The sequence below is a fragment of the Anomaloglossus baeobatrachus genome, chromosome 5 (genome assembly GCF_048569485.1).
Source record: "Anomaloglossus baeobatrachus isolate aAnoBae1 chromosome 5, aAnoBae1.hap1, whole genome shotgun sequence".
In the NCBI taxonomy this organism is placed as follows: Eukaryota; Metazoa; Chordata; class Amphibia; order Anura; family Aromobatidae; genus Anomaloglossus; species Anomaloglossus baeobatrachus.
In genome coordinates, this window is record NC_134357.1 from 318,338,933 (window position 1) to 318,411,021 (window position 72,089).

The window sequence follows — 72,089 nt, forward strand, 5'->3', positions numbered from 1 at the left end:
TAGAAATGCCTGGCTCACTAAACAAGAGAGGCTTTAGGTGCTCGGAAAAAATATTAAGTCCAGAAAATGCAAAGAATCCGGCACACTCAATAAAGTGATTTCCAAAGATAATATATGGTTTTATTGTTCTTGTGAGGATATCAGAAAATGGTATATGTACAAGTCCAACGTTTCGACCAAAACATATGGTCTGTTTCAAGGACTCAAAAAGTTATGGTATGATGTGTATCACATGAGATATTCACTCGCATGTATTTTATATGTTACTCTTATAGCCTTAATACCCTCACATAGGTGGATAGGATGACTAGGATAGGTGGGTAGGTATGATTGACCTGTGGATCTAATCCAATTAAGTTGCTGCTTTTCTCATGATTGCATTTTTGGCATATGCTGTAAAGCCGTGAGGAATATTACTTTCTCCCGTCTTAGATGGTTAGACGATCATCTTCTTGCTAAAATCTAATCCAATAAGAGGACGTTAGTCATCCTATCCACCTATGTGAGGGTATTACGGCTATAAGAGTAACATATAAAATACATGCGAGTGAATATCTCATGTGATACACATCATACCATAACTTTTTGAGTCCTTGAAACAGACCATATGTTTTGGTCGAAACGTTGGACTTGTACATATAGCATTTTCTGATATCCTCACAAGAACAATAAAACCATATATTATCTTTGGAAATCACTTTATTGAGTGTGCCGGATTCTTTGCATTTTCTGTCCATGGGTTCCAAACTTAAGGCAGTGATTGCCTCCAATGGATTTGCAACAAAATATTGAAAATAAAAATATTTTGTTTGGGTTTGGTTTATTTGTCCAATTACTTTTGACCTCCTAAAATGTGGAGTGTTTCTAAAGAAATGTGTACAATTCCTACAATTTCTATCAGATATCTTTGTTCAAACCTTCAAATTAAACGTTACAATCTGCACTTGAATTCTGTTGTAGAGGTTTCATTTCAAATCCAATGTGGTGGCATGCAGAGCCCAACTCGCGAAATTTGTGTCACTGTCCAAAAATTTCTGGACCTAACTGTATATGTATAATGTGTTTGTATGTGTTTGTGTTTGCCTGCCATTGTTTTCAATGGGGTTCGAAGGTGTTCGTCGTTCGACGAACACACCCGCCATTCGACGAACTGAACTGAACTCGAACACTAGGGGGTGGCTCATCTCTACTGAAGAATGAATTGAATGATTGAATGCCTATGAGCTTTCCTGGCTTAAATTTTCCCGCTGATTCATTATCTTCAATGTCTACGAGTTTTCCTGGACAAATTTTACCTGCTGATTCATCTACCTAATGATACTAATGATTCTGTTTAAATGCATATGAACTTTCCTGGCTTAAATTTGCTGCTGATTCATTATCTTGAATGTTTATGAGTTTTGCTGGACAAATTCCCCCTGCTGATTTATCTACCTGATTCTACTGAAGACACTTTGTTTAAATGCCTATGAGTAGAGATGAGCGAATATGGTAATATTCGTATTCGCTATATTCGTAATGAATACTTTGTAATATTTGTGTATTCATTATGAATAGCGAGTACAATACAAGTCAATGGGAAATGCAAGTAATTGTCTGTTGGACCCAACAAAGAGGTCTGCGGGCCTGTGGCAAAGGCTGAAATGGATAGGAAAGTGATGAAACTGAATTGGGAGAGCCTGGAGAATATGCTTGCATGAATTTATGACTCATATATGGTTTCCGTGATCCCCTGAAGCCATATGGAAGAACTTCCTCGTGGCTTCAGTCTATCGGTGCCCCTGAAGTCTTTGTCACACTGCTCTGAGCAGCCCCGCAGTGACACACAGCAGCGTGCGAGCAGCTGTGGAATGATGAGCACCGATATCAGGAGGTTAGCTCACCAGCTGTGAAGATCTTCACTGAACTCGTGATGTCAGCTGACTTCCATGATGCCGCGTTCTCACATCAAGTTTCGCGGGCAGCCCAAGACTGTGACTAGCAGTGATATCACAGGCTCATGGGACAGTTTGCGTGACATCACTGCAGCCATGGAACTCAATGATGAGCGCTGATGTCTCGAGTTCAGCGGAGTTCATCACTGCGGGTAATGAACTCAGCTAACCTCATGACGTCAGCGCTCGTTATGCCCTGCAGTTACCTGGCCTGACCTAATGATGTTAGCTCAGGTCACTGCATTGCTCTCCCAGCCAATGGAGAACATTCTGTTATACATTGACTGGGACAGTGAGTATGGTATAAATCATCGTGGGACACCCTTATTAGATTACGCCAGACCAGGGAATGTTTTGTTTTAGGGAGTGCTTTCTCAAATAAAATTTTTTTGTTGTCTATTTTTTTTAGTACTGACTGAGTTAGTGATGTCAGGTATCTGATAGGTGACATGACATCAGTAATGCCAGGGCTTGATGCCAGGTAACATTACACAGTTGGTATGAACCCCATATATTACCCCGTTTGCCACCGCACCAGGGCAATGGGATGAACTGGGGCGAAGTGCCAGGATTGGCGCATCTAATGGATGCACCACTTCTGGGGTGGCTGCGGCCGGCTATTTTTAGGCTCAGGAGTTTTAAATACAATGGACTTCGCTAGTCTTAGAATACCAGACTACAGATGTCTGCTGTACCTTGGCTCTTGATCCAATTTAGGGGGAGCCCACTTTTTTGCTTTAAATTATTTATTTAATTTAATTTAAAATAACAGCGTGGGGTGCCCTCTGTCTTGGATTACCAGCCAAGGTAGAGCTGCCAGCCACTGTCTGCAGGCTGCCACTGCCTGATTCACCTCAGTTGTGTACAAAATATAAGGGAACTGTCGCGGGCGGGGAGGAGGGTGTCAGCACACTACGCTCACCCCCTTCTGCTCGGGTCCGGCGGCTGCTGCTCAGTGGTGGCTCGAGCGGTGGGCCGGATCCCGGGGGTTTCTCGAGCGGCACTCCTCGCCCGTGAGTGAAAGGGGATTGTTGGGTGTGGGGATGATTATTGTCCGTGACGCCACCCACGGTTGTGGTGATTTCACCACCGCTGCTCTATACGGGGCTCCCGGGGATGGTGATGCGGAGCAGCCAGGTGTTGTGTTGCCCCTCCGTGGGTAGGGGTTGGTGATCCCGGGGCCCGGTGATGGTGATGGGGGTGCAGGGCCTGGTGGGCGCAGGGACACGGGGGCAGCGCTGTGCCTTGCGGCACTATGGTACTCACTCAGCCTGAGACGTGACACAGTTTTTACGGTAACCAAACGGCTGGACAGACGGTCCCATGGACGGCTGCACTTGCTCTCCCAGTAGGTGACGGTGATGTCCCTTTTCCTTGCACCTTGCTGTACTTGTTGGTTGCGATGGGTCCCCACCGGTAACCCGCTCCCCGGCTTCAAGCTGGACCGGGGGAGCTCTACTCTTTGCCCGCAGGCGCTGGCCCTGGGGAAACTGGTGCCCTGGCGGTGGCGTTGTCTCCCCTGTAATCGTTAAGCTGTTGCCTTCAATCGGGACTTGGTTGTTGGGGGATTTGCGTCCCCGTCACTGACGGATTCGGCAAATTTGGCGACTCCTAGCCTTGCCGGGGTCCGAGAGGCCCCTGCCCTGGTGCTGACTGTCCTTCGGAACACTGCTCCAGACCGCCGGGCACACAGCCAACGGGGTCCTTCCAGGAACTTCCAAACGGTCCCCCTCCAGACAGTCACCGCCGTTGCTGACCTTGCTGATCTGGCCCTACACAAAGCTGGACCCTTCAGGCTTTCCTTCCTTCTTGTCACCTCACTTGCTTTCCTCCTTTTCTACTTTTCTTCCTTCACTTTCACTTAGCTGTTTACTTTAGCCCTGTCTGGGCTACTCCTCCACTCCTTCCACTTCCTCCTCCCTGACTAGACTGCCTGGTTTCTCCCGCCTCCAGAGCTGTGTCCTCCTTGGTGGGCAGAGCCAACCGCCTGGCCCACCCCCTGGTGTGAACCATCAGCCTCTGGAGGAAGGCAACAAGGGTTTGTGGTTAGCTGTGGTGTTCCTAACTGGGATGTAGGGTGTGGTGGTGTGTGACCTGTGTCCCCTGGCTTGCCCAGGGCGACACAGAACCCCATGTCATTTTTTTGGGGAAAATAATTAATTTGTGGCTAAAAACAAAACTAAACACCTTTTAGTGCCACATGAAAGACATAAAGGGTGCAAGATTACAAAATACAGGGGAGTGGGACATTATATATGTCTTTCTATCTAACTATCTAACTCGCCAGCTATCTATTTTTCTAGCTTTTGAATATAACCCTACTTCCGTTTTTTTTACAGTCTACTAAAAACCCAGAGGGCACACGAATGTAAAACGGACTGTATGCAGAACAGAACAGATGCGGTTGTCACACGGATGTGTATTGTTTAAAAAATTAGCCCTATGACCTGAGTCATAGTTGATGCACGAAGTCCCACCATATATTATTATCTCTAAAAGTTACTTTATTAATAATCTAGTTAAAATAGACACATAGAGCGTCCTTTCAAACAACACACAAAACACAAATTGTGCCGGTGAGTGCTAGACAGGTATAGGGTCAACATAGTAAGGAGTTAGATATCAATAGTTCCGAAGTAGGCTTAAAGATACTAAGATACTCCCTACATTACCCTTCCTACAGATGGAGGATGTCATAATTTTTTGGGCATTCCCCGTTCCGGGTGGCTGACCCTTACTCTCCCTATAACTACCTAGCACAATGACCACCACCAAAACAGGTGTAAAGAAAGGTGAAAGACAAATCACATACACACAATACAATTGTGTTAAATATAATATGGTCTTCTAACTATTGCAAAAATCCTAGTTACAGTAATTAATTTTAAGGAATGCAGTCAATGGGCCCACTTAGCCAAATGGGTACCCCTGAGGGTGGTGGTCATTGTGCTAGGTAGTTTTAGGGAGAGTAAGTGTCAGCCACCCGGAACGGGGGATGCCCAAAAAATTATGACATCCTCCATCAGTAGGAAGGGTATTGTAGGGAGTATCTTAGTATCTTTAAGCCAACTTCGGAACTATTGATATCTAACTCCTTACTACGTTGACCCTATACCTGTCTAGCACTCACCGGCACAATTCGTGTTTTGTGTGTTGTTTGAAAGGACGCTCTATGTGTCTATTTTAACTAGATTATTAATAAAGTAACTTTTAGAGGTAATTATATATGGTGGTTCTTCTAGTGATATACCTCTGGTAATGTCAACTGTGGTTGAATTGATGCAGGAAGTCCCCATGACAAGGGCCTCCAATGACAAATAGTAGTTAGGCTGGAATAGGAGTTCAAAATGAATATTTTGGGGGCATTTTGTTTGGCTTGCTCTCATCTGAAGGGATTGCAAACTGTGGAGAAATCCAGTCCTTGTTGAATTTAATCAGAGTAAGTCTGTCTGCATTTTCTGTGGAGAGGCGTGAGCACCTATCAGTAATGATTGCCCCAGCAGAACTGAAAACACGCTCTGACATTACACTAGCAGCCGGGCAGGCCAGCACATCCAAGGCATATAAGGAGAGATTGGGCAAAGTGTTCAGTTTGAATACCCAATAATTAAAGGGAACTGAAGCGTCAGAAAGGATGCAGGTATGGTCACTTAAGTACCCCTTGACCATGTTGTGCAACTTCTCCCTCCTTGGCACTGTTACAGGCACAGATAGCCCTTGCTTATGTCCTAGTTTATTGAAAATGGCCCAGTTTGCGCACATTTCCCCCCATCTCTGTTGGACCTGGTGTTGGTGTCTCTCCCCATTAATCCTTGGTGTTGAAAAGAGCCAGTAACTTTGCCGCCAGCGTTGTCTGAGGGTGATGTTTTCATCAACTGATCTACAATGACCCTCTTGAAGGATTCCATTGTGCAACCCTTTGGTGGCTCCAAAAGAAGAGAAGGAAATTTCTCCTTGTACCGTGGGTCCAGAAAGGTAGCCAACCAGTATAGGTTGTTGGATAAAATGCGTATCATGTGAGGGTCTTGCATTAGACACTTACACATGAACTGTGCCATGTGGGCCAAGCTGCAAACAGGCAAAGGTTCTGTGTCCCCACCAGAAGGAACAATACCCATCCTCTCCACACGCTGACTCACCTCCTCCTCCTCCACCTCCTTCTCTCCAGCCCATCCATGCTGGACAGATATGAAGCTGGGGTTTAGAGTCCCCTGTGTAGCATTGGGAGTCCCCTGGGAAGCACAGAAAAACAAGTCTTCTTCCTCCTCATCCTCCTCTTGATCATCCAATGTTGCCTCAGAATATTGGCTGTGCTGGGTAGTAAGTAATATCCATTGGGAAATCTGGCTCCATAGCCACATGCTGGGCACTCAAAGCTTCCCCTTTGAGATTATGCAGTGATTGTTTCAACAGACAAAGCAGCGGGATGATTAAGCTGATAATAGCCTGATCACCGCTCACAAACTTGGTGCACTACTCAAAGTTCTCAAGAACCTCACAAATGTCAGTAATCCACACCCACTCAACAGTTGTTATGTGTGGTGGCTGACTCTCAGTTTTACCAGCATGTTGAAGCTGGTATTCAGCTACTGCTGTCTGCTGATCAGTACTCCTTGCCAACATATAGAATGTAGAGTTCCACTGCATGGGCAGGTCGCACATGAGTCGGTGACTTGGCAAATTAAAACGCTTTTGAAGCACTGTAAGACCAGCAACAGTGGTAGAAGAATCATGGAAATCAGCACTAATACAGAGCACGTTCTCAAGTAGGTACGGCAAGTCACTGTATGTTTTCATAAATTTCTGAACAACTAGAGCATTGCATGGAATGTGTATCAGCTTGCCGATCTTTAGAGCCGTCACCAGGATATGCCCATTGTTGCAACTGACCAGGCCAGGTTGGAAGTTCAGCGGGGAGTGCCACTGATTGGTCTGCTCTTTTATACCTTGCCACAGCTCTACTGCAGTGTGTAGTTTGTGACCTAAACAGATCAGTGTCAGCAGAGTGTGTTGCCACTTTGCCGATGCGCTGCACAGTTCCCAGCTTGGCAGTGATGGAGAGGGTAATTCAGCAGAGGATGAGGAGCAGGAGGAAGAGGAAGGGAGACAGGAAGTGGCATATGATGAGGCGGAAACAATGGTAGAATTTAGGCCTGCTATTCTTGGCATGTGTAGGATGTGTGATGTTACAGTTTGCGACTTTGTCCCAGCCTCCATCAGGTTCACCCAGTGTGCCATGACAGATATGAATCATCCCTGTCCACAATAACTTGTCCATGTGTCTGCTATTAGGTGGAGCTTTTTTGTTAGAGCGTTGGTTAGAGCATGGTTGAGATTATTTAACACGTGCTTGTGTAATGCGGGAACGGCACAACTGGCAAAATAATGGCGGCTGGGAACACTGTATCATGGGGCAGCCACAGCCAAGAGATCACGGAAACACTGTCTTCCCACAAGCCTAAACGGCAACATCTCCATGGTTAGCAATTTGGCAGTGTGCAAGTTTATGTTTTGTGCCTGTGGGTGTGTGGCTTGGTATTTACTCTTCCGTTCCAAGATCTCAGGCACGGACAACTGGATGCTTTGCTGGGACAAGGAATTGGATGTGGTTGATGTTTGCTGTGTCTGTGAAATTGCACCTTGTGGGCAGGATGTATGAACACCTGCTTCCTGGACAGCAAATTGTGAATGACATAGTGCAAGTGACATGGCAGTGATTTGACTCACAGACACAAATTTGGTACCCTGGTGTTCTGCCCACTTACTGGGGTGATTGGCTGCCATGTGGTTCTGCATACTGGGGGTGCTCAGGTTGCCTTTGCCCTGGCCTCTGCTCAACTTGGTATGGCAGATCCTACAGATTACAATGTTTTCCTCTGAAGGACTTTCAGAAACAAAATCCAGACAGTGGCTAAACGCCCCCTTGCCCTTACTTGGGCCACAGTGGGGGTGCTCTTGGGAACAGTTGACCCGGTTCTCACTCTGGGCAAACCACTAACCCTTGGTGGCTGTGTTGGTGCTACATATCCATCTTCCTCTGTCTTGCTGTGCTGGCTATGCATGTCAATGGTCCGGGTCGGATCAGTGGACTCATCATCCACCACCTCGTCTTCCTTCTCATCCTCCTTCCTACTTAAGATTGTAGGCTGACCTGATGGCAACTGTCTCATGGGTGGAGGAGGGGACGCTGCGCTCTCCCACTGCTCGGGTCCGGCCACTGCTGCTGCGGCTGCTGCTGGTGGTGGCTCGAGCGGTGGGCTGGATCCCGGGGACTCGAGCGGCGTTCCTCGCCCGTGAGTGAAAAGGGTGGGGATTGATTGTGGGGATTTGAGATTGTCCGTGGTGAGGTTGTGACACCATCGCTGCTCTGGACGGGGATCCTGGGAGCGATGACAGGGAGCATCCTGGGTGTTAGTTTTCCCCTCCGTGGGTAGGGGGTTGGTTGTCCCGGGACCGGTGATGGGGTAGGGATGGATTGTAGGCGGGTTACGGGGCCTGGTGAGGTGCAGGGTCGCGGGGGCAGCGCTGTGCCGCACGGCATGGTGGTACTCACTCAGCCAGTGATGTACACTGAGTCTCCGGTAAAACAAATGGCTGGATGGACGGGTCCTACAGATGGCTGCGGTGTTTCTCCTCCCAGCAGGTTGATGGTGACTGCCTTTCCCTGCACCTGTGTAATGTGATGGTTCCAATGGGTTCCCATCGGTAATCCGCTCCCCAGCTTGAAGGTTGCTGAAGGAGCCCTTTTTGCCTGCAGGCTCTGGCCCTGGGAACTTTAGCCTTGGCGGTGACTGTGTTTCCCTCTCTCGGTTGGACTGTTGCCTTCTGTTGGGACTTGGCTGCTGGGAAACCCAGGAGGTTCCCTTCGCTAACGGATTTGGCAAATTCACGGCGACTTCTAGCCTTGCCAGGGTCCGTAAGCCCCTGCCAGATGGTGCTGGCTTCTCTTTGCATACCGGTCCGGTACCGCCGAGCCACCGCCCGTCCACGGTCCTTACGGCTAGCTCCAATAGGCCTCTCCTGTAGACGGTCACGACCGTCTGCCAACCTTGCTGATCCGTCCGGGCCACACACCCGGACCACTTTCTGTCCGCTCCTTTACCACTTTCCTCTCAACTGAAACTGACTCTTTTTCCCGCCTCCAGGACTGTGAACTCCCCGGTGGGCGGGACCAACCGCCTGGCCCACCCCACTGGTGTGGACATCAGCCCCTGGAGGAAGGCAACAAGGGTTTTTGTCTGACCTCGGTGTGCCTGACCGGGAGTGTGGGGTGTGTTGGTGTTGTGCTTGTGACGTCCTGGCTTGTCCAGGGCGCCACATTCCCCCTTAGTAAAATGCAGACCGTCCGTGGGCTGCCCGTCCATCACCGGTTTTATTTTCACAACTGAAAAGATAAACGGTAAAACAGGTTACAATTATATTAACCTCTTCCCACATCGGGAGGTATATTTACTTAAACGTTACTAAACGGTTTCGGCTTCCGCTCTCTCCCACCCAAGCAACCTGGCCCTGATGCTGCCCCTAAGCAAATGGGCAGGACCCCTTGACCCCAGTCCAGCACAAGTTACTCGAGCGGGTTCTGTCCTTTTCAGGGGACCCACGTCCATGGGGAGCCCCTGAAACCCCCGGAGGATCGGCACCGGTTGCGGTAGTGGCGGGCCTGGGCCATCACTTCCCTCCAGGCCCATCCTCCAAATCAGCCTCTCCGGAGGCGGTAACGGTTAAGCCATAAAACAACATTTTTATTTACAGACCACAAGTTCGTGGTTGCCCTGCCAGTTCTCGGGCTTGTCCGTAGCAGTTTCTACGCATTGTTTGCAAACAGTCCCCACGGGGACAACAGCTGCCGGCAACGATCGGTTCAATCAGGTTGTGTCAATCAGGTGAACTTCTCGGTAATTATTTACTTATCATTTTCTTAAAACTTGTAAACGGTACTTTGGTGGTCCCAACGGGGACAACTTGCAACGGGACTCCGCTGCCCTCACTCAGACTCCTCCGCGTCGGTTGGGGGAGGGGGCGCGGTGAACACTCGGGCCTCTTGGCTGCCCCTCAGCTTTGCATCCAACGCAAACCACCCCTTCTCCCCGCAGTGCTGGGTGTACTGCACCAGGTCTCCCGGCATCAGGTTACGGCCGGGGTGCTCCTCCGGCAGGTGGGCGTTGACATCCCGCCAGGCTACAAAGACTTTGGCCTCCAGGTCCGGCTCGTAAATAAAGCCATAGCCCCGGCGGACATCAAACCGCCTCACCTGCCCTTCATACAGGGGGCCCCGGATACGGAAGGTCGCTTGCCGGAGGCTCTCTTTCTCCCGGATCGTACGGGCCACCAATTCTGCCTTCTTCCTCTCCCTTTCCGCGATCTCCGGGCCCAGCGGTGTCGGCTCCCTGTCCCAATACGGGACTGCTGCGAGCTCCGGCGCATGGGTCAGGCCCCGCGAGACCTTCTGGACACTGCCCACCACTGGCGATCTGGGTGGAAGGTCCCGCGGTGACTTGGCCTGGGGTGCTGCCTTGCAGCGGCAACCCGGCGCAACCTCAGCCGAGGTGTGGGGGATGGACACAGGGGTCCTCTTCCGCCGGGCTTTCTGCACGGAGCGGCTTGTCGGCTCCGGTTCGGGGGAAGTCTCCGCAGGTGCCTCCGGTTCAGGTTTTGACACCTTCCATGGAAGCAGTTCCGATCGGTCGCGGGCTCCAGCTGCAGGCCGGTCCGCCTGGGCAGACTTGCATGGTACCGCTACCGGTTGTGGTGGTAGCGGGCCTAGTGTCGGGGGCGCGGCGGCCAATACGGGTAGCGGGGGAGGTAGCTGGGCGAGCGGGTGTGGACCGGGTCCCTCGGCCGTGATGACCGATCCACTAGGGGCACAAGGGCATGGGTCACTCACCCTCCCTTCCGAAGCTCCCTCTTCCTCGCGTCCCCGCACGGTCGCCACAACCTCCACCATGTCGGCCTCCCACTCCTCCAGGAGGAGCTGCATCTTGACCTGCAGCCGTTGTTGGAGCTGTGCGGTCCGGATCTCCACCCATGCCGCGGTTCCAGGCGCGGGGGGCTATGGTGCTGCGGGACGGCATGAACATGGCTCTGGCGGCCTCTTCCAGGAACCAGCCACCAGATGGCTGCAGGGTCCTGGCGTCCCTGCTTTTATAGCCGCAGGCTACATGCGGCCAGACGCCATCAGTCCCCCTTAGTCTCTTTCCGGCTCCTCCTCTACAGGGACGGGGTTTTGGCCTTCGCGCCTCCTCTGCTCGAGGAGACGCTCGAGCGGGAATTTTTCGCGCCCAAGATGGCGGCTTCTCAAATTTTTCGGCCGGACACCTCCGGCGGTCACAAGGCGCACCTCTACCAAATGGCAGAGCGGTAAGATCCTGTTCATGACGCCAAGTTGTCGCGGGCGGAGGAGGGGACGATGCGCTCTCCCACTGCTCAGGTCCGGCTGCTGCGGCTGCTGCTCGGTGGTGGCTCGAGCGGTGGGCCGGATCCCGGAGACTCGAGCGGCGTTCCTCGCCCGTGAGTGAAAAGGGTGGGGATTGATTGTGGGGATTTGAGATGACGCCACCCACGGTTGTGGTGAGGTTGTGACACCACCGCTGCTCTGGACGGGGATCCCGGGAGCGATGACAGGGAGCAGCCTGGGTGTTAGTTTTCCCCTCCGTGGGTAGGGGGTTGGTTGTCCCGGGGCCCGGTGATGGTGAGGTGCAGGGTCGCGGGGGCAGCGCTGTGCCGCACGGCACGGTGGTACTCACTCAGCCAATGATGTACACAGAGTCTCTGGTAAAACAAACGGCTGGGTGGACGGGTCCCACAGACGGCTGCGGTGTTTCTCCTCCCGGCAGGTTGATGGTGACTGCCTTTCCCTGCACCTGTGTAATGTGACGGTTCCAATGGTTCCCACCGGTAATCCGCTCCCCAGCTTGAAGGTTGCTGAAGGAGCCCTTTTTGCCCGCAGGCTCTGGCCCTGGGAACTTTAGCCATGGCGGTGACTGTGTTTCCCTCTCTTGGTTGGACTGTTGCCTTCTGTCGGGACTTGGCTGCTGGGAAACCCAGGAGGTTCCCTTCGCTAACGGATTTGGCAAATTCATGGCAACTCCTAGCCTTGCCAGGGTCCGTAAGCCCCTGCCGGATGGTGCTGGCTTCTCTTTGCGTACCGGTCCGGTACCGCCGGGCCACCGCCCGTCCACGGTCCTTACGGCTAGCTCCAATAGGCCTCTCCTGCAGACAGTCACCACCGTCTGCCAACCTTGCTGATCCGTCCGGGCCACACACCCGGACCACTTTCTGTCCGCTCCTTTACCACTTTCCTCTCAACTGAAACTGACTCTTTTTCCTACCTCCAGGACTGTGAACTCCCCGGTGGGCGGGACCAACCGCCTGGCCCACCCCTCTGGTGTGGACATCAGCCCCTGGAGGAAGGCAACAAGGGTTTTTGTCTGACCTCGGTGTGCCTGACCGGGAGTGTGGGGTGTGTTGGTGTTGTGCTTGTGACATCCTGGCTTGTCCAGGGCGCCACAACTGTGTCTCTTCATCATCAGTCTCCGCCTGTTATGGTTGCTTCGAACACTGGAGACTATGTCCAGATTTCTTGCTACTGCACATGTGCGAGCGCTGGAGACTAAGTCCAGATTTCTTGCTACTGCACATGTGCGAGCGCTGGAGACTAAGTCCAGATTTCTTGCTACTGCACATGTGCGAGCGCCGGAGACTAAGTCCTATCTTGGAGCCATTGCACATGTGCGGGTGACATCATCGCTGACACGAGGTTACATGTCTCTGACACCTTCTATGCCGATTGGTCGCTGGTCATGTGCTTGTGACGCCTTGCTCAGTGATAGGCCAGCATGACGCCACTCCTGTCGTTCTGACAGAGGATTGGCTCTGGTGTCCTCCATCTTGGATGAGGCACAGAGTCTATATAAGACCCTGACACACGCCGCATGGCGCTCAGTCCTCTTGGTTCATGCATAAGAGTAGACGCTCTGTGCGTGTTCCTCTAGGCATTCCTCTGTCTATGCTAGGTGAGCGCTACCGGCAGGGTAGCGTTCTTATACCTTACAGCTTCGGCTGCTGTCCGTATCCTTACCTCTTAGGGGAGCGGACCTAGGCAGGTGCCATATCTAGTGGTTCGTGTCCTCGCACACTAGTGGAGCGAACGCAGGTAGGAGCTTTGTGCGGCTTACGCTGCTGTTCATCTCTTTTGCACCACTAGAAGAGCGGACCTAGGTAGGTGCCATTTCGCACACATTGCCTTTGTCTCTGTGATTCTTAACAGAGATCATTCCACACACCCTCCAAGTAAGGGAGGAATTGCTTTACTTACTTATTTATTATATCCTTCTGTGAGTTAACAGAGGTATTGCACTCTGCCATAGTCTGCAGCAAAGTCTTTGCACGGTGGACCCTGACTGTCTGATACTCCTTTAGGTTATCAGACAGCCCCCCGTAACACCGCCTCTGGGGACAGTAAATCATGTTCATCAGCTTTCTTCTGGCCATAGGTCCTCAAATATTGTGCATCAACGCATGCCACCTCCTCATGTCCCTCTTCAATGCTGCATGGCGATAGGCCAGAGCCAACCCAAGGATACGTACAAAACAGATCCTCAGAGTGGCCAAGCTTCAGGTCATATTTCTCCTGTGACTCATGAAGGAGGACCAGGTTGAGGAATGGTGGCCCAGCATTCTATGTATGCAAAGTAGACTGTGGTCGTGGAAGATTGGTTGCTGCTTGACAAATGCTTTTTTTTGTCATTTTGGGTTTTGCTGACATATTTGCAGATGTTGATAGCCCAAGCCAAACAAACTTTGACTCCCAAAACACTGTGGGGAAAGTACAAGTGAGTACTTTGTAGCAGGCAGCACAAAATGGTAGAGTCCACAATCTCTCCGTCCCTGCTGTGACTTTGTTCAGTGCTATCAGCTCTTAAAAGAGCTATTGTATTCTGGTTTGTGGATGTTACTAAGGAGGTAGTGACACATACTGCTACACTGACCTAGACTGCAGGTAGTCCTGAAAAGAGTAGTTTTTTTGTGTTATTAAGAGGCCTACAGTCTCCCTAGAAGCTATTCGCTCTATCACTACACTTATACAATGCTGGCTCCAGACGCAATGAGCACAAAATGGCGGGGGAAGCCTTTTATAGACCCTATAACACTGCGAGGCCAGCCAATAACAGTAATGCTGTAACCAATATTGCTGCAGCATTACTGTGATTGGTTAAGAAGCTCAACAAGTTAATTGACTGAAAATCAGCCGCCAAACATACTGGGTGGGATATCGAATTATAGTGAGGCAAATACAACATTACTCTCTATATAACGAATATGCCGAATATCGTACTATTGTGCAAACAGCGAATAATTACGAATACATTCGCTCATCACTACCTATGAGCTTTCCTAGACTAAATGTGGATGCTGATTTATTATCTGATGTCATTGAAGATTGTTGCCCAATGTTTTGTTCATGGATAAACCATTCATGGAGTTTTTTGTTGTTATTTCTTAAAACTTTGTGGATTTTTTGGATTTATTGAACTAACTTCGTTTTTATATTTCTAAATTTGTACTGCATTTATATTTTTCTGTATTTTTCATGAACATACACAGATAAATGCATTTCTGTGTACATGTACTTTTTGAAAGAGATTTTGTTTTCAATGCAATTTTTTTGTTTGTTTTTGTTTCCATTGGTCAATGAATCCAACTATTGTTTGTTAATGTCAAATATGTTCCATGGCAATGTCATGGTTAATATTGGTTGTGAGAGTTTTCTCACCTTTTGTGTATTTGTCTAATTAAGCATTTACTATTTAATGCCTTCTAATATGTAAATATATCATGTTTAAGAGCAGTTTTCCGCTCAAATCGGGTAGACCTCTGTCTACAGTGCTGTTTTTAACGTTTTATCTTTTTTATGGATTTGGCATATAGTTTTGCTCTTCAATATACTCTTTATGCGAATGCTGGTAAGACTTTCTTACTTTCTTCTTTTCGTCACTAACTAACAATACCTAAAAATGTAATCGACTGCGTAATTTGGAGTAGACAATGAAAATTGCCAAAACCTTTTTACCTAGTTCACCAGCAAATTGACAGCAGGCACTACTAACTAACAATATCTATGAGTGTGATTAACTGGCTAATTGGGAGCAGGCAGTAACAAGGATAAATAGCTATTTAGATCATTCATCGGCAACACCTTAGTAGGCACTGTTAAGTAGCTGCCCCTATTTCTATCACTGAAATATACAGTGGCATGAAAAGGTTTGGGCACCCCTAGTCAAAATTACTGTTATTGTGAACAGCTAAGCAAGTTGAAGATGAAATGATCTCTGAAAGGCATGAAGTTAATGATGACACCTTTCCTTTGTATTTTAGGGGAATATATATATATATATATATATATATGTATATATATATATATATATATATATATATTCATATTTTGCATTTTTAAACTAACAATAATGGAACATGGGTCGATTCAAAAGTTTGGGCACCCTACACAGTTAGTACCTAGTAGCACCCCCTTTGGCAAGTATCATAGCTTATAAACGTTTTTTGTAGCCAACTAAGAGTGTTTGAATTCTTATTTGAGAGATTTTCATCCATTCTTACTTGGAAAAGTCTTCCAGTTCTGTGAGATTCCTGAGTCGTCTTGCATGCACTGCTCTTTTGAGGTTTAGCCACAGATTTTCAATGATGTTTAGATCAAGGGCCATTGTAAAACCTTCAGCTTGCACCTTTTGAGGTCGTCTATTATGGATTTTCACATGTGTTTAGGATAATATCCATTTGTGGAAGCCATCCTCTTTTCAACTTCAGCTTTTTTACATATAGCATTATGTTTGCATCAAGAATTAGTTGAAATTTCATTGAATCCATTCTTTTTTGTACCCGTAAAATGTTCTCCATGCCATTGGCTGCAGCAGAACCCCACCACATGATTGATCCACCACCATGGTTAATGGTTGATGAGATACTCTTTTCTTGAAATTCTGTGTCCTTTTTTCTCCACATCAATCATTGTGGCCAAAGAGTTCTTTTTTAACTTCATCGCTTCACAGGACTTGTTTCCGAAATACATCATCTTCTTAAGATGTTCTTTTGCATACTTCTGATGCTGAATTTTATGGTAAAAATGCAGGAGAGGTTTTCTTCTGATGACTCTTCCATGAAGGCCATATTTGTGCAGATGTCTCTGAACAGTAGAACAATGTGCCACAACTCCAGAGTCTGCTGAATCTTCCTGAGGGTCTTTTGCAGTCAATCAGGGGTTCTGATTTGCCTCTCTTGCAATCCTACGAGCAGCTCTCACAGAAATTTTGCTTGGTTTTCCAGACCTTATCTTGACCTCTACTCTTCCTCGTAACTGACATTTCTTAATTACATTTCAAACTGAGGAAAGGGCAACTTGAAAACACTTTGCTATCTTCTTATAGCTTTCTCCTGCTTTGTGGGCCTCCACCATTTTCATTTTCAGAATACTAGGCAGCTGCTTAGAAGAAGCCATGGCTGCTGGTTTTTTGGCACAAGGTTAAAGGAGGCTTGGTTTTTATAAAGCTATGAAATTTGCATCACCTGGCATTTCCTAATGATGATAGTGAACAAGCTATAACCCTAACAGGCTAAATAAGGTCTGAAATCTTGGTCAAAGTTATCTGAGCACACAAATCTCCAAGGGTTGCCAAACTTTTGCATCGGCCCATTTTCCTTTTTGTAATTTTTAAAATGTAAAAGATGAAAATCCTTTTTTTTTTTTCTTAAAATGCAAAGGAAATGTGTGATCTTTAACTTTATGCCATTTAGAGATCATTTCATCTTCAACTTGCTTAACTGTTTACAATAACACTAATTTTGACCATCGGTGCACAAACCTTTACATGCCACTGTATAATTATATGATCACACAAAAAATATAAATATCTGTAAAAAAATATATATATACTTTGATGATGTATTTTTTGCATGTTTTTCCTTTTATACTATATTTTTGTATTATTTTTCCCCTTTTTTCATCATCAAAGTGATATATATATATATATTTATATTTTTTGTCTGATCATATAATTATATATTTCAGTCGTGCTATTATTCTATTTAACATGTTAATTTAGTTGTGAATTTAGGCTTTCTACCTGTGCGCTATACCTTAGGGAACAACTCCCTTTTTTAATTGTTTCCTTACTTGTGTGAGGTCATCACAGAGGCACTTCCTTTTTTAAAGAGTTACCAGGTTAGCATTTAGTTACAGATCATGATGAAGGTTTCATACTGAAATGCATAGTCCCATTGCTTGCTGCTATTTTTATATGTCGATGCTGTTTTTTCATAAAATATATTTTTTATGCGAGAAATAAAAGTGAAGTTTTAAGAAAATTTGGAAATTCGTCTCTCCACCGAACTGAACTGAAATTTTCTTGTTATATACCTGCCAAAATGCAAAAGTGTCCGCACCACCTCTGATGGCATCGATATTGAGCTTGAGATACTCCTGCACCATCTTCTCCAGCCGTTCACTATGTGTCAGACTTGTAGTCTGTTCTGCTGGTGCATGGGATGGTGAAAAAATGTGTTCCACAAGCTCCAATAGGTTCTGCCACTTAAACTGGTGATGCTGCTAATGTTTCTGCAATGACGATTCGATGTTCCCAGTGTTTGACGTGAAGAACTGCGATGCACACTGGGTGCCTCACTGCTGTCTTGGGGAAAAGTACTCTTAAGCTTAAGATTGTGTACAAGCTTGTTTCCATACTCCAGCATGTGTGCAATCTTTTCCAAGGGGAGAAAGCATTTGGCAAAATTTACTCTTGTACGATGGATCTAACAGAGTGGCAACCCAATAGTCAGCACTATTTTTAATCCTAACAATTCTTTAATCATGTTACTGATAGTGCAGCAAGAAGGTGTTCATGATTCTGGCAGTTCCGCGAGGTCTAAGTCCATGGTGTGTTGATGGCGGGGTAACACTCAAGCTTGCCCTCTTACTAACCATGGACAACAGAGAGGGATGAATATTGTCTTCATTCCCTGACTGTTGCGTGCCAATCACCTTTTCCTCTTAGTCCTCCTTCATTTTTGCCTGGGCTTCTACTCTTCCACTAATAGCTTGTCTGGTACCATAAGCTCACCTCAATCATTCGATCATTTTACTTCACCTTCCCTTGGCACCCCCCTGTGCAACGACAGTCCGGACCTTAGAGATATTGGGATTCCTTCTGCATCTTCCTCTGCTTCCTCCTCTTCATCTGGGACCACCACCTCCTCCTGAAGGCTATTCAAAGTCTGCATCTAGCATGTAGATGACTGGAATAGCTATACTGATTATGGCATCGTCAGCGTTACTCATCTTAGTAGTCATTTCGAAACTCTACAGAAGGGTGCAGAGGAACTTCATCTATTCCCACTCTGCAACTGTGATTTGCTCCACGACCGCATCATGTTGGTCTATTTTATACCTCATGCCATACTGCTTGTCGCTGCTGTCAAATGGTGCAGGGAGGCTGAAAATGGTGTAGGGGGGCTGCGAAAGAAATAAAATATAAAGCAATAAAGTAGGACATATTTACTGAATCTCCCCTCGGCTGTAACGCTAGCTGTGGGGCTGCTAATTATCCCTCATATATATTCACTGCTTTCTCAGCCGACTGGCATCTCTGTTTGGCTGCAATCAGACTCCGCCCCTACCCTCTCTAATAGCGTTATATTGATGTAAAATAAATGTAAAAAATGCAGTATGGTCCCCCTATATATTGAACCCAGCACAGATAAAGCCCAAGGAGGAGAGATGAGGGAGACCCACCAGGTCGAAGAGAGGCAGGGAAACACAATCAAAGGTCTGCGACAGTTTCATTAGACCCTCCTAGCACCCAGGTCCTGATGAGTAAGGTAGTCTGTCAAAAAGGAAACATTTTGAAATATGGTGAAGAAGTAACTAGCCCTTCTTGATTCTTCTGTGCCATACAACTACGGGGTATCCAAGCTTGACATGTGGCTATCCTTCTATGCCTTGTAGGTGCTGGGTTGCCCTGCTGCTAGCAAATTGTTTGAGCAGGTTTTTAGTGATAGGCGCATCCACCTGTCAACTGAAAATGCTATCAGGCTGACTTTTCAAAAGGCTGCCCTTCCCACACAAAAAAAGGTATGCAGTTCATGTTTTCTTCTCTTTCCTGTACTCCTCTATTATACAAACAGGGACATCATGTGGCCCGCGCTCAAAATTTTTAAAGGGTCACCAAGCGGCCCTTGCTCCAAATTTTTAGAGGGTCATCAGGCAGCCCTTGCTCCAAATTGTAAGATGCGTTTCCCCCAAAATATAGTTGGGGTTCTATAGGAAACTGGAAAGGGCACAATGGTATTCATAAAGCTGCTTCCACACATTGGGGTTCTAGAATGAATGCATCGAGAAATGGAGTTAATATAGAACAATACTCTATCAGTTGATTGAGGCCAATTTCTATAGGGACGTCAGATAAGTGACCAAAATTATTGCTAGCGGTGTTTACCCATTAGAGCTCTCTTTAACAAGTGCTCTACCTTCAATCCAATTTGTTGGTATGAATATTGATTTACTTTAGGGTGAATGGGGAGAATTTAAGGAATAGCCGCCGAAGAATGGGGGCACCACTTTATTCAGGGTGTTACACTCCATTGACAGGCAAGGACAGAACCTTTTGAAGGACTACTAATATCTGTTCTTGAAGTGATCTTTTGGGTATTTATTGTTTTTTTGTGCCCTCAACTTGAACTTTTATTCACTATTTATGTATTTGCTTGTGTTGTGTCCGTTTGGGGTAAACAATTTTTTAACAATAATTTAATAAAATTGATGTTTTATATTGGTAAATAAGGTATATGCTGGTAACTACTTTAATTTTCTATACCTCTTTGTTTATGTATTTTTTCTCTGTGGATCCCTGCAAGCACTTATTTTCATAGGTTCACCTGTCTCCACTGATGAAGGAGATGCCACCAAAATACCCTTAAACCTGTTTCTATCTCTCAGATGTCTGTCCAGTTGAATAGCAAGAGTCATAGCATCCTCCAAAGACTGTGGACTGGATCTGATTGATCTAGTGTTCCAAGAGGTCTCCTCAGTCCCTCGTCGAATCTCTGAGCAGTAGTCCTCCACTCGTCAATCTCCCTGAAACAATCCATGAATATTGGATTCAGCAAATGTGACCATCATAAATGAGATCGAGAGCAGAGAGAAATGCCTCTACAGAGACCAACTCTAGAGCACACTCAAGCAAGGAAAAAGCATAAGCCTTTAGATCACCATGAAGCAAATACAAAATAATGCATACTTGCTGACTCTCGGACCAAAAGGATACCGGACATAAAGAAAACTATAACTTAATTGAAGCAGAAAAAAACAGAGAACTTAATTCTGTCGTCACCATCTAAGCAGTGTGGCATCTTACTAGCAATCACAAGTAATGGCCGAATGTGCATGCTGTTCTTGGTCTCTAATTTCAGCAACAGTAGCAAGGACTGTAGTTGTCTGGCCAAGAAGCAAACCAGATCCATAAGGAAGCCCCTAGAATGCACCAAATGGGCTGGCTGTAATGTTATGACTGAACTCTAAAGGTGGTGTCACACATAGCGACGACGACAACGACGTTGCTGCTAAGTCACCATTTTCTGTGACGTAGCAGCGATGTCCCATCGCTGTCGCTGTATGTGACATCCAGCAACGACCTGGCCCCTGCTGTGAAGTCGCCGGTCGTTGCTGAATGTCCTGCTTCATTATTTGGACGTTGCTCTCCCGCTGTGAAGCACACATCGCTGTGTGTGACAGCGAGAGAGCGACGAACTGAAGCGAGCAGGGAGCCGGCGTCTGGCAGCCCGCAGTAAGCTGTAACCACGGTAAACATCGGGTAACCAAGAAGCCCTTTCCTTGGTTACCCGATATTTACCTTAGTTACTAGCGTCCGCCGCTCTCACGCTGCCAGTGCCGGCTCCCTGCTCCCTTCATACGTAGCTGGAGTACACATTGGGTAATTAACCCGATGTGTACTCTGGCTAGGAGTGCAGGGAGCCAGCGCTAAGTGGTGTGCTCTCATGCTGCCAGTGCCGGCTCCCTGCTCCCTGCACATGTAGCTGGAGTACACATCGGGTAATTAACCCGTTGTGTACTCTGGCTAGGAGTGCAGGCAACAGGGAGCCGGCACTGGCAGTGTGAGAGTGGCGGACGCTAGTAACTAAGGTAAAAATCGGGTAACCAAGAGAAGTGCTTTCCTTGGTTACCCGATATTTACCTTAGTTACGCTTCCACGCGTCGCTGCTAGCTAGGGGGTGGTCACAGGTCGCTGGTGAGATCTGCCTGTTTGACAGCTCACCAGCGACCATGTAACGACGCAGCAGCGATCCTGATAAGGTCAGATCGCTGGTTGTGATCACTGCTGCGTCGCTATGTGTGACAGCACCTTAACACTCTCACTGGGATGGACAAATGACAGGAGATGTAAAACCCAAAATCCACAGCTCCCAAAATTGTCTAGTACTTGCCCTAGACCTGACCCTGATTTGTCCCTGCATGACAGTGGAGTTTGGCACCCTAAGATCATGGAATGGTGCCCCACTTGTCGATGGCTAAAAATGAGAGTCCTTACCCTTAACTGCACATTAAGCTGTAAACCAGTGTAACACAAAAACAACAATAAACAGATGAAATGCCCACAGGCAGAGGGTGAGACACAGGGCTAGGAATATGCAAACACAGTCGTACAGGAATGATGACAAAAATGATAATGAATAACAGTATATGTGGAAACCTTTCAAAACATAAATTAAACAAAACAGACAAACTGCATGGAATAGCAATAGCAATGCCTAAGTAAGAAAACCTTAACCGAAGAGTTTTGACTGCAGACAACACCGAGGAGCTTGGACTCTAGACAATAAAAAATCCAGAAATATAGCCAGCACTGAAGCATGTAAGTATAAATAACCCCTCCCAAATGGGATTGGGCAAACCAAGCGAGAAAGTGCACATCTGAATAGAAGTGAATCAGGTAGGCACCATTAGATGCGACAGTCCCGGGACTCTTCCTAGCTCATCCCGAATTGCCCTGGTGCGGTGGCAATCGGGGTAATAAGGAGTTAATCATGCCAGGCGTCTCCCCGGGATACCTTCTATGATTAAACTGTAAGTGAAAGTAAAGAAACACACAGCGAAAAATCCTTTATTTTGAATAAAAGACAAAAAAAACTCATTTACCTTTTTATTAATCCCCAAACAACAATCCAGGTCTGAAGCAATCCACACAACACTGTCAGCTCTGCTACATGAAGATGACAGAGCAATCTGTGTCCTCTCCACGTAGCCCCTGAAGTGAGCCGCTCTGTCACCAGACTTCACTCTGCAATGTAGACGTCAAGATTACCAAATCTGCCTATGTTTCTCATTAGAGCCAGTGGCTCAATGGATAGCGCTCCCCTGAGAAGCAATAGTTCACTAGTTCAAGTCCCGGCCGTCCCGGAAAAAAATTAATTTAATTTTAAATTATAAATGTTTATTTATAATTATAATTTAATTATGCACTGAGGGGAGGAGCCGGACATCAGCTGTGAGCCGCGGGACACACCTCTAAAATCGGAGCAGTTCACGGAATGAGGCTGCATTTCTCTCTTCTCTCTCTCTTCTGTCTCTCTCTTTTTCCCTCTCTCTCTCCTCTCTCTCTCTCCTCTCTCTCTCTTTTTCTCTCTTTCTCTCTCCTCTCTCTCTCTTTTTCTCTCTCTCTCTTTTTCTCAGTCTCTCTTTTTCTCTTTTTTCCCTCTCTCTCTCTCTTTCTTTCTCTTCTCTCTTTTTCTCTCATTTTCTCTCTCTCTTTTTCTCAGTCTCTCTTTTTCTTTTTTCCCCTCCCTCTCTCTCTCTCCCTCTCTCTCTTATTCTCTCTCTCCCTTTCTCTCTCTCTCAGACCTGGCGATGATCAGCTGATGCGGTCACCTGACGGAATCAGCTGACACTATAAGTGTGTGTTTTTTTTTTTTATCTGTGCTAGAAATTCAGGGTGGCCATGTCTAATATTGGTGTGACACCATGAATTTCGGGCTTAGGGCCAGTTGATCATATACAGCTAGACCTAACCCCATTATTACCCAGCGATCTACCCATCACCAGGGCAGCTGGAAGAGTTGGATACAGCGCCAGAAGATTGCGCTTCTATGAAAGCACCATTTTCTGGGGTGGCTGTCACTGCAATTCGCAGCGGGGGTGCCCAGACAGCTTGGGCACTCTGAGCTGCGGATCCCAATCCCCAGCTGCCTAGTTGTATCTGGCTGGACACAAAAATTGGGCGAAGCCCACGTCATTTTTTTTTTAAAATTATTTCATTAAATTCATGATATTCCTATATTTTTGGTTCCCAGCCGGGTACAAATAGGCAGCTGGGGGTCGGGGGCAGCCCGTAGCTGCCTGCTGTACCTTGTAGCATACAAAACATGGCGAAGCCCACGTCATTTTTTGGGGGGCAAAAAACTCCTGCATACAGTCCTGGATGGAGTATGCTGAGCCTTGTAGTTCTGAAGCTGCTGTCTGTCTGTATGGAGGAGAGCAGACAGCAGCTGCAGAACTACAAGGCTCAGCATGCTCAATTCACTAGTGTATGCAGGAGAGCAGACAGCAGCTTCAGAACTACAAGGCTCAGCATACTCCATTCACTAGTGTATGCAGGAGAGCAGACAGCAGCTGCAGAACAACAAGGCTCAGAATGCTCCATTCACTAGTGTATGCAGGAGACCAGACAGCAGCTGCAGAACTATAAGGCTCAGCATACTCCATCCAGGACTTTATGCAGGAGTTTTTTGCCCCCCAAAAAAATGACATGGGCTTCGCCATATTTTCAGCTGCCTATTTGTACCCGGCTGGGAAGAAAAAAAAATAGGGAAGCCCTTTTTTAATTATTTCATGAATTTCATAAAATAATTAAAAAAAATCGACATGGGCTACACCCCATTTTTGTGTCCAGCCAGGTACAAATAGGCAGCTGTGGATTGGAATCCGCAGCACAGGTTGGCCCGAGCTTTCTGGGCGCCTCTGCTGCGAATTGCAGTTCGCAGCCACCCCAGAAAATGGCGCTTTCATAGAAGCGCCATCATCTGGCGCTGTATCCAACTCTTCCAGCTGCCCTGAAGCCGGGTGGCCTGCTGGGTAATAATGAGTTAGTACTAGCTTAGTTTTACTAGCTAGTATTAAGCCAGAGATTCTTAATGTCAGGCAAGTTTGACCCGGCCATTAAGAATCTCCAATAAAGGGTTAAAAAAAAGACACCACACAGAGAAAAAATACTATAATAGAAATAAATACACAGACACACTTAGAAACTCCATGTTTATTACTCCCTGTCAGCCCTCCACGATCCTGCTGTTCTGTCTTCTTTCTCCTTCAACCCATTCAGCTCTGCTACATCAGACAGCAGTGCATGGGAGGAAGAACACTGCTGCTCCCCGTGCAGTCTATTCACTCAGTGAGTGAGCAGAAGCTGCGTGCTGTAACCGGTGACGTCACCGCTGACAGGCGGGTTACCATAGCATCGGTGCTCCGATCACGTGATTCCCGGTGCCGCAATTCACCGGCTGTGGCATCTAGTCCTTGCATGTGGGCTGACTCTGTAAAGAGCGCCCACATGCATGGACGGGAAAGGAGATGCTGGAACGATCACCGCGTACCAGAGAGATGCACTGACAGGACCTAGCATGACGTCTAGCCATGTGACCAGTCTGTAGCCAATGAGATAATAGACACGTGACTGGTCACATGCTATTTTGACGTCACGATAGGTCCTATCATCAGTGCTGGTTACCGGGAGGATGCAGTGATTATCGGAAGGAAAAGCGGCGGGAGACAGAGTGCAGGACGCGTTCCGGGGACCTGTAACTGTTATGGCAATGTTTATTAACTGTATATGTACATGTATGTGTTTGTGTTTGCCTCCCATTGTTTTCAATGGGGTTCGAGTGTTTCGTCGAACGTTCGTCGAACGGGGCCTCCGTTCAACGAACCAAACCGAACTCAAACACCAGGGGGGTGGATCATCTCTATTTATGAGCCTAGGAGTTCCACTACCAATAAATAAACAGAATGTGTATGAGGCCCATTTTTTTATCAGGCCCCTTTTTTATGTCTAATACAGAGTGTTTTGGAGCCCCTCATCCTTCTAATTTTTGGAAATTCTTGCATTCTCCGCATAGTCTTTGTGAGTTTCAGCGTCTCTTCTTCACAAATTAGACAGGATGTGCCTGTCCATGTCACACACACCACAAGCAAAAATGTTAAAATTGCATTTACCAATGACTACCAGTGGGTGTAGTTTTATTTCCTCCTGTACTGTCATCTACTGTAGTCATAAGATGGTCTGGCTATTAAGGGGGTGGAGGAGGCTGATTTATTTTTCTCTTTTTATTTTTGCCTTATATATCTATATGTCATTTTATAGGAATGAATGTTTCCTAACATTTTTTCCTGTAAAATCCATTTTATCTTCAGTTTTGTATGTTAAGTTAGTACAATAAGTCAGTCCAGTACAATAAGTTAGTGTACAATAAGTCAGTCAGTAAAAGGGGAGTAATTCTCTGACAATATTGTTCCCAGCAGTGATCTGGGAGTCAGAGATGCATCTAGACACCTACCCCATGCTGTTCCCATTTCATTTGAGTGCTATTGCCATGTATTTCAAAGATTTTCTTGCTCCTCCCAGCCCTCCTGTTGAGGGTCCCCTGGAAAAATGATTGAGTTTCCCATTGACTTGCATTATACTCGGTACTCGAGTCGAGCCCATCCGAGCATCCGACCTGCTCTATTCGAGTTCCGAGCATTCAAGGATTTTAGTGCTCACTCAACACTATTTGGCAGGTAATGTCTTTTTTTTCCAAACACATTTTGCCTCTCTTTTGACTTCTAGCCACAAAACTTTTCATGACTCTGTGATCAAGTGTCAATATGTTAGCAGTTTCAAAAGTCCTGTATCCCTTTTTAAGACTTTTTAGAAAATTAAACTTTTCAGAGTCAGTTAAATCTTTGTTTTTGGCTCTTTTTTCTTGTGGAAATCAAACTACATAATCATTCTGCACAACTTTATAAAGGGTATTGATATCCTTAGGCCGCACCTGCTCTATTTCATCCAATAAGCATTAAAGTTTCTATAGCTTGGAGTTAGAAAATCTGCATAAAAATGATGATATTGTCAAAACACTCAGTTGCCTAATATATATATTTTATTTGGATATCATATTGATAGAATAATAAGCTTTTCAAGGTTCAGGAGTAAGCTGGAGTGTGGAAAGTTCATGTCTTTGTCCATTTTGATGACATTACAGCTTTCTGATACCACAATACGATGCAAATCACTGTTTGCCTTTTTATTTGGTCAGAAATGTGCATCCAATAGCTAAATAAAAGTGCCATATTCATTTGCCTATGCCATCATTTTGTGATGTCATAATAGTAATAGTATATAATAATCACAGCTGGAGCCCTGAAGTCATTATACCCTTCTTGGGTCAGTGTTCCTTTGTCAAAAAATGAGAAAATCGTCTGAACACCTAGAAGAAGACTCATAATCAGAACAAGGAAATATATACATAAATATATTTGAATTATAGGTATGCTATATAAAGTTCATGAATTAATTCCTAGTCAGTAAATATGTAGACTGTGTGCAGAAGTTAGTTACTATGCCAAAAAAATGAGAAAATCATGTGAACACCTAGAAGAAGACTCATAATCAGAAGAAGTAAATATATATATAATTGCCTTATTTTAAAAAACAAGAGCACTAGGAGTTTTAGTGCAAAAGTAGAAATTTATTATAAATACCATAAAATACCAACAATTTGTATAGAGGACATATAGCGAGCAAAATAGAGGGATTAGGTACCCGGATCCCAAGAACCACACTGAGAAAGCCTTATATAAGGTCAGGGTATCAGAGCTGAAGCAGGCCAGCCTGTAGGTAATCTGAATGAGTGTAAAATGCTGAATCATAAAGATTCCATTAGTCAGCAGATATAACAGATCCTATACAACGAGCCTGATTCAAAACGAAAACACCCATGCTGATGCATACACTGTTGCTGGATTAGGAATTATATATACACTATTCGTAGAGTCACCAGAACCATAGTGAAGGACCCATGTATATAAACCAAGACCCATACATCAGTCTTTGTATGTCCACACAGGGAGGGTAAAAGGTGCTTACCAAAGTGCAGTGGTGGTTAGAGGGATCCAGGCCAAGCCAGAGGGGACCTCCGACGGCCGTTTCGCGGTAAACACCGCTTCTTCCGGGAGGAGTAAGTGCAGTGAGAAAGGGAGCGCGCCATCCTTTTGAATATCCGCCACCGGGTCACATGATGTGAATCACGTGACCGGATGCCAAGGGAGCCAGGGACGCCAGAGCAGCCGCACAGCGTGTTCACGGGCAGCGCATGAATGCGCATGCGCGGGACACGCTGAGGAAAGCGCGGCCCGGGAACGCGCTGTGCGGCTGCGCTGGCGTCCCTGGCTCCCGGAAGAAGCGGTGTTTACCGCGAAACGGCCGTCGGAGGTCCCCTCTGGCTTGGCCTGGATCCCTCTAACCACCACTGCACTTTGGTAAGCACCTTTTACCCTCCCTGTGTGGACATACAAAGACTGATGTATGGGTCTTGGTTTATATACATGGGTCCTTCACTATGGTTCTGGTGACTCTACGAATAGTGTATATATAATTCCTAATCCAGCAACAGTGTATGCATCAGCATGGGTGTTTTCGTTTTGAATCAGGCTCGTTGTATAGGATCTGTTATATCTGCTGACTAATTGAATCTTTATGATTCAGCATTTTACACTCCTTCAGATTACCTACAGGCTGGCCTGCTTCAGCTCTGATACCCTGACCTTATATAATGCTTTCTCAGTGTGGTTCTTGGGATCCGGGTACCTAATCCCTCTATTTTGCTCGCTATATGTCCTCTATACAAATTGTTGGTATTTTATGGTATTTATAATAAATTTCTACTTTTGCACTAAAACTCCTAGTGCTCTTGTTTTTTGAATTGCTCCTGGAGTGTGCTGTCTCAGGGCCACACTGGAGGGTTAACCTATACCCCGTCTGGTGCTGCCCACAATGAGACTCTAAGCTATGACCATGAGGCTCCTTGTTTGGGAATTGCCTTATTTTGTCTGTCTGTCTGTCTGTCTTGCTCCAAAATGACGTCATTACCGTGACAACCGTCGCATTGGCCGCTCGGCTCGGCCTGGCCACGCCCCCCGCACGCATTGGTCGATTGGCTCAGCCCGGCCACACACCCCGTACACTGTGCTCCTCGGCCACGCCCCCCGCACACTGTGCCCGCTCGGCCACGCCCCCCGCACACATTGGGCACCTATGCACCTCCCCCCAGGACTACTCCTCCTATTATCCTCCTCTCCCCCAGGACTACTCCTCCTATTATCCTCCTCTCCCCCCAGGACTACTCCACCTATTATGGGGAGATAAGGTATGCACACCAGTGACTATGTAAGGGGAATACATGAAATAGCAGAAACTGCTGTGTGAATACTGACTTGAAAAATCCAATAGCTATATGTAAGGGTGAAAATGTGAAAAATGGAATCTGCATTACTGCCATGAACATATGAATCAAGAGAAATTTAGCTACTGAATTGATCAATGCAATAGAGCCCCAACATTAAGCCAAAGTATTTCTCTACGTTGGGGTCCCTAGCTTGTGTGTGTCCTCTCATGCAGTTAAAAAACTTACCGTGTATGGGAAGCTGAGACCCAGGCTATTTATGCGTATGATATGGATTGGCAATAGGTGTAATTGGGGAGGGTTCACAAACGAAAAACTACTAACAAATAAGGAATAACGTTTGGAACACCATTCTAAGTCCGAACTGGGTGCAAAAACCTAAAAAAACATCACTATGGGGAGATAAGGTATGCATACCAGTGACTATGTAAGGGGAATACATGAAATAGCAGAAACTGCTGTGTGAATACTGACTTGAAAAATCCAATAGCTATATGTAAGGGTGAAAAGGTGAAAAATGGAATCTGCATTACTGCCATGAACATATGAATCAAGAGAAATTTAGCTACTGAATTGATCAATGCAATAGAGCCCCAACACTACGCCAAAGTATTTCTCTACGTTGGGGTCCCTAGCTTGTGTGTGTCCTCTCATGCAGTAAAAAAACTTACCGTGTATGGGAAGCTGAGACCCAGGCTATTTATGCGTATGATATGGATTGGCAATAGGTGTGGTTGGGGAGGGTTCACAAACGAAAAACTACTAACAAAAAGGAATAACGTTTGGAACACCATTCTAACTCTAAACATTTTTACCCTTACATATAGCTATTGGATTTTTCAAGTCAGTATTCACACAGCAGTTTCTGCTATTCCATGTATTCCACTTACATAGTCACTGGTGTGCATACCTTATCTCCCCATAGTGATGTTTTTTTAGGTTTTTGCACCCAGTTCAGACTTAGAATGGTGTTCCAAACGTTATTCCTTTTTGTTAGTAGTTTTTCGTTTGTGAACCCTCCCCAACCACACCTATTGCCAATCCATATCATACGCATAAATAGCCTGGGTCTCAGCTTCCCATACACGGTAAGTTTTTTAACTGCATGAGAGGACACACACAAGCTAGGGACCCCAACGTAGAGAAATACTTTGGCGTAGTGTTGGGGCTCTATTGCATTGATCAATTCAGTAGCTAAATTTCTCTTGATTCATATGTTCATGGCAGTAATGCAGATTCCATTTTTCACATTTTCACCCTTACATATAGCTATTGGATTTTTCAAGTCAGTATTCACACAGCAGTTTCTGCTATTTCATGTATTCCCCTTACATAGTCACTGGTGTGCATACCTTATCTCCCCATAGTGATGTTTTTTTAGGTTTTTGCACCCAGTTCAGACTTAGAATGGTGTTCCAAACGTTATTCCTTTTTTTTTTTACTCCACCTATTACACACCTCCCCTCAGGACTACTCCTCCTATTATCCTCCTCTCTCCCCAGGACTACTCCTCCTATTATACTCCTCTCCCCCCAGAACTACTCCTCCTATTATACTCCTCTCTCCCCTGGACTACTCCTCCTATTATACTCCTCTCTCCCCAGGACTACTCCTCCAACACAAACACACACACTGCACAAAACATACCTCCCCCCCAAAACACACACACGCCCCCAACATAAACACGCACCCCACACACACACACCCACTCAAACCGCGCAACACACACAGCACCACACACACACAACACTGCAGACACACAGTGCTCCACAAACAACGCAACACACACAACGCAACACACAAACAACACAACACACACAACGCAACACACAAACAACACCGCTCCCACCCCCCACACCCAGACAACACCCAGAACATTTAAAGAGCCTTACACAAACACTTGGTAACTACACACAACAACCTCTATGTATATAACAAAAATCATTCTAGAATACCTGATGCGTTAGAATCGGGCCACCTTCTAGTATATATATATATATATATATATATATATATTTGAATTATAGGTATGGGTATGCTATATAAAGTTTATGTATTAATGCCTAGTAAGTAACTATGTGGACTGTGTGCATGAGTTGGTTTAATGGAGTTGATACTGGAGCGGAGATTGACATGTGGACCGGTGGGGCTGTTTAATTACTGGTCACTTTTTGTGATACTGAAGTGATCATTTTGACCCAGTGCAATACATCATTATGTACAGTGAAGCATGGTCCCATCTAACCTGGACTGTTATTTTGCCAAACAATAGCTGTTGGCACACATGTTGCAGCAACAGCTACTTAATGATCTTAAAATCAGTGTTTGGTGCCCAGCTATGGATACACAGCGTATGGGTCCAATATTCTTTGATGAAAATGTGAACACAGCCGTGTACATGGATATCTTCCAGCAATTCTATGCACAGGTAATCATGAGCATGAATATTGTTTCTTTCTTAACTACTAATTGAAAATTAGATTCAATTAGAACCCAGCAGATATGCCAGACCTTCATTACTGTCAGCCACAGCCCTATCAAATGTTAACATAATTTAAGAATGTATTCACAGATTTGTTGCTGATATTTTATTTCACTGGGGCTGACAGAAAGCCATGCACATGCTGTAGAAGTAACATTCTTCAGATGTATAGAATAGAGATTGAAGTGAATCTCCTAAAATTTGTTTTGGTCACATTCACCTAATTCGATAGGCAGATTCTATATAGTTAAAAAAAATCAGTACAAATTGATGTGCCCTAAGAACACTTTTATTATGCTCTGAGATGTTGCAGATCCCAAAGTATAATAAACAGAGGTGTGGGAAAGACTATCTCCCGGATCCTCTTTGCCGATCTTTTGAACTTCCCATACTTCTTTCCGGTGCTGAGGCTGGTGATTGGCCTCAGACAGTCATTTAGGTGTGACATACCACATTGATATCAATAATCTTCATTGCTCCTTATGGCCACGTAGGGTGCAATGCATATCCTTTTGTGAGTAGCCTCTCACATGCTGTCATTGGGACATATTTATCAATACTGTCTAATTTTTTAGACTAGTCATAAAATTAGACATATTTATAAAAATGTAGAACACTTTTTGAAGACTTACTTTGTGCAAGTATTGTTACAAATTGATTAATTGATCTCTAGTACAGAATTCATTTATTTGATATTTCTGCAAGGAATTTGCTCTGTGTGAACATTCCCAGATTTCAATCTTACAAGGTTTTCAATAAGTGAAGCAATCAGAAGCAGATATGGGAAAGTATGAAAGCTGTATCTCTGGGTAATTAAATTCTATTATAGTATTGGCTATTGGAGATAAGTGAACCTGTTCGATATAGGTTCACCAATTTCAAATTTGGTATGAGCCTTAGCCTGTTAAGATCAGGCACGGTAACACATGCACTTTACCCAAAAGTCGGCAATGTTTGGTTTTCTTCGATAACCAATCGGGTTTTCCAAATATGCTTTTCTAATAACATGTTATGCTTTTGGATAGGATTGTGGTGCTGTATGATGAACGGGGAATGTCGCTAATGAATGGAGGGGGTGGGGACTTGGGAGAAGTCAGAGGCATGTGCAGGGCCGGCGTCACCACGCGGCATACCCGGGCAAGTGCCGGGGCCCTGGACTGACAGGGGGGCCCACTCACGCTATCTAGGACACCTGCAGTACGTCGCGCCGTTCATTTTCCCTGTCGGCCTTCGTACTGCCTGCTATTTGCGTTCCACTGTGGAACGCAAGACGGGTGGGGGGGGGGCACATCTCTCCTCCCTCCTCCCCTACTTGATTACTAGTGCGTAACGCATGCTGGGATGGGACCACCTCCTCTCACCTCTTTGATACGAGTGGAATGTATTGGAGCCGTGCGTCTCATTCCTGCTGCTGTCAGAACGCCCCCGTACGTCGTTTCCTCTTACGACAGCACAGTGGGCGGGCCTTCAAAGAATGATTGTCGTCATCAGCAGCAGCAGCACACACACAGATGCACTTCCTGCTACCACAGTGGAACGCACACCGGCAGCGCCTCGTTCAGGACCTTGTTGTCACTGACGACCGGCCGACTCAGTCACGGCAGACGCAGTACAGTACGGAAGCAGGTCCAAACCGTCCGGGACCGGTTCATTGGAGTACAAGAAGCCCAGGTTAGAAGAGCTACTCTTGGAGGCCAGAAGTGCATTGCCATTGTTTTTTTTTCCTTTTATTTTGATTTATATTGTACCTATGTGTGTTTGCCAGCTTTTTTTTTTTTTTAAATAAACCTGACATTTCATATCTGTATGTAGCAGAGTTGTATGTGTTTGTCTGAATGTAGCAGAGTTGTATGTGTTTGTCTGTATGTAGCAGAGTTGTGTGTGTTTGTCTGTATGTAGCAGAGTTGTGTGTGTTTGTCTGTATGTAGCAGAGTTGTGTGTGTTTGTCTGTATGTAGCAGAGTTGTGTGCGTTTGTCTGTATGTAGCAGAGTTGTGTGCGTTTGTCTGTATGTAGCAGAGTTGTGTGCGTTTGTCTGTATGTAGCAGAGTTGTGTGCGTTTGTCTGTATGTAGCAGAGTTGTGTGCGTTTGTCTGAATGTAGCAGAGTTGTGTGCGTTTGTCTGAATGTAGCAGAGTTGTGTGCATTTGTCTGAATGTAGCAGAGTTGTGTGCATTTGTCTGAATGTAGCAGAGTTGTGTGCATTTGTCTGAATGTAGCAGAGTTGTATGCGTTTGTCTGTATGTAGCAGAGTTGTGTGTGTCTGTATGTAGCAGAGTTGTGTGTGTGTGTGTGTTTGTCTGTATGTAGCAGAGTTGTGTGTGTGTGTTTGTCTGTATGTAGCAGAGTTGTGTGTGTGTGTTTGTATGTAGCAGAGTTGTGTGTGTGTCTGTATGTAGCAGACTTGTGTGTGTGTGTGTGTGTCTGTCTGTATGCAGCAGACTTGTGTGTGTGTGTCTGTATGTAGCAGACTTGTGTGTGTGTGTGTCTGTCTGTATGCAGCAGACTTGTGTGTGTGTGTGTGTCTGTCTGTAAGTGTATATGACTGTATAGATTTGTCTGTTTATATGTATTTTTGTGAGTTTGTCTTTAAATATGTATATGTACATGTTCGTATCGGTGTCTGTGTGTGGATGGGGCCCACTGGGACTCTTCCGCCCGGGGCCCACAAAAACCTGGAGCCGGCCCTGGGCATGTGGCACCTTTTTTTTCTATTTCTTAATGCTATTTGCTGATGTTGCTACAGCCAATCATATTGCAACAAACATCCAGAAGATTCTGTCATTGGCTGCCTAAGTCACATTTCCCTCTGCATAAAAAATGAGGACATGCGGAGTCGGCACCATTTTTTGAATGTTAAACATTAGGAAAGGTGCTGCTGCTACGGCTGCTAAACAGTTAGCTTAGCTTAGTGCCTGCTGCAAATTATGAAGTAAACCACATTTCTAGGTATTCTTAGTTAGTAGTGCTTGCTATAAATTTGCTAGTGAACTAGCTATATAGGTCTTGGCACTTTTCAGTGCCTGCTCCAAGTTACGCAGTAAACCACATTTGTAGACATTGATACTTTTTAGTGCCTTCACAATATTGCTATCTCAGGCAAGAAATAAAGAATTTATCTTTTGTGACAGCTGTCTGACAGGTCTGGACGTAGAGTTGTGAAACATTTGCTTAAAAGGGGAAGGGTACATCAACCATGAGTGGTAAATCCCAACGAGGTTGTGGTGGAAGGAAGAATAGGTGGGGTGTTTGAGGTGTATGTGTGGGACATTCTAATGTTAGTCAAAGCTCTACAGAGCAAACACCAGCTCATCATTGGGTGGCACGGTGGCTCAGTGGTTAGCACTGCAGTCTTGCAGCGCTGTGGTCCTGGGTCCAAATCCCACCAAGGACACCATCTGCAAGGAGTTTGTATGTTCTCCCCGTGTTTGCGTGAGTTTCCTCCGGGTTCGGTTTCTTCCCGCACTACAAAAATATACAAATAGGGACCTTAGATTTTGAGCCCCAATGGAGACAGTGTTGCTAATGTATGTAAAGCGCTATGGATTTAATAGCACTATATAAATGAATAAATATCATATCCCAAGAGACATGAATGAGAACAACTTCTACTACTTGACAGCCTACTCCACTAAATTTCTTTGTCAGACGCACATGGCTTCAACTTCAAAATAGGTGTAATAAACAACAGGTGCAAGAGTGGATGGCAAGCGCTGCATCAAGTGGCCTCTCCTCCTCTTCCTGCACCTTAACATCACACAGAGTTCATTCCTCAGAGGTGCCTGTTGTGAATGTTAGTTATGTTTTGGCTGCTGGGAGGCTCCCTCTGGTGGCCAGGAATGGTTTGGACTTGGACCAGGTGTGTTGTGCAATGGGTGTTTCCTTTGCTAACTCTCTGCTTATTTAAATCCTGGTCTGATTGCAGGCTGTTGCCAGATGTCAGTTGTTCTTTGTATCTCCAGCCTGCTTCATCCTGCTCTACACCACATCTACTCCAGATAAGTGCTTGCTCTTTATTTATTGTCTTGTTCTTTTGCTTATCTGGGTTTGTCATTTGCTGTGGTTGTTTTCAGTTATTTGCTTGCAGGGATTTTCGCCCTCAGTGGTGTGTTGGGGAACTCCCTGCAGTTCTGTGTGGAGTATAGCTCCTTTTAGGTCCATGTGTTTGTGGCTTGTTGAATTTGTTATGATTCTTGTTTTCTGTTCATTGGTATGACAAGGGCACTGTTACGGGGGGCTGTCTGATAATAACTGAAAGGAGTATCAGACAGTCAGGGTCCACCGTGCAAAGACTTTGCTGCAGACTATGGCAGAGTGCAATACCTCTGTTAACTCACAGAAGAATATAATAAGTAAGTAAAGCAATTCCTCCCTTACTTGGAGGGTGTGTGGAATGATCTCTGTTAACAATCACAGAGACAAAGGCAATGTGTGCGAAATGGCACCTACCTAGGTCCGCTCTTCTAGTGGTGCAAAAGAGACGAACAGCAGCGTAAGCCGCACAAAGCTCCTACCTGCGTTCGCTCCACTAGTGTGCGAGGACACGAACCACTAGATATGGCACCTGCCTAGGTCCGCTCTTCTAGTGGTGCAAAAGAGACGAACAGCAGCGTAAGCCGCACAAAGCTCCTACCTCTGTTCGCTCCCATAGTGTGCGAGGATACGAACAACTGCCAGACGCAGTATAAGGAACGTTACCCTAGCGGCAACGTCCACCTACGAGTAGAATCACAAGGCCCAGCCAGACCATGTGCCTCAGGCACCTGCCTATGTCCGCTCCCCTAAGAGGTAAGGATACGGACAGCAGCCGAAGCTGTAAGGTATAAGAACGCTACCCTGCCGGTAGCGCTCACCTAGCATAGACAGAGGAATGCCTAGAGGAACGCGCACAGAGCGTCTACTCATATGCATGAACCAAGAGGACTGAGCACCATGCGGCGTGTGTCAGGGTCTTATATAGACTCTGTGCCTCATCCAAGATGGAGGACACCAGAGCCAATCCGCTGCCAGAACGACAGGAGTGACGTCATGCTGGCCTATCACCGAGCAAGACGTCACAAGCACATGACCAGCGACCAATCGGCATAGAAGGTGTCAGAGACATGTGACCTCGTGTCAGCGATGATGTCACCCGCACATGTGCAATGGCTCCAAGATTGGACTTAGTCTCCGGCGCTCGCACATGTGCAGTAGCAAGAAATCTGGACTTAGTCTCCAGCGCTCGCACATGTGCAGTAGCAAGAAATCTGGACTTAGTCTCCAGCGCTCGCACATGTGCAGTAGCAAGAAATCTGGACTTAGTCTCCAGCGCTCGCACATGTGCAGTAGCAAGAAATCTAGACATAGTCTCCAGTGCTCGCAGCAACCGTAACAGTACCTCCCCCTCAAGGACCCCCCTCCCGGCGACGCAGGTAATCGGCAACTAAGTCGGGAGCATGGACAGCCTCCTCAGGCTCCCAAGAGCGATGTTCCGGGCCATAGCCCTCCCAATCTATCAAGAAGAACCTGCGCCCTCTAACCATCTTAGAACCAACTATGGCTCGTACCTCATAGCTAGAGCGAGAGGAATCAGAGGCAGGAGAGTGCACTTCACGAGCGTGAGGTAAAATAGCCGGCTTTAGCAGTGAGACATGGAATTTGTCATGAATCCTAAGATGGACAGGTAACTTCAATTGATAGACTACAGGATTTACCTGTCGAAGAACCTCATAAGGACCCAGGAAGCGAGGAGCAAATTTGACAGAGCTCACTCTAAGTCTCACGTGTTTTGCAGAGAGCCACACAAAGTCCCCTGGAGAAAAGACAGGAGCCGGGCGACGAAACCGATCGGACACCGTCTTCATACGGTCCTTAGCTGCTTGGATCGACTCTTGAGTCCGATCCCAAACCTCTCTGGCATTAGTTGCCCAGTCGGCCACAAGAGGAGGAGGTGCAGCAGCGGGAAACGGTACTGGTACCCTAGGGTGTTGCCCATTATTGAGTACGAACGGTGTCTGCCCAGTGGCCTCAGCCAGCGAATTGTTAAGGGCAAATTCTGCCCAGGGTAGGAGGGAGGACCAGTTATCGTGGTTCTCAGCAACAAAGTGTCGAAGGTATATAATCATAGATTGATTGGTACGTTCAACCAAACCATTAGTCTCCGGATGGTATGCCGAAGAGAGATTCAACTCAATTTGCAGAAGGCTACAAAGATCTCGCCAGAAACGGGAAGTAAATTGCGGGCCTCTATCACAAATGATACGATCTGGCATCCCGTGAAGCCTAAAGACATGCTTGAGGAATAGTTTGGCTAGTACCCTGGAAGATGGGATTCTCGATAACGGTACGAGATGAACCATCCGGGAGAAATGGTCTGTAATGACCCACACAAATCTATGTCCCTGTGAACATGGAAGATCACCCACAAAGTCCATGCCTACCACCTCCCATGGTCTATCTGGCACTGGTAAAGGATGCAAGAGCCCAGCCGGTCTCTGCCGTAATGGACGGTTGCGAGCACACGAGTAGCAGGAACCGACATATCTCTTTACGTGGCTGGCTAAGTGTGGCCACCAATACCACCTCTCCAGTAACTCTCGTGTCCGCCTAATACCAAAATGCCCACCCACCTTTGAGGTGTGGGCCCATGACAGTATATCATTCTGTCGATCAGGCGGAACAAAGGTCTTGCCCGGTGGGATTTGGTCTAACGTCACAGGGGAGAGCGTATGAAAAACCCTGGAGGGAAGGATAAGACGAGGTTCGTCAATCTCTTCCTGTGTAGAAAGCATAGAGCGAGACAGGGCGTCTGCCTTGTTATTCTTACTCCCAGACAGATAGTTGATGGAGAAGTGAAAGCGGGAGAAAAACAAGGACCAGCGGGCTTGGCGAGGATTCAGACGCTGAGCGGTTTGTAAGTACGTCAGATACTTATGGTCTGTATAGACCTGGAAAGGATGTTTCGCTCCTTCCAGCAAGTGACGCCACTCCTCCAAGGCTAATCTCAAGGCGAGCAGTTCCCTATCCCCAATGGTATAGTTTCTCTCTGCCGGTGAAAAGGTTTTAGCAAAGAAGAAACACGGCCTTTTTCTACCTGCACCGTTCTTTTGATACAAGACCGCACCAGCACCCACTGAAGAGGCATCAACCTCTAAGAGGAAGGGCTTATTCTCATCGGGTCTTTGAAGAACGGGAGCAGTTGAAAAGTGTCTTTTTACTGCCTCAAAAGCCTGAGATGTCTCAGTAGACCAGGCTTTGGGATTAGCACCTTTCTTAGTCAAGGCCACCAAAGGGGCCACCAAAGTAGAAAAATGGGGTATGAACTGCCTGTAATAATTTATGAATCCTAAGAAGCGTTGCACCGCCTTCAAGGAATGAGGTTCGGACCATTGAAGGACAGCAGAGAGCTTCGCAGGATCCATAGCCAGACCCTCTTGTGAGATAATGTAACCCAAAAAAGGCAATGAGGACTGCTCGAATACACATTTCTCGAGTTTAGCAAACAATGAGTGCTCCCTTAAACGGGAAAGGACACGAACGACATCCTGACGATGAGTCTCCAGATCAGGAGAAAAAATCAGGATGTCGTCCAGATACACCACTACTGAGGATAACAGTAAATCCCTGAATACATCGTTTACGAAGTCCTGAAATACTGCGGGTGCATTACATAACCCAAAAGGCATGACGAGGTATTCATAGTGACCGTCTCGGGTGTTAAAAGCGGTCTTCCATTCGTCACCCTTTCGAATTCGTACCAAGTTATACGCACCCCGCAGATCCAACTTCGTAAAAACTTGAGCTCCTCTCAGTCTGTCAAAGAGCTCCGAAATTAAAGGTAATGGGTATTTGTTCTTTATTGTGATTGCGTTGAGACCCCTGTAATCTATGCAGGGACGCAAATCACCCTCTTTCTTCCGAACAAAGAAAAACCCGGCTCCCGCGGGAGAGACAGACTTACGAATGAACCCCTTCTCTAAACTCTCTCTTATATAGGTCGACATGGCCTCCGACTCAGGTATCGACAGGGGGTAAACCCTGCCTTTAGGTGGAACCGAACCTGGGATAAGGTCTATGGCACAGTCATACGGCCTATGGGGTGGAAGAACCTCAGCACCCTGTTTGGAGAACACGTCAGCGAAATCCAAATAGGGTGTAGGTATGGGAGAGAGATCAGTTGATGCAACCGCAACGACCTTAGGTGGTAAGGGAAGACATCGGGACTGACATTTCGAACCCCAACTAATAATGCTGTCAGACTCCCAGTCAATGTGAGGAGCATGAGTCCGAAGCCATGGAAGACCCAGAAGTACGTCGTCTATACCCTCAGGCAAAACAAGAAAAGAAATCTCCTCTATGTGACCCTGAGACAGGGAAAGGCGCAAGGGAACTGTCCTCAATGTAATGGAGTCAGACAACATAGTTCCATTAACAACACGGACAGGAATAGGCGCCTCTAACATGATAGAGGGAATATTGTGTCCCTTTACAAATCCTGAGGACACAAAAATCCCGTCAGCTCCGGAATCCACAAAAGCCATAATAGGCCATGTATTCTCAGATAACGAGAGCTGACCTGGGATACAACACTTAGAGGGTGCAGAAGACGTCTCTAGTAACCCCCCTCTAATGGTTACTAGGCCAGGAAGTTTCCCTGACGACTAGGACACTTGTTGGCATAGTGCCCAGCCTGACGACATACGTAACATATAGGAGGACCAGACTTGTGTAGTCTGGAGGACGTATGACCTAACTCCATAGGAGTGGGAGATGTTTCAGATGCTGAGGAAGATGGTAGTGGACCCTCAACAACTGGAATAGCCCGATGCTTAGGGCGTGAGGAAGAGACCTCGAGTCTACGTTCCTTATGGCGTACATCGATCCTCGTTGCTACTGTGATCAAGTCCTCCAGAGAAGCAGGGACCTCACGAGTAGCAAGGGCATCCTTGACATAGCCTGCCAACCCTCTCCAGAAGATAGGAATCAACACCTTCTCTGGCCAATCTAGTTCTGCCACCAGAGTTCTAAAAGCAATGGCATAAGAACTAGTGGATAACGAACCCTGAGATAGATCTAACAGTCTCAGGGCCGCATCATGGGTAACCTGCGGACCCATGAATACCGCCTTAAGAGCATCAAGAAAGTCTTGATGTCTCAGAGTAACCACATCAGAGCGCTCCCATAGGGGAGTCGCCCATTCTAAGGCTTTGTCCTGAAGTAAGGAGATGATAAAGCCTACTCTGGACCTCTCCGTAGAGAAGCGAGAAGAGTTGACCTCTAGGTGTATCTGACACTGACTAATGAAACCACGACATGATCTGGCATCGCCAGAATATCTGTTTGGCAGAGCAAGTCGAGGATCATGTGCAGATGTCACCATGGTCTGAGGTTTATCCTCTATACTCTTGAGCCGTGACTCAAGTACTTGTATGTAACGGTGTAACTGCTGATATTCTGCCATAACTGCCAGACCCTTGGCTCAGTCCTAATGTTACGGGGGGCTGTCTGATAATAACTGAAAGGAGTATCAGACAGTCAGGGTCCACCGTGCAAAGACTTTGCTGCAGACTATGGCAGAGTGCAATACCTCTGTTAACTCACAGAAGAATATAATAAGTAAGTAAAGCAATTCCTCCCTTACTTGGAGGGTGTGTGGAATGATCTCTGTTAACAATCACAGAGACAAAGGCAATGTGTGCGAAATGGCACCTACCTAGGTCCGCTCTTCTAGTGGTGCAAAAGAGACGAACAGCAGCGTAAGCCGCACAAAGCTCCTACCTGCGTTCGCTCCACTAGTGTGCGAGGACACGAACCACTAGATATGGCACCTGCCTAGGTCCGCTCTTCTAGTGGTGCAAAAGAGACGAACAGCAGCGTAAGCCGCACAAAGCTCCTACCTCTGTTCGCTCCCCTAGTGTGCGAGGATACGAACAACTGCCAGACGCAGTATAAGGAACGTTACCCTAGCGGCAACGTCCACCTACGAGTAGAATCACAAGGCCCAGCCAGACCATGTGCCTCAGGCACCTGCCTATGTCCGCTCCCCTAAGAGGTAAGGATACGGACAGCAGCCGAAGCTGTAAGGTATAAGAACGCTACCCTGCCGGTAGCGCTCACCTAGCATAGACAGAGGAATGCCTAGAGGAACGCGCACAGAGCGTCTACTCATATGCATGAACCAAGAGGACTGAGCACCATGCGGCGTGTGTCAGGGTCTTATATAGACTCTGTGCCTCATCCAAGATGGAGGACACCAGAGCCAATCCGCTGCCAGAACGACAGGAGTGACGTCATGCTGGCCTATCACCGAGCAAGACGTCACAAGCACATGACCAGCGACCAATCGGCATAGAAGGTGTCAGAGACATGTGACCTCGTGTCAGCGATGATGTCACCCGCACATGTGCAATGGCTCCAAGATTGGACTTAGTCTCCGGCGCTCGCACATGTGCAGTAGCAAGAAATCTGGACTTAGTCTCCAGCGCTCGCACATGTGCAGTAGCAAGAAATCTGGACTTAGTCTCCAGCGCTCGCACATGTGCAGTAGCAAGAAATCTAGACATAGTCTCCAGTGCTCGCAGCAACCGTAACAGGCACCTAGTATAGGATGGAGTTCAGATCGTGCGATCTGAGGGCCTTTTTGTACTATCAGGAAGTTGGTTTTTGCAGGGTTTTTCTCTGGCCACCATCAGTCCCTTTCCTGTCCTATTTTAGTCAGCGGGGGCCTCATCTTTTGCTAATCCTGTCATCTACCTGTGTATTGTGTTTTTCCTATATCACCGCAGTCTTTAAATGTGGGGGGCTAGCTATTCTTGTCTATTTTCTGCGGCAGAGAGTTATTCATCTTTCCTACCTTTAGGATAGTTAGTTCTCCGGCTGGGTTCGCGGTGCACAGGATGTTAGTTCACCCCTTGGCTACTTCTAGTTGTGATGGTTAGTAAGAGGATGGCGGCCAGATTAGTTGCCAAAGCTCTTGTCACCTTTTGCCAATGATTTGTGGTGGTCTTCCATGGTTCCGGATAATAACAGGTGCCACTCCAATTACACTTGTTTCCCCTGCATCACAAATCTCTAACTGGCAAACTGTTGTGGGGAACCAAACATGAGTGAGCCCCAAGAGCTGTTCACACTTTCTATCCCATGAGCATCAGAGGTCTGCTCCAAAGATTTTCAGACTCAAGAAGAGGAAAAAATCTGCACTGATGCCCAAAATCTTTGTCAGTTGGAGCAAGGCCTGGATGAAGTAGGGTCCGAGCCGGATCCTGACTCTCGCCAACTGACGTTAATACATGGGGGGTGGAGGTGATGATGATGAGACTTAGATACCTGAGGCGCACGCGTACTGTTCAGTCATGTTGTGCCGCCCAGTGCCCCGTTACCTTCAGGTCGTCTCAGGGTCTTCAGGGACGCCGCGTCCTGGGTCCTTCTGGTCACAGGTAGGTTGACTTCTATAGGATTCGTGACGACACTCTCGGTATTGCGGACAGGGCGACTGCCACTGCAGATTAAGGGACGCCTGGGGCTGATATTAAATGCAGTTAGATGTAGTGGCCTCCCGAGACTGAGGCTGGCCCCAGGGCCCAGTGTGGGAGTGTAGTACCACAGGTCGCAGAAGAACTCACACACACAGCAGGAATGTCTTTCAGGGTTTTTACTCACTTCAGGTGGCAGGGGTGAGTAACCCGGGCGATGCTGTGATGTTCCAAGAGGGGAACCAGGCTCCTTCAGGCTGACTTAGGGGGTGGCTGTTGACTCACCTTCCTAGCCCTCTTGTGTTTGTGGTGACCCAGACTTGTAGTCCTACGGGGTCACCCAGGGAAGTTGCTTCTGCCTGTTCTCCCCTTTTTCAGCCCGTCTGCTTGTAGCCTGGACCAGGTCACTCCGGCTGCTTGCCTCTTGTGAACTACAGGCCCTCTCGTTGCTACGTGGCTGAGGACTCTGTGGTGTTTTGGTGGAGGGTATGAAGTACCCCCACCTGCAGGTTGAGCAGGCCAACTTAATGGGCCCCTGCTCTGGGGACCTGTACCCCGTGTGGGCAGGGTCTACTAGGCAGTCCCCATACTCAGCCACCTCCTTGCACTTCGGCCTCAGGTGGTTTTCGGGCGGCACTGCCAGGTAGCCCTTTCTCCCCCAGGAGCAGCCACAAATGGTGCAGTGTCTGAAAGGGCTCTGCTCACTGCTTTGCCCTCCAGACACGACTTCTCACCTCCACTTCCTCTGACTGACTGCCTCTGCACACTCCTGTTCCCAGTGACACCACCCACCACTAGCTGCGAGGGCCAAACCCCTTCCCTGAGTCTGCTCAGGGGTCCCCTCTAGCTGTGTGTGTGCTCCTGGTTACTAGTGATCCATGTGTCCAGACCCCGGTCAGCCTTCTGGATTACCTGTGTTGTACTGACCCAGCATGGGTCCAGTACTCAGTGGTGCCTGACCAGGTCAGGGGCACCACATTCCCCCTTAGTTATTAACAGCACGTCGTCAGGCTGTAAAGACAAACATTTTAAATGCATAAAACAGTAAAACATTATAAAAACACTGTAAAACCACACCAGGTACCACTTTTCACCACCCTCTACCCACAAGTCCGTTACCCACCCAAAATCCTCTCAAGATGCAGGTCACCGGTCCTTTTAGCAACCAGGTTTGGGCCATTTGTTTCCCCAGACCTTTCCTCCAATCTTCCTCTCCTGGGGCTGGTGGTGAAGGCAAGCCCCTTCCCATTGAGCCGCGTCTTCGGCCTCTTCTGGCAGGATGTAGAGGTGGCTTTGTTGGTCAGGTTGTTGTTGCTTTGTGATGGAGAGCCAGGCCCCATAAACAGGCGTGCTCTCTGGTCGCAGACGAGCCAGGCCCCTAAACAGGCATGCTCTGGTTTTTAGGATAGCAAGCACCATCACAGGCGTGCTTCCTGGTGGTGCAGAGCCAGGCCCCATAAACAGGCGTGCTCTATTGTTGGTACCTCTGGGGTAACTATACACACTGCAAGAGTTTGTGGCTATAGCCAGTTCATAGCCTAATGGTCCATTTTTAAAGCGCACGTAATCAGGTGCAAAGTATTTGCTTAAAGGGTTCTCACATTAGTTCATGTGGGCACATTTCTTGAACTTTAACGTTGCAAACTGGGACTTCAACTTCTTGCTTTACTTCTCTTTACATGGACTCACTTCTCTCTTTACCAGGGCTTTGGCTTGTAGGGCTTTGGCACTGGACAATCTCTGTTTCTTTGTCGTCATCTGTCGTACTTGCTGTGTCTAGCTCGTGCTCTTTGTATTTATCTTCGTCTCTTTCTGTTTCTGTTCTTTCCTCTGTTTCTTTATCCTGTTCTGTTGACCTTGGGGTAGGCTGGTTAGAGACAGCAGGGCTGCAATAAGGGTTCCTGGGGCATGGCACCACATCCAGTGCATACCAGCCGCGTTCACCTTGGTGTCTGGTAAACTCGACCAGGTCTCCCATGTGCAAGTCTCTGCCAGGATGTCCTCTAGGCAAGTGTGATATTATATCTCTCCTGCTTACGAATATGCCTTGTTTCATACCAGGCGCTACGATGAAGCCGTATACCGACTTAAGACTAAATTCTTCTACCACTCCACGGCAAAGGGGTCCTCTTTCCTGGTGGTGGGCTTTTATTAACATCTGTTTTTCTTCTAAGACCTGGGCTGTAACATCTTCCTTCTTATCTGGGGACTGCTGTGTGGGAAGTAACTTTGCTCGGGAGCGGCGTCGTGCTCTGCTCGTGGGGCTCTTCTGTACTGCAGGTTCCGAAGCCACATACATTCTGGGTATTGGGATAGCTAACACTTCATCCTCAGTGGGGGAACGGCGGGCTCTCCTCATCCCAGCGGGAGTACGGTAGCATTTCGGGCTCTGGGCCCCCGTCAACCACACAAGGTGCTGCGTCCTCCTCCGATGGTTCTGGGGTCAACTCTTCAGCCTCCAGGCCTCCCCTCCCCCTTAGTGCTTCCGAGCACTCCTCGGTGACTCCGGCAGTGGTGCTGGGAATGGACGGTCATCAGAGGGCCAGGGTGGTGGGCTTATCTTAGCCAGGGCAGTTGCTGGGACCACTCTGTGTCCGGGTAACTGCCTGGGGACGATGTACTGGTCCACCAGCTCCTTGGGGTAGCGGGAACTCAGCTCCTCTTTCAGCTTCAGGAAAACTGGGTCTTGTCCCGGCGGGGACCTAGAACCTGATTTCTTGGGTGGTGGCTGGGGTGTGATGACTGTTCCTGCCTTGCAGGCTGGGGTAGATGGCCTTACGGTCTGGTTTTGGCGGGCCGAGCCTGGCGTGGCTGCTGCGGCTTGGTCTTGGCAGGCCGAGCCTTGAGTGGTGGCGGCCTGGTCTTGGCGGGCCGAGCCTAGCGTGTCGGCGGCCTGGTCTTGGTGCGTCGGGCTGGGTGTCGCTGCTGCGGCTTGGTGTTGGCGGGCCGGGCTGGGCGTCGCTGCTGTGTCTTGGTCTTGTCGGGTCGGGCTGGGCGTCATTGCACCAGGTGTCCCTGCAGGGACCGCGGGCTTCACAGCAGGGGTTGTAGCGGGCGTCGCTGCTGCAGTCGGGTCTTGGCGGGCCGGGCATCATTGCCCCAGGCATCTCTGCAGGGACCACGGGCTTCGCAGCGTGGGTCATAGCGGGCGTCGCCTCCGGGATCGCAGCATGGATCTTCACAGGCGTGGAAGTGTGGCACACCACGGGCATCGCAGCGGGGATCGGGCAACACAGGACTCGCCCATCGGTAGCTTTATCGGAGTCTGGGTGGTCGCCGCCCGGTGTGGCACTTGTCGCGCGGTCCACCTCTCGTAGGCCCGAACCGCTGTAGCCATCTCTCGGAGCTTAGTGCGTCCCTCCCTGATCTGCCGCATGATCCTGACTTCCAGCCGGTCGCAGAACTGGGCAAGCTCCCAGTCCCACCAGGCAGCGGTGCTTGGCTCTGGATCTCTGCATTCAGACGCCATCCTCTCTTCCCTCTCTGCATGACCTTTCACCTTCACTTCCTGCAGCCACTCTGCCTCCATCGCTTGCAAGGTCAGAAGGCTGCAGGGGTTCTCTGGGTAGCCACACCTCTTCATGGGCGGTTACTTCTTCTAGCACGGGCTTCAGTTGTTCTTTGGCGTGCTTTTCATGGTGGCAATATGGCGGCATTTCAAACTTTTTAAGTGGACCGCCCAGGCACATGGTCATCTGTCTTAACAGGTCTAGTCCTTATCCTGTTCACAGCGCCAGAGTTGTGCCGCCCAGTACCCCGTTACCTTCAGGTCATCTCAGGGTCTTCAGGGACGGCGCGTCCTGGGTCCTTCTGATCACAGGTAGGTTGACTTCTATAGGATTTGTGACGCCACTCTCGGTATTGTGGTCAGGGCGACCACCACTGCAGATTAGGGGACGCCTGGGGCTGATGTTGAATGCAGTTAGATGTAGTGGCCTCCCAGGGCCCAGTGTGGAAGTGTAGTACCACAGGTCGCAGAAGAACTCACACACACAGCAGGAATGTCTTTCAGGGTTTTTACTCACTTCAGGTGGCAGGGGTGAGTAATCCGGGCGATGCTGTGATGTTCCAAGAGGGGAACCAGGCTCCTTCAGGCTGACTTAGGGGGTGGCTGCTGACTCGCCTTCCTAGCCCTCTTGTGTTTGTGTTGACCCAGACTTGTAGTCCTACGGGGTCACCCAGGGAAGTTGCTTCTGCCTGTTCTCCCCTTTTTCGGCCCGTCTGCCTGTAGCCTGGACCAGGTCACTCTGGCTGCTTGCCTCTTGTGAACTACGGGCCCTCTCGTTGCTACATGGCTGCGGACTCTGTGGTGTTTTGGTGGAGGGTATGAAGTACCCCCACCTGCAGGTTGAGCAGGCCAACTGAATGGGCCCCTGCTCTGGAGACCTGTACCCCGTGCGGGCAGGGTCTACTAGGCAGTCCCCGTACTCAGCCACCTCCTTGCACTCCGGCCTCAGGTGGTTTTCGGGCGGCACTACCAGGTAGCTCTTTCCCCCCCGCCAGCAGCCACGAATGGTGCAGTGTCTGGAAGGGCTCTGCTCACTGCTCTGCCCTCCAGACGCGACTTCTCACCTCCACTTCCTCTGAATGACTGCCTCTGCACACTCCTGTTCCCAGTGACACCACCCACCACTAGCTGGGAGGGCAAGGGCCACACCCCCTCCCTGAGTCTGCTCAGGGGTCCCCTCTAGCTGTGTGTGTGCTACTGGTTACTAGTGTTCCATGTGTCCACACCCCGGTAAGCCTTCTGGATTACCTGTGTTGTACTGACCCAGCATGGGTGCAGTACTCAGTGGTGCCTGACCAAGTCAGGGGCGCCACATTGTCATTTCAGGAAGAGGAGGAGTGGGACAACATAGAGCCTGATGATGAAGTTGTAGATCCCACTTGGTATGAACCCAGAGGCATGCAGCTGACTAGCTCAGCAGATGATGAGGAGAAGGAAGACAAGGAGGCTACGTTTGCGATTCCCGTACAAACACCTAGTGATGCAAACATGAGAAGCACTGCATCCTCAGCCACAACTCTGGCTGTGGCCAGCAGCAGTCGTGGGTCTACAGTTCGCAGGAAGGGTTGCCTAACCAGAGCCTTTTTAGAGACTGCAATGGATGACCCAACTTTTATTATCTGCCAACATAGTAAACAAAGACGACTCAGTAGAGGCAAAAATTCAAATAATTTGACTACTACATGCATGAACTGGCACATGCGCAACCAATATGCATTACTGTGAGAATCTTAGTGCACTAAAATGTGGACTACCAGGCCTACCCAACCACTGTACAACAAACTAACTGTGTATGCTGCCACTTTCCCCTGCACCACCATCAAAACTATTCTCATACAGGTCTCCGACTGCAGAACCTTCACTTGTTTACCTGCTACAGTCGGGTGAGTGAGAGCCTGTCAGCTGTTACGGAAGTGACCATGCCTGTTTTTTTTTTTGACCCATGTAATACACCGAGGCCACATCCTGTGTGTTGCATGGAGCATATGTAGCACCCCTAAGCCACTCAGGGCACTACAAGGAACTGCATCCTCTTGGGGATGCAGGACCTACCCCCTGGGACCTGGAGTACCAGTGCCGATACCACCAAAGCACAACCAAAATCCTAGTTTCTCCACACCGGGCATAGAGGGTTAACCATGAAAGGGGATGGTCACCTAGAGGTAGAAACGAGTCCCGGGATTTCCCAGCCTGGGGGGAGGGGTCAGCAGTCAGTCTAGAGAATAGTGGCACACAGTGAGGTGTGCGGACATGCCTGAGCTGGGTCTGTGCAACACTGACTCGGGGGCATGGGAGAGAGGTCGCCAGGGCAGGTACGGATAGATACCGCTGGGACCGGAGCACGCACAGGGCACAGGGCCCTAGATCAGGCGCCAGTTTTACATGGTTTGATAAATACCTGCCCGGTGAGGACACCTTCATGGACTTCACCAAACCAAATAATCTGGGGGCATCAGCAGTAAACTAGGATCGGGGTTTGGACACTTACCTCCCACAGGGTCCAGACTGCCCGCCGTACGGAGAAGGAGACTGTAACCCCCAAAAAGGACAGTCGGGCCCCAAATGCTCCACACTACAGGGACCCAGCCAACAGAGAGTGCCGGGGACAGAGCAACCTGGGTCAATACATTAGCATTGATACTCTTTGGTACCTGAACCAACAATCCCTAGGTCCGAGTGAGTAGACACCCGTTTATTACAACCTGGTGTGGTCTCCGTTATTACCCTGTCAGATCTCCCAGGCACACCCTAGCTGCGGAGGGCCTAACACCATTGCTGTAACCACCACCATCTCTTGGAGTACCCACATTCAGCAGCGGCGGTTCTGCACCTTTAACCGCAACCTGCAGGTGGCGTCACATGAGCATTAACTCTTATCTCCCCTGTAAATACTCCCCTTTTACAAAAGAAGCCCCAGGGCACGGGACCGGGCAACGGCCACCAGAGTGACATTCCCATTTGCAACCGCCCGGGACTGAGTACCTCCTTCCCTTAGCGCGACACATACCTCACTGCTGTCCAAAGACACTATGTGGAAAATGGGGGGGGGGGGCAATTAATGCCATTATCCTGCTGTTTGCCTGTAATGTTTATAAATCTCAAGACTCCAAGATGGGTCTCCAAGCTGCGTCTTGTCTGTACTGGCAGAGGTATGGGAGCACCTCTTTATTTTAAAAATTGAAATGCTAGCCACATCCTGTGTGTAAGTCAACACAATCAGGCAGTGCTGAAATTAATATTCATTGGAGAATGAAGTCACACAGCTGCAGAGGTGTGGACCACCAGGGCCAGATTAAGGTTGGTGGGGGCCCCTGGGCAGAAAATCTGGTGGGGGCCTCATAAACATGAACATTTTTAGCCATAACAGTAGAGCATGAACTGTAGCATTTAGATATAAATCCAATAAACATGTATCTCATCCTGTTCTGCCACATTCAGATTTACAGTACTACAATACAGACACAGTCCAGGATCACTCACAGCTGTCACTTATACACACAGTACAATACAGATACAGTCCAGGATCACTCACAGCTGTCACTTATACACACAGTACAATACAGATACAGTCCAGGATCACTCACAGCTGTCACTTATACACACAGTACAATACAGATACAGTCCAGGATCACTCACAGCTGTCACTTATACACACAGTACAATACAGACACAGTCCAGGATAACTCACAGCCGTCACTTATACACAGAAAGTAGAGTTACATATTTTTTATTCATCCCAATGTTAAGGCAGCCAGGGTCAGCTCCAGGTTTTTGTGGTCCCCGGTTGAGTCTCAGTGGGCCCCATCCACATGCAGACATGCACATACACATACAGGCATACGTACATATACATATTTGAAGACAAATTCACAAAAATACATTTAAACAGACAAATATATACACAGTCATATACATATTAATATGGAGAAGTCACAAGCAGCATCACTCACCTCCTTTGCTTGTTTCCGTCCAGCTCCTCCAGGACATGTGGCTGTGTTGCATGATGGCCATCACTAACAGACATGACTGTACACCATGCACACTGACACAGTACTGCTGTATATACATCACTGCTGTATATACATCACAGGAGGGGCTGGGGCCTACAATATATACATTACTGGAGGGGCAGGGGGCATAGACTTTACTAGGGGAAGCATAGATGTTACTGGAGTGGCAAACAGCTCTGGTGGCTTACACATTACTGGGATGGGTGGCTTAGCGCTCTGGGGGACCCATATAGTTCTGGGGTGCCGCACAGACTGCTCTGATTCATATATACACACACACAAAGCTCTGCTTCACACACACACACACACACAGCCCCGCTTCACACACACACACACACACACACACACACAGCTCCGCTACACACACAGCTCCGCTACACACACACACAGCTACGCTACACACACACAGCTCCGCTACACACACACACAGCTCTGCTACACACACAGCTCTGCTTCACACGCTTCACACACACAGCTCTGCTACACACACACACACACACAGCTCTGCTTTACACACACACAGCTCTGCTTCACACACACAGCTCTGCTTCACACACACACAGCTCTGCTTCACACACACACACACAGCTCTGCTTCACACACATAAAGCTCTGCTTCACACACACAAAGTTCTGCTTCACACACACACACACACACACACTCACAGCTCTGCTTCTGCATTAGCACACCCACATCTTTATTCAGCTCTGCGAGCCCTTACCTTCCCTGATGCCATCCTCCTGCTGCTCCGGTGTAGGCCGCCGTCCTCCTGCTGCTGTTCTGGTGCCACGGCCATCCTCCTGCTCCGGTGAGTCTCCTTTCCGGGCTGTGGCGTCGGTCTTCTCCTCTTCCGCGGCCGCGGCGTACTGCTGTGACGTCTACAGCATTGGACGCTGCAGCAGAGCAGGGAGCTGATTGCCACACCTCTGACCCCGGAAGTGCAGGCGCTGGTACTTCCAAGGTCAATCAGCATCCTGCGCCCGCAGTTTGTTTTTGCGTCTTAGGGACGCAGATACACATAAATGTAGGTGCGCCCCCCCCCCCCGAAAACACAGCTGATTTAGTATACTGTCTTTACGGAGGGGGAGAGGGTGTGAAGACAAAAAACAAATTGCTGACGGGTGGCAAGTATGGCCCTGGTGGTGGGGGCCCCCTTGGAAACTCTTTTGGTGTGGGCCCCGGGGCTGAAGCCCCACCTTCCCCGCCTATAATCTGGCCCTGTGGACCACTATCCAGGACAAGTTTGATCAATGGCTATCTCCACTAAACATGATGCCAGCGAAGGTCGTGTGCAATAATGTTGCAAATATGGTGGAAGCACTACGCCTGGGCGACATCATACATGTGCTTTGCGGACATGTGGACAGCGTGGACACTGTAATAGAGGTATCGGTTCTAAGAGTGGCCCTTACAACAAAAATAAGCAAGTGGTGGGGAATAGGAGCCACAGCGACAGATGTAGACCCGTGTGGTTCTATATCCGGAAAGATGCAGGTAATCCAGCTTTCTCCCTATTTGCCTGTGGTTTCTGTCTGAAAATAGAATGTTACCTGAAACTCTGAAGAAAAACCCAGTGTATTGTAAAGAACGTGATGAAGAACTTGTAACATGTCACCTTCTTCTCACCAGTCTGGCATATATAAAAAAGGCACTGTTTGTAAAAGTAGATTTTGTTTCCTCATTGAACAGCAGAAATAGCATGGTACTAAGTGCAACAGACTGGAAGATGGAGTTCTCTGATCTTGAGGTATTGCAACACACTCAAAACCAAAACACTCAATTTTCTGTAGCGTGCCCAGGCGTGGAGAATGAGATCCTCTCCCATGACTACCGCCTTGGACCACATTAGACTTACATGTCTATGTCTACATGCTTTGATCATTGGCCCGTCATCCATACAGAACCTCCAGTGGGAATCATCTTGAGTTTATAGCTGCTTCAGAACTCCACCTCAACCATCTCAGAAACTCTGCTCTGAATCGTCTGCCTCTAGTTTTCCGCCTCTTAATGGAACTTCTGGGTACATAAAAAGAACATTAAATTTTGTGCAAAGCATTCTGTTATAAATATTACTAACTTATTGGGAAATGGCCTAAAAGGAGGGAGGGGGTACTGTTACGCATCTCCCTCGGCTCGGCAGAACTTCATCACCTTCCCCTAAGGTTGCTGGTTTCAGCTGTGCCCTACGCCAGGTTTTACACTTGGCCTGGCATGTTCCCATGTTATCATCTGCCTAGGCCTATATAAGGCCTACTAAGACACATACCTCAGTCTTCCTATTAAAACTCTTAGTTCTGTTTTATTTATTGTGCACCACTATTTTCTCCTAGCCTGCATTGTTGTGAACTTTTCTGTGTCCTGCAGCCTCCAGTGCTCTAGATAGATTGGGATACCAGAGGTTTGCCTCCACAAATCAGCCAATTATGTGCTGCGAATGGCTGATACTTTGCATGAGGAGAAATAAACTGCTGTTTTAACAAAAGGCAAAAGTTTCATAGCTGGAACCTCTACTTCAAATTTATAATTATTTTTTACATGTCCGATGTATATGTCATAAATGTCTTAAGTGGAAATGCCTTAAAGAGAATCAACTACCAGGATTTTGTGATATAAACTAAAATGGCGCCGGAGTCTGTGCATGTGCATAACGCAATCCCCGACACCATTTTATTGAAGACACTGTGGTGAAGGCTATTAGAGGCATTGGCACATGTGGAATTTTTTTTACATTTGCACATGCACCCATGCCACTCATAGTATTCACCACAGTATCTTCAATAAACATGGCGCCGGAGATCATGGTAGGCGCATGCATGGACTCCGGTGCCATTTTACTGAAGACAGAATTACTGTAGCATTGCACACCAATGGCGTCACTGCACGATATTCAAATAAAAGGGGGCAAGCCATGAGGACGCTGGAGAAAGAATAAATGCAGAAGACCCAATCCACAAAGACCCACCCCATTGCACCTGTCAATCAAAGTGCAGTGTATTTCTGCAACTTTAATTAAAGATATTACTGAAAGCAAGGATCAGATCTTTCTACAACCGGTATGCTTGGATTCAGCATCCTAGGCGGGCTTTGCACACTACGACATCGCAGGTGCGATGTCGGTGGGGTCAAATTGAAAGTGACGCACATCCAGCATCGCATGCGACATCGTAGTGTGTAAAGCCTAGATGATACGATTAACGAGCGCAAAATCGTCGTAATCGTATCATCGGTGCAGCGTCGGCGTAATCCATAATTACGCTGACGCGACGGTCCGATGTTGTTCCTCGCTCCTGCGGCAGCACACATCGCTGTGTGTGAAGCCGCAGGAGCGAGGAACATCTCCTACCGACGTCACGACGGCTTCCGTAGGATATGCGGAAGGAAGGAGGTGGGCGGGATGTTTACATCCTTCTCATCTCCGCCCCTCCGCCGCTATTGGCCGCCTGCCGTGTGACGTCGCACGACCCGCCCCCTTAGGAAGGAGGCGGGTCGCAGGCCAGAGCGACGGTCGCAGGGCAGGTGAGTGCATGTGAAGCTGGCGTAGCGATAATTTTCGCTACGCCAGCTATCACACAATATCGTACCTGCGACGGGGGCGGGGACTATCGCGTGCGACATCGCAGCATCGGCTTGCGATGTCGCAACGTGCAAAGCCGCCCTTAGTGCCAGTATAGCACTGCCTTTAGTTCATATTGCAAAATCCTGGTGGTCGGTCCTTTTTAAGTCTTACTTTTTAAGACTGCACCCAAATTATTAGGTTTTTTTAAATCACAAAACTCTTTTTTATTTTACGTAATTTTTTTTGACCCCCAATGAAGCCTTTCATATATGTTTTCTATGAGTTCGTTTTATATATCATGGTAGTATACATGTGTGCTGTTTTCACCACTTGTCTAATGCACAAATGTGAGTATGAGTTGACGTGTACCTGTACAACTACAGCATGTATCCATCTGAAAGAAGTGCATGTAGTATTTATCCTGTAATATAAGGAGCTTATGGGTGATGCTTAACTAACTGGCTGTCATTTACCGCCCTCCAGGGCCAGCCACTGCCTTTTTTGACCATTTCACCACCTGGCTACTACATTTCCTTTCCACCGACATCCCCACCATCATCATGGGTGACTTTAACATCCCCATTGACACTTCTCACTCATCTGTCGCTAAACTTCTAACACTCGCTCCCTCCTTCGGCCTCACTCAATGGTCCTCTGCAGCTACTCACAAAGATGGCCACATGCTGGACCTTATCTTCACTCGCCTCTGTTCCCTATCTAACCTCTCTAACTCGCCTCTACCCCTGTCTGACCTCAACCTACTCACATTCTCTTCCCTTTCTTCTCCAAGTACACAACCCCCCCTACACAACCCTTCACACCCCCGCAGAAATCTCAATCACCTTGACTTACACTCACTTTCTCAGTCTCTTTTCCCTCTTGCAGACATTGCTTCTTCAAACAATGCAGATGCTGCTGCCACTTTATACAACACCACGATCTCTGCAGCCCTCGAATCAGCTGCCCCCCTCACACACAAAAAACCCGCACAATCAACAGGCAACCCTGGCACACGAGTCAGACTAAAGAATTGAGACCGGCTTCCAGAAATGCTGAGCGCAGATGGAAAAGGTCTCATTCCACTGAGCACTTCATTACATACAAACAAGCTCTCACCACTTTCAAGTCTGCACTCACCGCTGCAAAACAAACCTACTTCTCATCCCTCATATCCTCTCTATCCCACAACCCTAAACAGCTATTCAACACTTTCAATTCTGTCCTCCGTCCTCCAGCACCACCTCCCTCTCCTCTCATCTCAGCTGAAGACTTTGCCTCTTTCTTCAAGCAGAAAATTGACAACATCAGAGCAAGCTTTGGCCCACAATCCCCACAGCCACTCCTCACAACTACTCAGCCTTCTTCCTCAAAATCCAGCTTCTCCACCATGACAGAAGAACATCTTTCCACTCTACTCTCAAGATCACATCTAACCACCTGTGCACTTGACCCGCTCCCATCGCATCTCATCCTCAACATCACCGCAGTCCTCATCCCAGCCCTAACCCATCTCTTCAACCTATCACTAACAACTGGTGTATTCCTTTCATGCTTTAAACATGCCTCCACACCCATCCTCAAAAAGCCCTCCCTTGACCCATCCTCTGTGTCAAACTATCGCCCCATATCACTTCTCCCCTATGCCTCAAAACTACTGGAACAGCATGTCCATCTTGAACTGTCCTCATACCTCTCTTCCTTCTCTCCCTTTGATCAGTTACAATCTGGCTTCCGACCCCATCATTCCACTGAAACTGCCCTGACCAAAGTCGCTAACGACCTACTAACCGCATAAGCCAAGTGACACTACTCTGTCCTCCTCCTCCTGGACCTGTCCTCTGCCTTTGACAAAGTAGACCACTCCCTTCTATTACAAATTCTCTCATCTCTGAGCATCACAGTTTTGGCGCTATCTTGGATCTCCTCATACTTATCTAACTGAATTTTCAACATCTCCCACTCTCACACCACTTCCTCATCTCGCCCCCTATCTGTCGGGGTCCCCCAAGGTTCAGTTATTGGACCCCTGCTGTTCTCCATTTACACCTTCGGCCTAGGACAGCTCATAGAGTCCCATGGCTTTCAGTATCATCTCTATGCTGATGATACGCAGATCTACCTCTCTGGACCTGACATCACCTCCCTACTAACCAGAATCCCACAATGTCTGTCTGCTATTTCATCCTTTTTCTCTGCTCGATTCCTAAAACTGAACATGGACAAAACAGAATTCATTGTCTTTCCTCCTCCTCACTCAACTCCCCCACCTGATATATCCATCAATGTCAATAGCTGCTCACTTTCCCCAGTGCCACGCGCTCGCTGCCTGGGAGGAATCCTAGACTCTGATCTCTCTTTCAAGCCACACATTCAAGCCCTTTTCACCTCCTGCCGCCTCCAACTCAAAAATATTTCCCGGATCCGTACACTCCTTTCCCAAGAAGCTGCAAAAACACTAATACATGCCCTTATTATCTCCCGTCTGGATTATTGCAACCTCCTTCTCTGTGGCCTCCCTTCTAACAGTCTCGCACCCCTACAATCTATTTAAAACTATGCTGCCCGACTAATCCACCTGTCCCCCCGCTACTCCCCGACCTCTCCTCTCTGCCAATCCCTTCACTGGCTTCCCATTGCCCAACGACTCCAGTTCAAAACACTAACCATGACATACAAAGCCATCCACAACCTGTCTCCTTCCTACATCTGTGACCTAGTCTCCCGGTACTTACCTACACGTAACCTCCGATCCTCACAAGATCTCCTTTTCTACTCCCCTCTCATCTCCTCTTCCCACCATCGCATCCAAGATTTCGCCCGTGCCTCCCCCATACTCTGGAATGCTCTGCCACAACACATCAGACTCTCGCCTACCTTGCCAAGCTTCAAAAAGAACCTGAAGACCCACCTCTTCCGACAAGCCTACAACCTGCCGTAACCCTCAGTCTGATACAGCGCCGCACAATCAGCTCTACCCTAACCTACTGTATCTTCATCTATCCCTTGTAGACTGTGAGCCCTCACGGGCAGGGAACTCTCTCCTCCTGTACCTGTCTGTGTCTTGTACTGTTTATGATTATTGTACTTGTCTCTATTATGTATACCCCTTTCACATGTAAAGCGCCATGGAATTGATGGCGCTATAATAATAAATAATAATAATAATAATAATAATGAGCAGTCCCTGTTAGCGAATAGCGCAGGGACTGCATGATGACACTGAACACGAGGGTATGTGGAGGATTGTTTATGTGTTTTTGTAGTCAGGGGTTAATTTCAAATCTGCCTAGTAACGTGAGTGTGCCCTAGTAACCAATGGGGTCGCTGCGCGCCTAATTTTAAAGTTATTGATTGGAAGTTTTGGTTGCTGTGCAGGTTTTGTTTTATATATAAGGGGCTGCTTCACCAGCTGTGAGTCAGTCACAGCTGATGAAGAGAAAGCTTCTGGTCATGGAAGGTCTTATTCAGCAGATACTTCAGAGAGCCGGAGAAGAAGACGGAGCAGCGTGGCAAAGAAGATGCCTGGAGACTTCGGCTTCGGGAGCGGAGATGCCCGGTCCAAGAGCGGTGACTCGGATGGAAGAACGGTCGGCGGTGTCGGAGCCAGCGGTGACTTCTGGGGAAAAAAGAAGTCGCAAGGAAAGAGCAAGATACTCACCGCCGGCATCAGCGAGGAAATCGTCGCGGGGACGGAAGAAGAGGTTGGTGGCTTGTGGTAGCGGAGGATCCGGTTCGGGTGCCGAGAGACCAGCGCGGATGGAAGCGGTCGCTGCAAGAGGACGGTCGAGGACTTCTCGCGTGATTCCGGTCTCATTGCGAGAGCTGCCGACGTCATCGGGTCCCCGGAAGTCGCGTCACCCGGAAGTGTGCAGCCCAGTGTCCGTCCGCCTGGTTCCCCCATGCGACCGCGAGCACGTTCCGGTAGCGGTGCCGTCGGTCAGCGGGGATTTGGTCCTGGGCTGCTATAGCCCACCGCCGCCTCCTTTGCAAAAGAGCTCGCATGAGGCGGCGGTGGTTTCTCAGGCATGGGCGTCCGGATCATCATCTGGGGACGAAGCTGCAGCAGGCGCAGCGGAGACGGCGGCGCTGAGGCAGCATTCCAGGAGATGCTATCAAGATCGGGACACAGAGGACGTGTATGCAGGCTCACGGAAGACCGGTGAGAACCCACATGTGCTGCTTAGTGGTGGGCAGGATTTTAATGTGGGTATGTTAAAAAGTATGATGTATAGTGTATGTAGGGAAATGTTAGGGAAGGAGGGCAGATCTGTGTCAGGTCAGAATGCCCAGGTTGAGGTGATTCCGGGTAATTTGTTTAAAGAAGCTATTACATGTCAGTCCTCCCCCCTGGGTTTTCACTTGAGCATGGGAGTGAAGGAAAAGATATGGAGAAAAGAGTATGTGGATATTTTTTCTTTGCTCCCATCCGCAAAAGAACAGTCACGTATAGTAGTGTCAGATGCTAAAAGTGAAGGTGACAGTGAGAAAAAGAGGCCGTATAAATCCTTTCATAATTGGCTACAAGCCTTTTTTATTTTTGCAGCTGTATTAGGTAAAAAAGAGTCTGAGCATTGCAGTGGGTTGTTTCAGCACATGGAATCGATTCTTGAAGCCTATAGGAATTTTGGTGGGACGGCTTGGCTCGTTTATGACGAGTCGTTCCGCCAAAAAATGTCAGTACACCCCTCTATGCGGTGGGGTGAGAAGGATGTGGGCCTGTGGCTTAACTTAATGGCACCACAGCGGAGTTATGTGAATAGACAGCAACAAAATGCACAGTTAAAAAGGGGCTTCTGTTTCTCGTTTAATGAAAGTATGTGCAAATGGCAAAATAATTGCAAATTCAGGCATGAATGCTCCTTTTGTGGGGGGGGGCATCCATTATTTAAATGTTTTAAGAAGCAGTCGTCGCAGGGCCAGCAGCTTACCAGCACCAGGGAGCATTTTCTCAAAGGCCCGGACACCAGTGAACCTGGTAAACATGCTCCCCTGGCTAGACAGGTACCCCGACAGACCGAAGGCTAATGTTGTTTTTAATGGTTTTAATTCTTGGTTTTTTGTTCCTAGGTTTAGAGGTCAAGGTTGCGTTTTAGTTAATAATTTAGCTTCCGTTAATCAGCATGAAGAGTTTGTTTTAGAGCATATTAGGAAAGAGTATTAGGAAAGAGTTGTATCAAGGGAGAATAGAAGGACCTTTTTCTAACCCCCCTTTTCAGGATTTTCGAATTTCCCCTTTGGGTATAGTACCTAAGAAGGAACCTGGTACTTTCAGTGATTCATCACTTGTCATATCCAAAAGACTTTTCATTGAACGATGAGGTGGACACTGATTTAGCATCGGTTCATTATGCATCGTTCGATATGGCGGTCAAGTGGTTAAGGACGTTTGGTAGCAAGGCTTTGTTGGCAAAAACTGATATTAAGTCTGCATTTCGGATCTTGCCGGTGGACCCGGATGGTTTCAATTCATTTGGGTTTTATTTTAATCAGGAATTTTATTTTGACAAATGTTTACCCATGGGTTTTTCGTTGTCTTGTTTTTATTTTGAGAGTTTTTCGTCCTTTTTACAATGGGTTATTCAGGAGATGGTTCCCGGGGGCGGGGTTTTAAACTATTTAGACGACTTTTTGTTTATCGGTGATGGGTCTTCGGGTTTGTGTTTGAGTTTGTTGGAAAAATTTTTGGCCTTGATGCGCCACTTCGGCGTGCCTATTGCAGAGGAGAAGACGGTTTTGCCGTGCAATAGGTTGGAGTTCTTGGGTATCACTTTGGACTCCATTTCTATGGAATGTAGTCTGCCTGCAGATAAAGTACTGGCATTGCAGGCAGCAATTGCTGACATGCTGTTGAGGAATAAAGTCACGCTGCGTCAGATGCAATCCTTATTAGGGTCTTTGAATTTTTGCTTGAGAATTATCCCTATGGGTCGGGTTTTTTGTAGACGTCTGTATGACGGCCTTAAGGGGTTGAAGTCACCAAATGCGCACTTGAGGTTATCAAGGGAAATGAAGGAGGACCTATCGGTCTGGCAGCAGTTTTTGCGGGATTTTAACGGGGTGTCCTGTATACAGCATGATTTTTGTTTCTCAGATGAATTATCTCTTTTTGTTTTTTCGGATCGGAGCTGGGGTTTTCAGGTGATTTTTAACTCTGAATGGTCCCGTGATGCGTGGCCGGACAAATGGCATTCTATGGGCGTTGTAAAGAAGGATGTGGTTTTGGAATTATTTGCCATCTTGGTGGTATTCTCGATTTGGGGTTCTGCGCTGGCAAACAGACGTATTAAATTACGGTCTGGGAACAGTGGCGTAGTTTTTTGCATTAATACGTTGTCGTCTAAGTGCTTGTGGGGAAGTAGAATTTTGAAGCGATTGGTGTTGCAGTGTTTGTCATTTAATATATGGTTAAAATGTTCCTTGGTGTTGGAGACATGTGATCAGACAACACTGTCTTTTTTACAGCGGAACCGGATGGATTCTTGTCAGATGGTGCCTTGTCCAGAGGAACTGTGGGAGATAATTTAAATCTCATACCTGGTTTTGTTCAAGGTTCTCTGGCTCCTAGCACATGGGCGGCGTATGCCGCAGCATGGGAGGAATGGAAATTTTTTTGCAAGTCAAATCATATGGCTTATAATAATCCTAATGTGAAATGTGTTTTGCAGTATATTAATATGTATTTATACACTGGTAGGAGTTATGCATCGCTCCACAAAGACCTATCGGGCATATCGTTCTTTTTGAAACTTAAAGGAGGGGTGTCACGGTTTTCTTATTTTCCAGTAAAACAGGTATTAAAAGGGTTCAAAAAAGGGAATTGCCATCCTGATTCTAGGCGCCCCCTTTCGGTGGAACTGTTAGGACGACTATGGGAGGTTTTAGGTTCAATTTGTTATGACCCAGTAGAGACTTGTTTGTTTCGCTGTGCTTTTGTGTTAGTGTTTTTTGCAGCTCTCAGGATTGGTGAACTGGTTGCTCCTAGCAAGCACAAGGTAGGTGGTTTATTATTAACTGATGTGAGTTTATCCATGTCTTATTGTGTAATTTTCCTGGGTAGATCAAAAACGGACCAGTACAGAAAGGGGGTTAATATTAAATTAAGAGCAGTGGCTGACTCTCTGGTCTGTCTGGTTGCTAATTTGAGAATGTGGTTGAATATTCACCCAAGGCTACCTGGTAACTTGTTTATTCATGCTAATGGTGAGCCCGCTACAAGGTTCCAGTTTTCTAACCTAATGCAGCGCTCTTTATGCGAGCTGGGTATGGGGGGCTTGAGGTTCTCAACCCATTCCTTTCGAATTGGGGCAGCGACCACAGCTGCCTGTCTGGGTATGCGTAAGAATAAGATTAAGAAGATTGGAAGATGGCGTTCTAATTGTTATAGGCGTTATGTGAGGCCTGATATGTTTTTTAATTAACTTTCTTTGTTTTAGGACCCATAACTGTTTGGATTATCGGTCATTCTTTTGTATTCTGGGCACAGAAGAGGGCTTCTTTGCGGAATTATTCCGAAAATTTATCGTTTCCCGTTCAAGTCCTCAATATTTGTTGATACAGTAGTAGGGGAATGAGGTGGAATCAGCTGTTTTCGGAGTTACAGAAGAACGCTTTGCATGCCCCACCCCCTGATTTAATAATTATTAATTTATCCGGTAATGACATTGGTTCAGTAAAAACGTTGGATTTGTTATATTTCATGCGTCGGGTTTTAGTGTTAATTAAGAATTTATTTCTGAGTGTTTCGGTAGTTTTTTCTGAGGTTATTCCGCGGTTGGTTTGGCGTGACAATGGTTTTGAATTTTTGGAAAAAATTAGGAAACGAATCAACAGATTGAGAAATTTTTGATTTCAATAGGTGATTTTTCCTATCGGCATGTTGACTTGGAGGGTGTTATTCAGGGTTTATATAGACGGGATGGGGTGCACCTCTCAGAGATAGGGCTGGACATTTTCAACCTTGGCCTACAGAATATTGTGGAAAGATGGCTGGGTTGTGGGGGGGGGGGCGCTGATGGTTATCAGCGTCCCCCTGGTGGATGAATCGCCCAGCCATCTGGGTGGATTACGGAGTTATTACGGTGTTATTCAGTATGGATTGGTTATAACGGTATTTTTATGGTATTCATGGTTTAATAAAAAGGTTTAATTTATTGAAAATAATCTCCTAATAAACAACACGGCCATTTTATTTCCACAATATCTGTCTCTGGTGTCATTTATTTATAGGAATTAAGAGGGTGTGAAAGGAGTGTGGGTCATGTGTCATCATGCTTACCACTATATGACTAGTGTGTCAGACACCTCATTAAAAGGTATACGTCCTGGGTATTTCCTCACCTGTAGGTTAGAATTACACTGCAAATGGATTATGCAGTATATTTGCAATATGCAAATGCAATCACCCTAATTTATTTAATTATCAAAAGTTCTTAAAGTGTCATTTGCTCTAGTCCATTGGGTATCATTTTACAGTGCAGAAAGTATGTCTGAAAGCAATTTCTTAAGATAACACCTGGGAATTGTTGTCAATGCCTTAACACAAGTGTGTGAAATCATATTATACATGGTTGTCACAATTCAGCAGCTTTTGCCATGTTCTGCTCTAGGACATCTAGATGCTATAGATTGATCCCACTCTTGGGACTCCAGTTAGTTTATGCAATTTGTGGTCGGACATTCAAATAAAATGTCTGACCATATTAGAAATGGACTGGTTGGGTTTACCAACAGAAAAGCATAAAATAGACTTTGGGCAACCAGCTTATTTCAGTTTGGCCTTACAGGGAACCTGTCATGTTCCCATATGCTATTAATCTGCAGATAGCGGTTAAAGGGAATCAGTTAGCAGGTGTTTGCTATATAATGTGACAGCAGCATGATGTAAGGACCTAGACCCTGATTCCAGCGATGAAGTATTTAAATTGCTGAGTGAAACAATTATGATAAAATCACAGATTTATCGGCTACAAATTTAACAGAGCTTTCATTGTTGAGCTGTGTATAACTCTGCCAAGACCAGTGATTAGCAACTTTCTATGTACATTGTATAGTGATAGTGTGATGCCCTGGCCTATCAGGTCGTCACAGGACATTGTGCAATCTGCCCTTCTGCATGGTGTCCATCTCTTCCTTGGTTACGGATCCCTAGCCTATGCTGTTGATAAAAACAAGCTAATAAAAATCCTAGAAACACTCTGCACCTCACCCACCAGACACACCAGTGGACAGCCTGAAGGGAATAGGCCTGGACACTTGGGGGGTTGGTAAGGGGAGGTCAGGAGTGTAAGGAGTAGTCAGTCTAGTGGGGACTCTCGAGAGGAGAAGTCACAAGTCGTTGGTGGAGGTTAGGAGCTGGGCTCCTCAGTTACTAGGTGGCAGACGTTGGTCTGGACCTGGTAGGAGTTGGAACCCTGGTCGCAGGGGATTGTGTCAAGGGGCACAGAACTGCCGAGCAGGGCAGCTGGCTGCCTTGAGCCATATCCGAGCAGGGGCCAGGGCACGACGGGGTACGTGGACCCTAGGCCGGGAAGTAGTTTCACGCGTCCTGGTAATTTACCCGACAAGGGCGAAGACTTCACGATTCTTCCTCCACCCGCTCTAAAATCGGAGTACTAGCGCAACGAGGGGGATAGGACTTTCCCAATTGACAGTCCAGAAAATCCCAAGCGTGAACCCTGAGAGCAAGCTCACTCCGTTAGCCATACGGGTGAGCAGGACCCGTTCAATTTCAATCTGAGAGGGACCAACTACAGACAGAGGTGCCAAGGTCAAGGTCACAGGCTAACAGGCAACACCATAGGACACGGGATGCCAGCGTGCTCCCTCCTTGCTGCAGCAGTGCTAAGAATTCTGGTTTACAAGTTGTCGGTGTCAGCGTTATTGGACTGAGTGAGTACGCAGTGCCCCTTTCCTCTCCAACGGTGCTCCCCTCTCACCATCACCAAGCCCCGGGGCATCTCCCCCCTACCCACGGAGGGGTTAAACATCTGGCTGCCATTCCACCGCCAGCGGGTGCTCCCAACAGCAGCGGTGGTATCCCATCTTAACCACACACCGTGGGTGGCGTCACAAACTCTAACCACAAAATCCCCTGTAAATACCCCCCTTTTAGTTCGAGTGTCCTCACGACCCCACTCGGGTCCAGAGACCCCTCGAGCCACCGTGGATCCGGATCCGAGCGGCGGCCCGGCTGCTGGCGCTGGGGCGGTACAATAGCTGCTAATCAGTGCTGGGGCATAGTTGGACTAGTTGGCATGAAACCAATTGCCTGTAGTGATAATCTCCTGGTATCTACTGATTATTTTGAAATGGCAAAACACAGCCTAGTAAGTGACATTTCGCTGGAATTCATCCCTCTTCCACTCTGTCATGGTGCGCTGGGATAACATAGCAAAAACATGCTGACAAATTCCCTCTAATTTGTATGTTAATAGCCCTTATATGCTGCAGAGTCAGCTTACACAATGGTGAAGCCATGCTGAGACGCCCCTATGACTAAAGGCTGCCGGGAGGAAAAAAGCAGGCAGCAGTGCTTTCAGGGCAGTGGCCAAGTAGGTTTAGAATGCTATTAACCTACAAATTAACTACATACTGTATTTTTTGTTTTATAAGATGCACCGGCTTATAAGATGCACCCCAAATTTAAAGAGAAAAAAGCTAAAGAAAAAAAAAATATGGGTGTGGAGACACGGGGCCCAGTGAGTGCTCTCGTCCACTAAAACCTGCCACCTTTAGAAAGACAGCGTGGCTCAGGGCTCATCCCAACTGAACGCCGGCCTCCTTAACCGTGGGCGTAACACTACTCAGACAACACAGGGTGAGGGAACCACAACAATTAGACTTTATTGGATCCCCAAACAATTAACGGCCCATAACACATAACCAGCAAAACACACAAATGTAACAGGCAACAGAGTCTCACCCTTCCGCTGGCTCACCAGGGATTTAGAATGTCCATGCCTCACAGGTTCCAAGCTGTCTGAGGTCTGCAAAGTCTGTAACAGGTGACTGAACTGTCCCAACCTGAGTGTCCTCCTTAGGTAGTCCTGTATGATGTTACAATCCTGGCAGCCGGAGTCGAAATTCCTAGGCTGTGGATATGGTCTCCAACCGGGACCGGAGTCCCTAGATTGAAGCCATAAGATTTCCTAATCCTCTAGTCAGCTCCAAAGAGCTTAGACTGAATCCATCAGCATCCATGAACAACCGGTGGCTTAAAGAAGTCCCTTTTTATAGCCACAGCCTTCCACTTAGATACACTGCGTCCTCATTGATTGGTTGGACAAGAGCGCCTCTCCCATTGGAGGAATCTCAAGCTGCATGGACAATGTTCATTTAAATGGTCTGCATAGAAAGACTGAAGATATCTACAAGAAGTCTGCAAGTCACAGACTTGGCAATGGCTACTAAGGTAATTACATTAGATTAGCAATACACAACTACAATACAATGAATGCTCCGAAGTGTCTGGTCCCAAACAATAGCTAAGCCAACATGAGTTAGCACACATAAGAACAATAGTCTGGCTGAATGTTAAGAAACTTTAACCCATGAGAGTCCATGTCGTCACATTGGGGTCCGTTTTTTTAATCCGGTGGCAGCGATGTTGTGGGTGGTGCAGATGGGGGCCCAGATGCTCAGTGCGAGCAGCGGTGCTGTACTGCGGCACTGCTCTGTGCTTGGGCGGCACTGCTGTGTGTGGCGCTGCTCTGTATGGGGACCGCTCTGTGGTGGCGCTGTGCGGTGTGGCTCTGCTCTGTACAGTGCTGCTCTTTGTGAGCTGCTCTGTGCCCAGGCTCCTATTTAGTGGAGCTGCTCTGTACCAGGGCTGCTATGTGTGATGCCCTGGCAAAACCAGGTAGTCACAAATAGGCCCCCGCACTACACCTTATCCTCTTTAGGAAACACACAGCCAACCATTAAACCCTAGTCACCCCCCTTAGGGACAGTTAGACACACCAGTGGGCATGGCCAAGCGGTTGGTGCACTCCCACCCAGGGGTTTAGACAGCCTGGGGGCGGGAAAGTAGTCAGATGAGTCTTGGAGTTGAGTAGTGGAGGTCAGGCCTGTGTGTCAGGCCTGAAGTAAACTGACCGGTACCAGGGTAGGAGCCCTAGTGCCACTGGCTAGGAGGCAGATGATGGTCTCCGTCAACAGGAAACAGGAATACGGCTCGGTGGAGCTGAGGTGGACCGGGCCAGGGTTGTAGCCCACCGGTACCGACACGGGGAACCGACACGGAAACCGAAGCACAAAGGGGGCTACTCGGACCCTGAAGCCAGGAACCAGAACCTACTGGAACTGGTTAATTAACCGATTGAGGCCAGGACTAGAGGTCCTGTCCCACTCAAAGTCCCTCATAGAAGACAACAGCCCACCGATTAGGGATAAGAGGTCATCGCCAAGGCCCATAGATCCCATGGGCCAGCGTCTGCGGGCATGGCTCCTTAGACCACATCCAGCCGGGAGCGGACTCCTACGTTTCATATAAGGAAGTCTTTTCTACTAAAAAGGTGCAGGACAAGGATAGAGACCACCAGCCAGGTGGGGGAACCCGAACGCAACCGGCCACGGTATTGGCCACCACCATCTTAGTTTACCAGAGACTTTCGTGTTTTACTACTGACAGTGAGTACACCAACACTTCCCCTGCGGCTGCCATCTCCCCTGCACCAGAGCCACCGGGTCCAGGGGCCACCATCCCTGCCCACGGAGGAGTTAACAACTTTCTGCACAACATCTCCCCTGGGTGCCCCGTAACAGCAGCGGTTGTGTCCCACCTCACCACATACACTGGGTAGCGTCACGAACCTATTACGGCCTAGCCCGTACATCTACATCCCCCATTTTATTCGGCCTGTCCACGAGACCCCTGGATCCGGAGGCCCTCGAGCCACCACCCCTGAAGGTCCTGATCTGAGCAGCGGCGGCTGCTGGCACGGGGGCGGCACACTATGTACTGGGGCTGTTATGCCCCGGGGCTGCTCTGTGCAGCGGGCTGTGAGGCACGGGCCATTCTGAATGTCAGTGGGCTTCTTTACGCATGCGCTGCCTTTGGCCCATTGACATCCCAGAAGCGGACTTAAGGAAAATGTTGCCCGGAGGTGGAGCGTGTGCAGATGAGATCTCGATTTGTCATTGAGCCGAAAGCTCAATCTGCGCATGCCCCGACTCCAGGCACCATTTCTTTGAAGTCCGCACCACCAACAGTTCCTGGATATTTTCTCTGCCTCACAGCGTCATGAGCATGTGAGATACCTGCCGCACCATTGCCCTGCTACACCACCGCCCCTGCCTATGGGGACCCCCGCTCCACCACCACCACTGTGGTACCCATTTTTTCCCCCTTTTTTTCCTCTAAATTTGGGTGCGTCTTATAAAACGAAAAACACGGTAACTTTGATGTTTTGTACAATTTTCCCTTGTTGAAAAGGACCAACCAAGAAATGGTAAGTACATGCTCAAAGAGCCACGGTGACAATGGGCCGCAGTATTGGTGTGGTCTGAACATAATTTAAATTTATCCAATATAACTAGTGAGCAAAAAAAACTGTAATTACTGTAATTTGTGACATACTCAATTTGTGAGGTTCTCCCAGAGTTAAGTGCCTCTATTTTTTATTTATTTTTATTAAACACATTTCACAATTCCGAAAAAGGGGTGACCAAAAATATTAGTTACTCACCCAGAAAACAACAGCAGCAACAGGCCACGGTATTGGTACGACGTGTGAACATAAAAAAAAAAGACTAACATATCCGTTGTTGAAAACATCAGTATCCTGTCACACGCACAATTTGTGAGAATGTCAGAGTTAAATGTTTTTTTACTTTCAACAATATTACTGCCCTGCTTCTGCATGACTACAAAAAACTTGTAATTGGAATGCATTATAATTACACTTATCAGTGACTGTCAGCTCCACTTTCTATTTCTCCTACACAAATTGAATCTCTGTATTATTATGTTTTCATTACCCACTAATTCTCTAAAATTCTGTGCAATAATTGACAGACATCATTTGTACAATTTGTTCACTGATTTATAGCCTTCTCTCCTTAGCACTATGGCTGAGTTGTGAGATTTATCCACTCACTATGCCCCGCTATGGGGCCCATGGGTCAAGGGCCCGCCACACACTTTTTCATATTGTCACAACTATAATAGAATCTGAATACCAAGGGTGTGATGCCATCACTAGGTTGTGCCTCAGATCACACACTACACATACTGCATTAGTGTATCAGAAAAAGGTGCAGGGTGCACAGTTCTTTCTTGTACTGTCAGTACTTGTGGGAGGCAGTGATTACCTTAATACTTTGTGTGGGGGACATGATGTTGAGGGGATGCTGTTGGAGAAATCATATAAGTGGGCACACATATTGTGTTGGAGTTGAGTGATGGCTATGATACTGTGAGTGGGGGGCTGTGTAGGCCATAATACTGTGAGGGTCTCTTGGGGCAACATTCTTTATGGTTATCATCAAGTCGTATGGAACATCATATTGAAAAAGGGCTATTGGGGGCTCATAATAAATGGGGGCCATAATACTATGTGAGGGGCTGTGTGGGCCATCATACTGTGTGGGAGGGAATGTAGGATCTATCATGTATGGGGGAACTATAGAGACATCATACTGTGTAGGAAGATTTTTAGGAAGCTGTAGGATTCATGACTCTTATGTTGAGGGTTATGATGAGGGCCAGTATACCGTGTCTAGGGGAGCTTTATTAACATAATACTCTAAGTGGGGAGCTCTTTAGGGGCAACATGCTGTGGTGGGTATTATTCTCTGTTGGTGGCCTGTGAGACATTATACTGTGTGGATATATTATTGTGTCAGGGAAACTGTAATATCATCATAGATAGTAGGGGCATCATTTTGTCTTAGGGGTATTGTGACAGCATCATACTGTGTTGTGGGGAACTTTTGTGGCACCATAGTTTGCATGTGGGGGCTAATTGTGGGGGAATTAACTGTGGAGATACTATGTCTATGGGGAATTTGGGAGGGGCATCATACTCTATGGGGGCCGTGAAAGGGGTATTGCAGTGAGTGAGTATACTAAAAGGGTTCAGTAGGGAATAATTTTTGAGCCAGCCTACTCCGCCAAATATTTTTTAGGCGGTGCAGGAAAAAGGGGGGACCAATTAGGACAATTGCTATGGGGCCCCATCATTTATGTGTATGCTGTGAGAGTCATCACATCTTCTATTTGTGTTGAATGACCTGGAGCCAAGAAAGTCAAGAAATTTAGAAATTCATAGATCTCTACAATCTTAAATTTGTGAGCGGTTTATTAGAAATGCAAAACGAGATGTGAGGTTTTTTTCTATAATTAAGATGCACACAAACATTAGCACATAAACGTCTTCACTTCAGAGTGAGAAATTAAATATACTGTAATTCAGCCTAATTGCTCCTAGTGAAAAATTGATGTATTTATTAGTGCCAGAAGTCAGTGATCCTGAAGTGAGAATTCACAGTAGATCCTCTAGATTGTCAGCATTGATTAGTTAATATTTCCAAAGTATGTTCTCTTGTCTCACCACTTGACGTGCTGTCTATGTAAATCTTCCTGTATTCATAAAACTTAATTCTCAATGTATTAGGGTTACCAACTCCCCCAGTTAAACAGATTGATGTAAAGCTACTTCAGCTGGCAGTCTGAATAATGTAGTTCAAATACAACTCAGCTACGTTTTTATACATTATACTTGGAAATTTAACCACTTAGCGACCAAGCCACATTTTTCAAATCTGACCTGTGTCACTTTATGTGACTATGAGGCTGTAATGTTTCAACATCTTGTTTTTTCATGACACATTGGACTTTATTATAGTAGTAAAGTTAGGTCGATATGCTTTCCTTTTATTTATAAAATGTCAGAAATTTTACAAAAATGTAAAAAATTTGCAATTTTTAATCTTTGAATGTGTATATGTTACAGGCAATGTATGAAAACCCGGAATTCTATAGAATACCTAGGCAATTTAATCAATCCCTATTGTTTTCAGACAAGGTATGAAATATCTGCATTATTCTATACTTTTCCTAGGCATTACACAAAATGTCTAGGTTTTATAAAGAGTGACAAGAACTGCTCAGGCAAAGTCTGATATAATACCCAGATTGGAAAAGTTAGCCATTACATAAAATCTCTAGGTGCCCAGATTGGAAAAGTTAGCCATTACATAAAATGTCTAGGTGCCCAGATTGGAAAAGTTAGCCATTACATAAAATCTCTAGGTGCCCAGATTGGAAAAGTTAGCCATTACATAAAATGTCTAGGTGCCCAGATTGGAAAAGTTAGCCATTACATAAAATGTTTAGGTATTATAAAGAATAACAACAACTGCTCAGGCAAAGTCTGATATAATGATTGGAAAAGTCTTTTGTAACAAACAGTCAAAAAACTAATGAAAGAAGTAACAAACAGTCAAAAAAACTAATGAAAGAAGAAATCCTAAATGAACAACAGGATAACTTTACTGGGAAAAACACAAAGAAACAGAAGAAGTGTCATTCCTAACTTTAAAGAGTGCTTTACATGCTGTGACATCGCTACCGATATATCGTCGGGGTCACGTTGTTAGTGACGCACATCCGGCGCCGGTAGCGACATCGCAGCATGTAAAACCTCTCAGCGACCTAAAATGATCGCGAAAGAGGTAAAAATCGTTGGTGTTGCAAAGGTCACTCCAACACCAAAAATCGTTGACAGGTGAGTAGCGATGTTGTTTGTCGTTCCTGCGGCAGTACACATCGCTATGTGTGACACTGCAGGAACGACGAACATCTCCTTACCTGCGTCCACCGGCAATGCGGAACGAAGGAGGTGGGCGGGATGTTACGTCCCGCCCATCTCTGCCCCTCCGCTTCCACTTGCCGGCCGCTTAGTGACGCCGCAGTGATGTCGCTATGACGCCGAAGGCACCTCCCCCTTGAGGGAGGGATTGTTCGGCGGTCACAGCGACGTCGCTGACAAGGTATGTTCGTGTGACGCTGCCGTAGTGATAATGTTCGCTACGGCAGCGATCACCACATATTGCAAGAATTACGGGGGCGGAGCGATGGCACAGCATGTAAAGCACCCTTTAGTCTTTAGTAACAGTCAAAAACATGAATAACGAAATGCAAAATGAACAACAGGATATCTTTGTTGGGTAAAAAACAAAAAAAGGAATCAGAAGTGTCACTCCTGACACCTACTTTTTGACGGACTACTCCTGTAGTATTATACACTCCACCTGTTCATCATTTAGGTATTCTATAGACCGAGTAGGATATGTATGAACATCTGATGTATTTCATACTTTGACGACCCATTTCCGGCATTCTATTCATTGCCTAGGTATTCTATAGAATGTCTGTTTTTACACATTACCGGTAAAATATACATTATCCAGATAGTCACACCATACAAACCAGTAATAAACATTGTTTACTTTATGTCTACTTTACATCAGCAGCATTTGTCAAATTTTCTTTTATTTTGTTAGTACGGTAAAAGGCTTAAAAATGTTGCAGCAATTTTTCACTTTTTCAAATAAATATAAAAAATATATTTTCTCAGAGACCTATTCAGTTTTGAAATGACTTTAAAGAACATATAGTTTGGAAAAGAACAAAAGTGATGGAAGTTTAAAATCTGCACCACTCAACATATTCCAAACTGTTGTCGGTTAGTTTATTTAACCCTTCAGGTGCTTTTCAGGTATTAAACCAACATGCAATGATAGGAATGAAAAAATATATTTTTACCGATAAAATATTGTGAGCATTTGAACAGTCCACTATAGCTAGCAGACTCTAAAGTGGGCTTTACACACTGCACTAGCATTTGCTGGTGATGTCGAGCGCGATAGTATCCGCCCCGTCGTACGGTCGATATGTGGTGATCGCTGCCGTAGCGAACATTATCGCTACGGCAGCGTCACACACACATACCTGCCCTGCAACGTCGCTCTGGCCGGTGAACCACCTCCTTTCTAAGGGAGCGGTTCGTTCGGCGTCACAGCGACGTCACATGGCATTTGTCCAATAGAAGCGAAGGGGCGTGATGAGCGGGACGTAACATCCCGCCCACCTTCTTCCTCCTGCATTGCCGGTGGAGGCAGGTAAGGAGATGTTCGTCGCTCCTGCGGTGTCACACACAGCGTTGTGTGCTGCCGCAGGAACGACAAACAACATCGCTAATAAGCATTAAATGATTTTTTGTTTCAGGATGACCTCTCCGCTGCAAACAATTTTGACCGCTTTTGTGATCGTTTAAGGTCTCTCATAAGTGTCACATGCTGCGATATCGTTAATGACGCCGGATGTACGTCACAAACACAGTGACCCCGACCATAATTCAGTAACTATATTGTAGCGTGTAAAGCCCGCTTATGTCCATGGCACCCATTCAGGACCACACCATCATGATCTAAGGATTAAGAAAGAGCCCCCACAAGCTTTGGTAATGATTGAGATGCTATTGCCACTATTAACAGCTATGGGTCATGCTTTAATGCATGAGACCTGAAGCCTCTTAAAACCGTTGACATCATTAACATTACCACTTATCAGAGTCACAAAGTCATGCACAGCATACCTTTACCCAGAGTGAACTGGTGACCTTGAGGATCGGT